Source organism: Humulus lupulus, chromosome 1 (genome assembly GCF_963169125.1).
Source record: "Humulus lupulus chromosome 1, drHumLupu1.1, whole genome shotgun sequence".
Classification (NCBI taxonomy): Eukaryota; Viridiplantae; Streptophyta; class Magnoliopsida; order Rosales; family Cannabaceae; genus Humulus; species Humulus lupulus.
In genome coordinates this window covers 184,038,498-184,110,586 of record NC_084793.1, presented here as the reverse complement: position 1 = coordinate 184,110,586, position 72,089 = coordinate 184,038,498, and the positions used below count along the sequence as shown (strand labels likewise).

Below are 72,089 nucleotides of genomic sequence, written 5' to 3'. Positions count from 1 at the left end.
AGGCATGGTATGAATGATGGAAGAGCAGGGATTATGATTGATGTATGAATACCATGGGCATGTTTTTTTTAGCACTGCAAGTGGTTTAAGATTGTGGTATGGTAAGATTGATCCCGTGGGGAAAACTCTTGATATGCTCATCATGATTAATGGGTCAAGTTATTGACTGCAGATTCAATCAGTAGGTTTATATCCAAGGCAAATAATGAGGTTGGGAGCTACAACCAGGGTGTTAGTTCTTCATCTGCTCCTATGAATTTTCAGCAGATAGTCACAGATTTGCAATCAAGATTGTAGAGGCATGAGGAACAGATCATGTGTCTAAAGCAACAGCGGAGTCTGTTGGGGAGCACTTCTTCCTTGGTTATGCCAGGAGTGGCATCAGCTTTGGCTCAGCCTAGGGTTGAGAACAGATGGGAATTTCTCTATGGAAGATTCCAGGAATATTACCCTCCAGTCTTCGAGGGAGGCCTAGATCCATTCAAATTTGAGCAATGGATGGCCATGATCAGTTCCATTCTTGACAGTATGGGGATGGTAGGTCACGATAGGGTGGCTTGTGCGACATATGTACTGCGGGATGATGCCCGGACGTGGTGGGAAATAGTATCCCAGACACGAGATATAGCTGTGATGGATTGGAAAGAGTTTAGGCAACTGTTTAATGAAAAGTATTATTGTGATGTAGCTAAGACAGCTAAGATGAATGAGTTTCTGAATCTCGTTCAGGGTAAGGCATTAGTAACCGAGTATGTTAACAGATTTGATGGGTTGGCCAAGTTTTCTTTAAACATGGTACTCACAGATGTAGCTCAGAAGGAAAGGTTTATTCAAGGATTGAATCGTGGAATAGCTCAGGGTGTTAGAGTTGCCCCAATGCATGAAATCTCTACCTATGCTCAGGTGGTAGAGAAGGCTCTTGTTGTTGAAAGCATGAAGAATGAGAAGAAGAGTGCCAGAGAGCACGGGGCTCAGATAGTGGTATCTCCACTTATTGGAGCAAGTAAGAATGAAAGCTGGAAGGCTTATCCAACATGCACTTGGTGCAAGAGGTGTCATCTGAGAGAATGCCAAGCAAAGGCATGTGTTTGCATGTGATATGGTTGGGCATATCATGAAGAATTGCCCAAGGCTAAAAGAGGATGAGCAAAAGGGGATGGACAGCTCGACTCCAGCTCGAGTGTTTATTCCGAGGCAGTCAGAGTCTGAGACTGAGACTAGTTCCTCAGGGGTGGCAAGTCAGTTTTCTAGTTTTGAATTCTAAGTTATGCTGATTGGTTTTGGTGCCATGTTGTTCCTTTGTTTGTTTCATATATGGAAGCATAAGGATGACATGTAGATCACATGGTCATGTTGTGATGGGAAGATGATACTGTATTGGTGACTTAAGAAATAAGTGGGGTTGTGGTAAAAAGGACTCCTCAGTGGTTTGGGTAAAGCTGGTTATGACTGGCTTTGGTTTGATCTGGGATATGGATAAGTTAAGTAAGTGTGGGGCAATTTTAAATGGCAAGGAAAGAATAGCATCTCTTGGGCTTGAGAGTGGAATGCCTTGTGGCAGTCGGCACTGTGCATAGATTTGGTATGCTGATGACATCTGTATTGAGAGCTAGAGTTTTATTGTAGGGAGGTGCATAGAACTCTTAGCTAGTGTGGTGGATACCGCTTAGATTGTGCCAACAGAGTCAGGACAGGTTAGGCTAGTCTGTGAGTTCCTGGATGTGTTTCTAGGGGATTTGCCAGGGTTTCTTTTATGTGAAAAAAAAATGGTGATTGGGTTAGTGCCAGGAATGGATTCAGGTTTTAGGGAACTGTATTGAATGGCTCAACAAGGTTGTAAGAACTCGAGGCTTAGATATTGAGTGAGATGGATTCTCAAAAGTGGATCTTTGATCTGGTTAGTACCAGATAGAGATCAGGGAGAGAGTTATTTAAAAGACTGTGTTTGTATCAGATAAGAGCACTGGGAGTGCTAAGTATGTCTTGAGAATTTGTCTAATGCCAAGTGTTTATGAATCAGATGAATAGAGAATTCAATGATTATTTGAATGGGATTTGTGATTGTCTTGGATGATGGTATTGTGGTATTTTCTCTGTGGAGATTTTCCAAGGTCAAGGAACGCCTTAGGGGCAGGAGTTTCCTTGGACGGGCAGGATATTACATGTACTTTGGGAAAGAGTTATGAGTCTTCTTGCAGATCAAAATCAGTTAGTAGGTGGTTATGACACCTCAGTGACACATAGAAAAAGATTGTTTATGCACCATGTTGGTTAAAGGATCTGACGAGAACTAGAGTAGAGTTTCTGGTGGGCCAGGTGGCCAGTTTTATGTTTGAGATTATTATTTTGGAAAGGATATATAAAAAAAAAGATGACTAAGTGAACCACAGATAAGAAAAATTGAGTGGGAAGTCTTAGCTGGATTAGCTAAGGGTTTTGCAGTGTCAGGTATGAACGTATTGTGATATAAGGATCAGATTTGGGATCCGATGGACACTGGGATTAATTAGGAGATTCTGGATGAATCTCATGCTACTTTCTTATTCTCTTCATTCAAGCATCATGGAAATGTAACAGGATATGAAAGCTTTATAGTGATGGCCTGAGATGGAGAAGGGCATAATGGAATGTGTGGTAAAGTTCTTAACCTGTTAACAGGTCAAGTCAGAGTATCGGAAATTGGTGAGGCCATTGTAGCCTTTGAGTATTTTATAATGGAAATAAGATAGCATCGCGATGGGTTTCGCGGTGGGATTGCCCAGGTTAGTGGGCCAGTATGAGTTGGCATTGAGTCATTGTGGACCAATATTTTAAGTGAGGTTATTTTTGTCAAAAGGGACGAATAACACAACTGATCAGTGTTCAGATCTCTATGTGAGAGAGACAGTGCGCCTTCATGAAATTCAAGGTTTATCTTATCAGATGAAGACTCTATTGTTACTTCCAAGTCTTAGAAGGGTTAAGGAAGGCGATGAGTATAGAGATGGGATTTAGTACAGTTCATTGTCCTCAGACTGATGTTAATCAGAGAGAGAGTTATCCAGTGTTGAAAAGGGTACCTTATGAGATAAGGGATGGTACAACATGTTCGTCACCCATTCATTGGAATGAGATGAGTGAGGTGTTGATTCTAGATCATGAGATGGTTCAAGGGACCATTGAGACTATTAGAAGTTGGAGCTTCGATGCTCACTTCTCAGAGTAAATGGAAAAGTTTTACTGAATTGAAAAGCAGGAACATAGAGTTCCAGGTTGTAGATCATATCTTCCTTATAAGTATTACCATGGAAATGGGTGATGAGTTAAGGGCAAGTTGAGCCGTAGAAAAGTATAACAGTTTGAGTCCTGGATAGGACTGGTTAGGTTGACTTTGGATCGACCTTACCATCGGCACTATCAAGTGTATATATTGTATTTTGTATTTACATGCTGAGGACATGGGTTAAAAGAAACTCATGAGTTGAGGTATGAGAATCTGGGGATTGAGGCTAAGTTACCCTGTAAGAATAGCCAGTCCAAATATGAGACAGAAAGAATAAGATTTTGAGGAACAAAGTGTACCTTGAGTTAAGGAAATGTTACAGAAATAGTGAGGTCGAGGGAGTGACTTGGGAAACTGGAATCAGTTATGCGGAATTGATATTCCGGAAGTTCAGATATATTTCGAGGACGAAATTTCTGTAAGGAGAGGATAGCCCCAAATTTCCTAATAAGGTTTAGGACCTTGATTAGGAGGCCAGGAGGGCCATAATTGATTTATTGTGTTACTAAATGATAATATGCATGTTTAGGTGTATTAAATATGCATGTGAACTCATTTCTGAGTAATTGGGTGATTTTCATATTTTGGTCATTTCTGGCATATTTGGCATATATGTGATATGTGTATGTGGTGCTTTATTATTGTTTGGTTATGCTAGGGTTACTCAGCACAAGAAGATCCTAGGAGGTAAGCTAGTGGGAAAGTCACAACGGGATTTAAGCTTGACTTGGAGTAAGTCAATGGGTATTTAAAGCATTACCGGGTTATTGGGTAATGGGAATAAATATTTGGTGATAAATTGGGAGTTAGTAAGATCAAGGGGAAATTCTGGAGGTTTTGACTATTTTGTCCCCGGGGGTGTTTTCGGGACCCCGAGCGTTAGGATTTGGTTGAGGTTACTTAAGCTTGAAGTAACCTTTTAAAAGAATAAAAGAACGTTCTCTACGTTCTCCCTCCCTCAAAGTTCCATTTTCGTCTCCCGATCTCATTTTTGAAGGTAACTTGAGTTCTAGGACTCGGATTCAAGCGACGATCGAGGCATAGCGATCCTAGGGAAGATTAGAAGCTTTATAGCCGGAGGATTTAGTTTGAAACAACTCAATTGGTGGTAATTAAAGTTTTAAGTTTTAAAAGTTTTTAAGCTTGAATTGGACTTTGTGTTTTGATAAGTTTTTATTAGATTTGAGACTTGGGTTTTGTTGGTTTTGGATGATGGGGATGTTTGGGAACTTTGATTTTTGAGTTTGGAGATGTTTGGATATGTATTTGGAAGGTTTTAAAAGGTTAAAATCGGGGTTATGGCTGGTTCAGAGTTGGGGGCCGCGGTCCTAGTTCGAAGAAGCTGGTGGGGGCTTGTTGGCCTTGGTGGGCGCCGCGACCCTTGCTTCTGGAGTGGCTGGGGGCCGCGGCTCAAGGTGTTAGGGCCGCAGCCCTTGGTTGGTTTTGAGCCCGTTCGAGCGTTTTGACCTCGGGAACTTGGTTTTAGGCCTCGGGATCATTCCTACTACCCGGATTGGTGGGGTTTGATGTCTTGGAGGCTAGGTTTTGGTTCCGGGATTGGTTTTGAACTTGAACTCATTGGATCACCATTTGTGGTTGTGACTAGGTTATCATTAGAGGCTTGGAATCAGGGTCGTGCTTGTGGCTCGTGTATTGGTAACCTGTGTGATACGAACCATGCCAACAAATGTGACGAAACCCGAACCAAATCTGGAAAAACAACCCAAGAACACTCGAGTTTGGAATGGAAACCGCGACCCAATACTTAACAAAGCACGAACCTTGGTATGGTGAAGACGCCACAAACGAGAATGGATTATCCGTTTGATAAGTCAGATTTGAAAGCCACAAGGAATCCCCTTGATAAGTTCGAAAGTTTCTTCAAGAACTCAAGAAGAAAACTCACAATGTTTTTTCATTAACCAAAACTATCTGCATTCCAAGTTGTCCACAAGGCCTAATATAGCTGAAAATTACAAAGAGGGTTTTTAGACATATAAAAACCCTAAAATACTCATAATGAAAAATCCCAAAATGACATGTCTTTGACTCCAACAAAGACTCTAATAAAACATGAAAATATAGTTCAAACTAAAACAAATAATTAAAGGAATCAAGCTCCTAAACTGAATCAACTTTGATGAGCAGCACAAGCCTTTGTTCACCCTCAGTAGTAAACTCGACCTCTTCCTATTGTAGAATTCTCCGGACTAAGTTGTTAAGCTCTTCTTTGAATCTCCTAGCTCGCGCCCTCGTCACTGGACCAAATGGAACTTGAATTGGATCGTTAGTCTTGATGTCCTCATCATTCCCCCCCTCTTGAGAAGGATTTGTCCTCAAATTGGCACCTACGTCAAAAGGACTCAGATCAGTAACATTATACTCACCTGGTAAATCTAGTCGGTAGTCATTGTCATTGATCCGTTCTAGCACTTGAAACGGACCATCTCCTTGAGGTAGCAACTTGGAACATCTTTGTGCTGCAAATCTTTCTTTCCTCATGTGCAACCACACCCAATCACCGGGCTCAAAAACCTGCTTGTGACGTCCCTTGTTAGCTTGCTTGATGTATTGCTCTGTCCTCCTCTCTATGTTGAGTCGTGCCCTCTCATGGAATTGCTTCACAAATTCTGCCTTCTTCTTGCCATCTAAATTCACATGCTCAGAAATAGGTAAAGGTGATAAATCCAAAGGAGTTAAAGGGTTAAAACCATAAACAATTTCAAACGGTGAAAACTTAGTAGCAGAATGCATGGAACGATTATAAGCAAACTCAACATGTGGTAAACAATCCTCCCAAGTCTTAATGCTCTTACTAATGATAGCCCTCAACAAAGTGGATAAAGTTCTATTAACTACTTCTGTTTGACCATCAGTTTGAGGATGACAAGTAGTAGAAAACAACATTTTCATTCCAAGTTTACCCCACAACGTCTTCCAAAAGTAACTCAAGAACTTAGCATCCCGATCTGACACAATTGTCCTAGGCATACCATGTAATCTCACAATCTCCCTAAAGAACAAATCTGCAACATTAGAAGCATCATCAGTTTTATGACAAGGTATAAAGTGAGCCATCTTAGAAAATCGGTCTACAACCACAAAGATTGAATCCCTCCCACGCTTACTCCTAGGTAAACCCAAAACAAAATCCATCAAAATATCAACCCAGGGTGAACTAGGAATAGGTAGTGGCATGTAAAGACCATTTGGCTGGACTCTCGATTTAGCCTGCCTACAAGTGACACACCTACCACAAATTCACTCAACATCTCGTTTCATGTGTGGCCAATAGAAGTGCTCCTGTAACATAGCTAGAGTCTTAGCGACTCCAAAATGTCCCATCAACCCTCCACCGTGGGACTCCCGAACTAACAAATCTCTCAACGAACAATTAGGTACACACAACCGATGCCCCCTAAACAAGAAACCCTCATGCCTATAAAACTTTCCCTCAGCAGATTTTTCACAAGCACCATAAATCTCCCCAAAGTCGTGGTCAACATGATAAAGTTCCGTAATGTGCTCAAAACCAAGTAATTTAGCATCAAGAGTAGAGATTAAGGCATACCTGCGTGAAAGTGCATCAGCAACCACCTTCTCCTTACCTTGTTTATACTGAATGACATAGGGAAACGTCTCAATGTACTCAACCCATCGTGCATGTCTCTTGTTCAGTTTATGTTGTCCTTTCAAATGTTTCCAAGATTCATGATCCGTACGAATCACAAACTCCTTCGGCCACAAATAGTGATGCCATGTCTCTAAAGCCCGAACCAATGCGTACAACTCTTTGTCATAAGTGGGGTAGTTAAGTGCAGCCCCACTTAGCTATTCGCTAAAGTATGCAAGTGGTCTCCCATCCTGCATAAGAACAGCACCAATACCTATACCAGAAGCATCACATTCGACTTCAAACGTGTTAGAAAAGTTAGGCAAAGCAAGTAAAGGAGCGTGAGTAAGCTTGTGTTTAATAAGCTGAAATGCCTCCTCTTGTGCTTCACCCCATTTGAATGCAACGTTCTTCTTGATAACTTCGGTAAGTGGTGCGGCGATGGTGCTAAAATCCTTCACAAACCTCCTGTAAAAGCTAGCAAGTCCATGAAAACTTCTAACATTACCTACACTGGAGGGGGTCGGCCACTCTTGGATGGCTTTGATCTTCTCCGCATCAACCTCAATACCTGTAGCACTCACAACAAAACCTAGGAAAACAAGCTTATCGGTGCAGAAAGTACACTTCTTGAGGTTAGCATATAACTTCTCTTTCCTAAGCACATCCAAAACCGAATGCAAATGTGATGCATGATCATGCAAACTCTTGCTATAAATAAGAATATCATCAAAATACACAACAACAAATTTTCCAATGAAAGCACGGAAAACATGATTCATTAAGCGCATGAAAGTGCTAGGTGCATTAGTTAATCCAAAAGGCATGACTAACCACTCATACAATCCATGTTTAGAATTAAACGCTGTCTTCCATTCATCTCCTTGTTTCATTCGTATTTGATGATACGCACTCTTAAGATCAATCTTAGAAAACACACAAGAACCATGCAACTCATCCAACATATCATCTAAACGAGGAATGGGGTGTCGATATTTTACCGTTATGTTGTTGATGGCTTGGCAGTCAACACACATTCTCCATGTTCCATCCTTCTTGGGAACTAGAATCACTGGAACAGCATAAGGACTCTTGCTTTCTCTCATATGCCCTTTCTCCATCAATTCTTCAACTTGCCTTTGAAGTTCCTTCGTCTCCTCCGGATTGTTCCTGTATGCTGGTCGGTTTGGGATTGAAGCACCGAGAACAAAATCAATTTGATGTTCAATCCCTCGGATAGGTGGTAAACCATGTGGTACCTCCTCAGGAAACACATCCTTGAACTCCTGCAAAATAGAAACAACAACACTAGGCAGCAAAGAATCAAGTTGGTTAGTGTTTAAAAGAGTCTCCTTGTACATGAGTACAATCATCAACCATTTTGCAATCAATGCTCGCTTAACCTCACTTGTTTTTGCATAAAAATTTCTTTGTTTTCTCTCTAATTTTCCTTCCTTGGCCGAACTCTTCTCTCTCTTTTCTCTCGCACTTGATTCGACCTTGCTCTCCATTTGTCTCTCTTTTCCCTCACTCTCATTCATCTTTTCACTCTCTTTCTTTTGCTCACTCAATTTTTTTTTATCACTCAATTTTTGCAACCTCACTTGATCTTCATATACTTGTTTTGGTGTCAACGAAGCTAGAGTGATTTTCCATTGACGGAACATGAATGAGTACTTGTTGGTGAAGTCATCATGCTGCACCCGCTGATCAAATTGCCAAGGTCTTCCTAGAAGGAGATGTCCAGCATGCATTGGAACCACATCACACAATACTTCATCCTCGTATTTGCCAATTCGAAATGATACAACAACCTGCTTTGTAACCCTTACTTCACCACTATCATTCAACCATTGCAACTTGTATGGACGAGGATGTCTAAGTGTTGTGAGCCCCAGCTTCTCAACCATGGAAGAACTAGCAATGTTAGTGCAACTACCACCATCAATAATAACACTACATACCTTGTCTTTCACATGACAACGAGTGTGAAAGATGTTCTCCCGTTGTACCTCTTCTTCCTCTTCTTTTGCTTGCAAATTTAAGGCTCATCGTGTGACTAGTGCAAGCATCTCACCATATTCTGTCCCAAACTCTTCATCAACCATAGAAGTGTCCTCCAATGGTGGCATGTCATCAAGATCACCTTCATCTTCGGAATCTATCTCGCCATTATCCCGAATTACCATAACTCGCTTGTTTGGGCACTGGCTAGCTATGTATCATCTCCCCTGACATTTGAAACACTTAATCTCACTAGAACGGGACGAAGTAGGGGCTGTTTTACCTTGAGAGGCTGTGGTTGTGGTGGCTGGTTTTGGCTCGGTTTTTGGCTTGTGAGTAAAAGGGTTTTCCTCTTTCTTTGGATAGTTCGACCGCCAAGGTGCTGCACTTGGATTTTGTGGGATTTGTCTCAGATTTGAACTTGTACTACCCCTCTTGAGCTGCCTCTCAACTTTCATTGCCATATGCACCAAATCTTCTAATTCCACATAATGGTGTAGCTCAATTGTATTAGCAATCTCTCGGTTCAACCCATTCAAAAACCTTGCCATTGTCGCCTCCTGATCTTCTTCCACATTGGCTCTAATCATAGCCATCTCCATCTCTTTGTAATACTCATCAACACTCTTGTAACCTTGACGAAGACCCTGCAGCTTAAGGTATAGATCCCGATAGTAATGAGCTGGTACAAAACGTCACCTCATCACCCTCTTCATATCATCCCAAGTCTCAATAGGACGATCTCCATTTTGCCTCCTGTTGATGCACAACTGATCCCACCAAACAATAGCATAATCTGTAAATTCAATTGCAGCAAGTTTTACCTTCTTCACTTCGGATTAGTTGTGACAATCGAAAACCAACTCCATCTTCTTTTCCCACTCAAGGTATGCTTCGGGATCACTCTTCCCTTGAAATGCGGGGATTCTCATCTTGATATTTCCCAAATTATAATCTACCCAGTTCCTAGCTTCTCTATCTCGGCCATACCTCCTATGGTTACCCTCTGACATCCTATCTAACTCTTCCCCTTCAAACTCTCTTTCACCCTCAACATCCCGTTGTTGCACCCTGTTCCTCTGAGCCCTCTGTTGCATTCCCTCTTCTACCCAATCCAACCTCTCATGTATTTGTTCACACTCCGCCCTCATCATCTTTCGCATCTCCCTAAGTAATGCTTGAATTTGTAGATTCGGAACCACAGGTGGTGGATTCTCATAGCTTGCATTCCCCTCTGGATTTTGTGCCATGATGGAAATCTGCAAAATAAGGTTAGAATAATATGGAAAAGAGACCTCACCACACTCCCTCATGTGTTTCACTCGAACAATATTTTCACTCAAATCCACTCGTGTTTCACTCAATTTCAATGGCTTTTACCCCCTCAAATAAGCTCGCACCTCTGCCTTTTTTCCACCCGTATTCTTCTTTAAGCTCTTTCAAAACTAAACAAACGATATGATGGAGGATTCTAGTAGCAAATCAAACCACAACAAACCAAATGAATATAGCAAAAACTGATGATTTTTTATACACTTGCATGAGGATTTGGCAAAAGAGCCTCTAGGACATAAGGAACAAGATTAGAACAAAAAAATTTAAGAGAGGTTTCCAGACTCTTTTTTTTTTATTTCTCAAACACAGGTACAAGACACAAGAAAAATCAGAATTGGTGGAACTAGAATGATTCGAAAACAAAACAACTCGGATTTCACAAAAGAACAAGAGAAACTCAATGCAAATTCAGATTTTCACAATAAAAACAAGAGAAACTCAATGCCAATTCAGATTTCACAATAAGAACAAGAGAAACTCAATGCCAATTCGGATTTCACAATAAGAATAAGAGAAACCCAAAGCAAATTCGGATTTCACAATAAAAACAAGAGAAACTCAATGAAAATTCAGATTTCACAATAAGAACAAGAGAAACTCAATGCCAATTTGGATTTCACAATAAGAACAAGAGAAGCCCAAAGCAAATTCGGATTTCACAATAAAAACAAGAGAAACTCAATGAAAATTCATATTTCACAATAAGAACAAGAGAAACTCAATGAAAATTCAAATTTCACAATAAGAACCCTAATTCACGATTTAAGAAAAAAAAAACATTATAGGGATTTTCAGAAACCCTAATTCAAATGTACGAATTGAACAAAGAAACGAAAAGAAAAAAAACAAGGAAAAGGATAGGCCAAACCGTATGAACCTAGGCTTCGGTACCAACTGATACGAACCACGCCAACAAATGTGACGAAACCCGAACCAAATCTGGAAAAACAACCCAAGAACACTCGAATTTGGAATGGAAACCGCGACCCAATGCTTAGCAAAGCACGAACCTTGGTATGGTGAAGATGCCACAAACGGGAATGGATTATCCATTTGATAAGTCAGATTTGAACGCCACAAGGAATCCCCTTGATAAGTTCGAAAGTTTCTTCAAGACCTCAAGAAGAAAACTCATAATGTTTTTTCATTAACCAAAACTATCTGCATTCCAAGTTGTCCACAAGGCCTAATATAGCCGAAAATTACAAAGAGGGTTTTTAGACATATAAAAACCCTAAAATACCCATAATGAAAAATCCCAAAATGACATGTCTTTGACTCCAACAAAGACTCTAATAAAACATGAAAATATAGTTCAAACTAAAACAAATAATTAAAGGAATCAAGCTCCTAAACTGAATCAACTTTGATGAGCATCACAAGCCTTTGTTCACCCTCAGTAGTGAACTCGACCTCTTCCTGTTGTAGAATTCTCCAGACTAAGTTGTTAAGCTCTTCTTTGAATCTCCTAGCTCACGCCCTCATCACCGGACCAACTGGAACTTGAATTGGATCGTTAGTCTTGATGTCCTCATCACTGTGCTTGGACCAAAGGTAAGAAAACTGCACCCCATATGTGAGATGCATGGTTATTATTGATGCATGTTGGATGTTTAAATATGATGCATGTGATGCACGAGAAACATGTGATTAGGGTATGCCATGATTATTGAATATGAGATTGTTCAGAGCTTGAGTCTTTGTGTGTATGCATGATCTTAATTATGCTAGTAATTGTTAAGTAAGAATGATGAATGCCCTGTATTTGGATATTAGTCATATGATATATGTTTGGTAGCATTGCTTACTTGTGCATGGCCCTGATCACTTAGATTTGGCATTGGTCGTGTGTTACCGACCTGGGAGCCAGTAACGGCATAAGCGTCATGAACGCAGGGCCGATAAGAGATTAGATCTAATTGACATCTACATTAGATGACTCAACAAGGGCATTAATGTCGGACCGACCTCAAGTTTGATGAAAACTAAAAGCGCTTGTGTGACTTACCCATCAGCCACTCATCTGTTTAAGTTAGTGACTACCCATCAATCACTCATCTGTTTAAGTTAGTGACTACCCATCAGTCACTCATCTATTTAAGCTAGTGACTTACCCATCAGTCACTCATCTATTTAAGCTAGTGACTTACCCATCAGTCACTCATCTGTTAAAGCTAGTGACTACCCATCAGTCACTCATTTGATTAGAGTCGTTGCAAGAAAGCCCAGGTAACGGTTTCGTTACATGACTATGGGCACTGAGCCCCGTAGTGACTTGCTTGTTAGTCACTCAGTATGGTTAAGAGAACCTCAAAGTGATATTCATTCATCTGTTCAGGGCTATAAGCTCTGTATGATCATTTTGATCATCATATGCATGGCTTTGGGTACCGAGCCCCGTAGTGACTTGCTTGTTGGTCACTCAGTATGGTTTACTAGAACCTCTAGTATTAAATCACTCATCTGATTAGGATTGACTTGATAGCCATCCAATCATGAGGGCAGGTTTTCTTATCCTCGATTCCCCAGTATTGTTTGAATTTAGTTGCATGCTTGAATAGAGCTATGTTTGCTAGGCATGCCAAATATGATTTGATATCATGATATGATTGTTCATGAGCATATTGAGTTTTCTTGCTGGGCTTTGGCTCATGGGTGTTATGTGGTGCAGGTAAAGGAAAAGGAAAGTTGGACCATCCTTGAGTTGGAGAGCTTAGGTGACGATGTGTACATATGCAGCTGCTCGACCGCCATGGCCGAGGTTTGAAGGAAAGGAACTAGGGTTAAACCCTGTTTTGCCGCTTAGATCGGCTGGTTGTAAATATTTTGTTGTAATAAACCTTAAAATTATATTTTTTGGATCCCAATGTATACAGTAAACGTTCTAGTGAAACGTTATATCTTAACCGAGATTTTTAATCCCTAAACCGCTAATCATACTTAGTTACACCTTTATGGCCAAGTGACTCAATTAGCGAGTTTAGCACTGTTTGCAATGTGCACCATAATGGTCCCTGGAGTTTAAGGCATTACAGGTGACCTCCTCGCCATCTCCCTCCACTTCTCTAGAAGCCTCACCAGTTTCCGAGGGTTCTTGCAAGAACCGAGCCTTGAATTTAGCAAGGTACGGAACCCACAACCCAGGCTCCATAAAAGAGAAGTTCCCATCCTGGTTGAAAGCCCAGCAGTGGTATAGCATCTCCTCCATGGATGATGATGACGCCGCCTTCTCCTCCTTAGCTTTAACGTCGGCCTCAAGTAATTTCGCTTTGAGCTCACCAATCTCGACCTGAAGCTGTTCGGCATGATGGTTCGCTTCTGCAATCTAAGCTTGGGAGGAGGATAGTGCGGTCTTTGTGGCCTCTTCTATTTCTTGGGAAGAGGTGAGAGCAGCCTTGGCAGCCTGCTCATTCTTCTGAGCAGCTGTCAAGGTAGCTTTGGCGGCCTGCTCACCTTCCTTGGCAATGGCCAGCTCGGCTTGGAGCTCTTCATTTCTGGCCTTAGCATGAGTTATGTTGTGGTGTTGGGCCAAGACGGACTATAAAATAACAAAACAAGTAAAAAATATAAGATAAAGAACACTAAAAAAAATCATCACCAAATGTAGGAGAAGAACTCACGGTGAGGTTCATCCCCATGGCGGACTCGAAGACATTCTCTGGGCTGCGCTCCTCTATGGTTCTTAGGTCCCTCACACTGGCTTTATAGGTGTGGCCCACCATATGAGACGTTTTCTCATAAATAATACCCCAAAAGGCTTCAGGGATCCTCTCTAGGTCCTGAGGATCAACCAGTATTCGAACGATGGGGGCATTGGCCTATATCACTTGAGGAGGAGGCATGAGTTGAGATGGGGGAGGGGGAACCTGCCCAATGGTGACGGAGGTCACCGGAGTTGGCTCCCGAGGTGAGCTTGTGTCCTTACCCTTAGTAGGGGATTTTGAAGTATTCCTTGCTGCAGGGGTGGTCTTCTTCGCCACCCTAGGCCTCTTCACAATGGGGCCCGCTCCAGGCTTTTTAGCTTAAAATACAGTGTAGGTCAGGAGCTCCTGCTTGTTCCATTTCTTCACCTATAAAGAAAAAAGGGGGTTAGTTCACAAAAATTGTCAAAAACATATATAAAGAAAGAGGAGATAAAGATCCTACCCTCCGGGCTGGGGGAGGAATCTATAATCACCAGCTCGGGTGTATAAACCGGGCTAAGCATTCTGACCTCTGGCTCTGGGAGAAATGGAGAGGAGGGGGAATCTAGGGGTAGAATCTCTAAAATCCTAGGGGGTTCAGGTCCCTCTTGTGGGCTAGATTTGTCTACATACTGCCTAGATCGAGGAGCAAATGCCCCTTGGAGCAGAAAGGTCCAAGTCCTAAGGTTGGTTCCATATTCTTCGAAAATAGACGACTTAAAGTGCAGTGTATTGTCAACAACAATGGTGCCTTTGGGGTAGCTATGGTCGTAGCGCACCACCAAACAGTCCATGCATTGGAGGAGAGTTATGTTTAGTTCCAGATCGATGGGGTGGCGACTAACTAGCTGGTTGGGGTTGAAACGAATTAACCTAAAGCTACCAACATCCCGATCTAATTCCCTAAAAAGGTATGGGTTACCTTGGCCGGAGGGGCCGGCTGCTGCCCCAGAAGCAGCTCAGTCAGGATCAGGTCTCTGGTTTGCTTCGGGGGCCCGCCTTTTTCGCACGAGAGGCACCTCGTCCTCTTCCTCGGTGGCTGGCAAGGCCTCTTTGGAGGAGGGAATCTCGAGGATCACCGGAAGAGGAGCCCAGGTCCTCAGGGCCAGTGTTTGACCCTCATCGATCAACTTACAGGCCAGCATCATGACGTCCTTCACAACCTAGCAATAGTCCTTTTCACTGGGGGGAAGTCTGGACAACTTCTCATATTGACCCTCGAGGGTCACAGGTTTTCTCATCCTGGAAAATATGGCTGCATGAAAAGAAAATTCAATCAGGACATGTACAAGAAAAATATTTTAAAGAAATAAAAGTTCCCGAGCTGGATTTACAAAGATGGAAGACTTACGAGGTTGGTTGAAGTAATGGAGTTCACAGTTCCTGAAGCCATTCAATATAAAGAATAAATCTTTATAGTCATTTGGATGGCTGGGGAGCTCAATGACAGAGGCGGAGTTTGGAAACCGCATAAGGTAGTAGACCCCGTCGTTGCATCCCCTCTAGTTGGGGCTTGCCTTGAGGCAAAAGAAGTGTAATATGTCTGCTGGGGTGGGGACCTCCCACTCATGTCTCAAGAATAGATATTTCAGCCCCACCAAAAGTCTATATGAATTTGGGGGGAGCTGAAAAGGAGCCAGTTTTACGTAGTTTAAGAAATCTACGAAATACTGGTCCAGGGGAAGGAAGGCCCCAGCCTTCAAGTGCTCATCACTCCAATTCACGTAGTCGTCTTGGAAAGGGGCACAGATCTATTCCCCTTCGAACGCAGGTCAAGCTAGGAGATTGCTAGCTCCCATCTCGATGTTATGTCTCAACAGGATTTTATTCACCTTCCCCTGAGTCGTGATCTTTGAGATGATGTGCTCAGCCTTGAAGAACGCATTGGGGTCAGCGGGAACTTCTTTCTCCACTACCAGACCGAAGTGCGAAATGGGAGAGTCATGGACGATCTGCTTCCCTTTGTCCTTGCATTGGGTAGATGAGCTCACAGATTTCTTCTTTGGGGGGGGGGGGCATCAGATCACCTGATGACAAAGCGACCTAGTTAGTAGGCGACCTAAGATGATATATAACTATGTCACGAAGGTATGGATGGAATGGGTTATTTTTGTTATACGAGCTAAAGTTAACCGAGACCCATCGCATGGTGCCATGCGATATCCAAAGCTACGCACCTTAATTTCTTAATAGTCCCCTGATATTTAGGGATCCGTGTGTCAGAAATGTAAGACCACTACTTTCCTTGGGAAGCGGTTTAGTGCAAAACCACCCAAGAAAACGTAACCCCTAAGCTATCTGGTTTTAAACCTAAAGGACCCTTCAATTTTCTTGCCCTAAATGGTTATTCTTTAAACCAATTCACCATTAGAGATACCCAGACTTACCCAGAAATTTCCCCAGTTTTATGAACGTCTTATCTATAAAACATGTTTGGACTCACCCATTTAACCTAAATCGAAACCTATTCCCTATGAACATTTAGAAATAACCTAATGGTAACTACAATGAGTGTTGTGGACGAACATGATTAAGAATAGAAATTTCATTGGATGAAATAAAAAAAAAAGGAAAACTTTTAAAATCAAGGGAAGATATACTTACAGGAAATACGTTCACTGATTAGAGGGAGTAGACTCGGCAATGCGAAGCTCCTAGAAATCTTCTGAATATCCGGGCACGATGAACAATTTTGGGGATTTTGGGGAAGAAGGGAAGCTTGGAATTTCATAAAAGGGAAATTTTTAAATGCAAAGGTGGTGTGGTTTGAAATCTGGTCATCTTATTTATACATATATTACATAAATTAATCTAGGCCATCCAATTTGGTTATTTCAAGATCCAAGGGCTAAGATTAAATAGACCAAATGGCGGCAAAAAGTTTTTAAGACAATTATTGCAGTCCTCGAAACTCGAATAGACGCCAATTGCAGAAGAACACGTGTCCAATACTTGAGTAGTAGGCAGACATGGTTTTATGTAGCAGAAGTTTAAAGGCCCCTACTATGTAGGTCAGAAAATGATGACGTCATACACGAGCAGGAGCTTGGGGGCAAGTGTTGTACCATAATATTAGCACGAGTTCATTCATTCAGCTCATGTACAGCTGGTAGATAATTACGTGTCAAGTAGAATGTTTGATTATTATCTATACGGACAGCTCGAGGTTCGTAATGGTCAGACCTGGTGTTAGGCGTCCCGACTTTACCACGAACTACGAATAAGATAAGTCATCAAAGCACTAGCTCGGGGTCGAATAGCTGTCAGAACACAAGCTAGTGGAAGATACGCAGCTCGGGTGATTTAGATATAACACATATTGCATACCAAGGGATTCCCAAATATTCGGGATTTGCTTATATGCTTACTCATGACCAGGCTGTCATATTTATTATCCAAGATAACATGACATGTCTACTTTGTGATCAAATCATAACCCAATATAAATGGGAATTATTTGTATTGAATGTAGACACTATGTAAATGTGTGATTGACTCACGCGGTTACCTAAACCTGTCCATGGAATTCCCATATAAATATTGGGAATATTGGACAGAAAAAAAAGAGGAAGGCAGTAATTCGAAACTCTGCCAAAATAGAGAGAGAAACAACAATAATATCGACTAGTGCATTAGGTGGATTTTAACCACTGAACTATGGGTGCTCATTGGTCGGTTTGGGCGGGTTGGGTAGATTTTTGACAAACCCAAACTTATAATCAGGTTGGTACTTTTCAACCCATAACCCACCCAATTAAAAAAAATTGAAGTTCAACCCGACCATTGATTTGGGCGGGTTAACCCCCCAAACTGCTGAAACTTTTTTTTTTCTAAAAAAATATCATTTTTCACTAATTGTTTTTATTATTTTTCTATTTTTTTAGTTTGTATTTGTAACTAAAATAATTGTTACTTTAAAATATAGGATTTTTTTATAAAAAATAATAATTTTAATTTATTTTTATATATGTATAATTAATAATTAAATCAATATAAAATTAAAAAAAAGTAGACAAATTCTTAATTGGGCGGGTTGCAGTATAGTAATTGGGCGGTTTGAAATGAAGGACGGGTTTCTTGGGTTGCATTTTTTGTCAGTTTTTTCGGGTTTGATAACTCTACAAAATAGAGCTATTTTACCACTTTTTATGTGCTAATTGTTGCTTAATTCTTGAGTTTTTAATTGATTTATTAAGTTTTAAAGTAATTTTGAATTTATTGAGTTTATTTTGATTTTATATATTTTTGTGCATTTTAATATTTATTTTGTTGTAAAATGTTGTAGTTAATTATTTGAATTATTGTTGTTTAGTTTGAGGTAAAAAAATGTTGTATTATTGAAACTAAATGTTAAATAAAATTAAGTTATAATTAATATTTTCAAAGAATTCAATTGATTTATTTTATAGTTGAAAATATTTTATTATGATTTATTTATATTTATTTTGTAGAGAATTTATGACATTTTTGCTCTTGAAAAGAAAGAAAAATGAAGGAAATGTGGCATTTTCAAGAATTAAATCTAAAAAAAAATAAGAACAATATGGCATTTTCAAGAAATAAAGACAAGAAAAAATGTGGCATTTTTGCCTTCTCTCTTCAACCCAAAGCCCAGGCACGTCTGCTGCAGCCACCTCCAGCCAAGCAAGCCAAAGCCCACGCAGCCACCAACAGCTTCGGCCCAACTCCTCCCTGCAGCACCCTCTTCAGCAGCTTCAACCCACTGCCCCTTGCACTTCAACTCCAACGAAGCCACACGCCATCTGCCATCTTCAGCCAAAGCAGTCCACGGTTTCCCACTTGCCAGCCAGTCGAAGCCTTGCACTGCCAGCCCAATCGGGCCTACGCTCCAGGACCAGGCGTGCAGCCACTTGGCCCAGCATTCAGCCAAGCCCAATCCGCTTCTCACCTGCCACTAGCAGCCATTTTTTCCTCTTTATTTTCTCTTGAGCCCATCAAAGGCACAAATTGTCCCCTTGTCCCACAATGTCCCAAAATACCATTTTTTTTACCCAAACTTTTCTATACATTTTACCCAAAAAAATCATCATTACACCCTACAATTTACCCCTATTTGCCATATTATTATTAATTTAATCAATTTAATTAATTTAAATTGATTATTTTAATACACTTTTTTTTGCTATAAATAAGGGAGTTTAGTGCTTGATTTTGGGAGATGTTACCATACCACAAGTTCTACACTTTCAAAACCTTTCAATTCTCTTTTTCTTTTTCTTCTTTTTTGTCATTTTTCCTATGAGTTTTTAGAGGGGAAATTTGGGGGTTTCTCCTCCAAATTTTCCTATTTATGTTTGTAATTTTTAGTTTGTATTTGCTATTTTAGTTATGAGCTTCTAATCTTTTTAAGATTATTAAGGTGATGATGAAACAATATGTAACTAGATAGTATTTATTTTGTATGTTGATTTCCCATTTTGTGCAATAAAGTTTATGGATTTTCTTCTTCAAATATTTTATTTCATCTTGAATATCTTGTATTTTAGATTGTTAGAACATATTTACACTTTGTTCTTCATTAGTGCAAAAACATATTATTCTTTGTGTAAGATGTGTCATTAAATTGTACACATCCAATGCTTAGAATAAAAATATTATGTTTTGGCTTATAAATAATGTTCATTGATTTATTTGTTATTTCATTAGATTGATTTACACTAAATGCTTTGAAATTATAATTTTTAAAAGTGAAGATAGATCCTATATTGTTATAAAAATGTGTGCTTAAATAGAATATCTAATTTGAATAAGTGATGGTTTGATTAATTTCTACTATTACTGAAACTTGGGAATCAATGTACTTTTAAAATTATTGAAATTTGTACGCCCTAAATATCCATGGGTTATTAGCGAGCTGGAAATGGGCATAATCCTATCAGCCATGTGGAAGCTCCTACCTGGAGCTGCTGTTACAAATCTCTACCTCTTTAGCTCAAGGTAGCCAATGGTTTAGTAAGAATACTCAGGGATCGGGTCAGCAGCGTGGACACCACGAGCTGGAGCTGACACGTCCGACCCTTTATAAAGTCAACCACGCAATGTAAACGTGCGCATATCAGACATCACGTGTCTACTCCATTCCTGAAATCTCGGACACGCAGCTTAAACGTGCGTGTTCAGGCACCCCACGACTGGTTTGGGCCATGCGGCCCATTATCCCCCTTACCTATTGATTAGACCACACTTCATTGTCAGGTTTTAGGAATTAATCATGAATGTCACAGAAGTGACATGATGGGTAAGAAGGTCACGGGATGACCCCCTTTGCCAACACCCAGGTGTCCTCTCCCTATAAATATGGAGACCCTGGGTGTTGCAAAGGGTTGGCTTCTAATTTGTAAAGAAATACCCTGTAAGGAATATCAGAGATATATCAATAATATTGGCTGGTGGACTAGAAGGATTTTAACCTTTGAACCACCTAAAAAAGTATTCGAGTTATAATCTTCCTTTGAGATCATTCATCTATTACGGTTCATCATTTAGCACTAATCCCTCTCCTTATTCATATATCTGTTGCTGAAGAACCGCGTCTACAAACTTATATTTTGTGGATTCTATTATCTTAATAATCTTTCTTTTACTATCTTGTTTAAAATTATTAATTTATTTATATATATTGTCTTTAATATCTTTACTATTATCTTTTATTTTATTTTCATTATACAAAAATTTCATCAATCTTTGGGGCTAGTTTAGAATTTATTAATTTTGATTTAAAATAGTTTTCTTTTCGATTTTAGACAACTCCTTTGGGTTCGATCTCGTGCGTACATGAACACTATATTTCATATACGATCCGTACGCTTGCGAGCTATAAATATTTAAAACATACCCGTTTTGGGTCCATCAAGTTTTTGGCGCCGTTGTCGGGGAGTTGCAAGAAAAGAAACAAAATTTTTCTCAATGTTAGTGAATTCTTCTACTAGTTATTTAAATTTTTGCATTTAAAAAAAATATAAAAAATATATATTTAAAACTATAAAAAAAAAAAAGATAAAAGGAAAATTTGGGAAGATTCTACCACCCATAAAAAAAAAAAAGCACTTGCTTATATTTCTATATTTATTTTTTTTAGTTGACGGCACTTGTGCCTCCTATCTATCTTTTCAATTTTTATAGTCGATGGCACTTGTGCCTCCTAATTTTGTTGTAATTTTATTTATTTATTGCAAGTTACTAGTAGATGGCACTTGTGCCTCCTAATTTTTACCTTAATTTTGTTATGGTTGATGGCATCCTATGCCTCCCTACTCTTGCCTCATTGTTGATAGTCTTATTTAATTTTAACTTATTCTTCGTTGTCTTTTATCATATTATTGTGAAGAAAAAAATACCTAAAAAGAAAACTTAAAAAAAAATACTTGAAAAAAAAACTTAAATCTTGTCCTAGCTCTTATTTTCATTTCTTAATATTATTTATGTTATCTTAATTTTTTGTTTGTTTAGTACTCTTCTTAATTTCTGTTATAATTGTTTTTTCTCTTTTTTTTTTAAACAAAAAAAATAAAAAATCTCTTGAAATGGATCATTTTTGGAATTCTAAGTACAACTATTATAAGCACTCAAATTTAAATTATGGAGAAACTAATAATATGTATAATATGCATGAATCCTTTGATATCCCATTTGCCCCTACCTATAATCCAAATTTTTCATGGAGTCATACCCAGTCTCCAATAGGGCATGAATTCAACATGCATAATCAAAGTCATGCCCAATCCGACCTATCATATCCCATTCAACAAGAAACGAGCCCATCTTTAGAGGATACCCTACAACAGTTCATGCAATCAGCCTACCAAATCTTACTAGCCCAGTCTCAGTTAATCTCAAAAATTGAGACAATAGTAGGACAACTTGCAACTGTTATAGAGTCGGAAAAACAAGTTTACCCCAACCAACCCATTCCCAATCCAAATAGTCAAATTGAAAATGAAAAGGAGAATGAAGTTGTTGAAGAACTTGTAATATGCATCCAACCCCCTAATGAAACAAAAAAGTTGGATGAAATAATTCTCGAGGCTCATGAGGAAATTGAAAAATATATAATTATATCTCAAGAGCCCATAAATGAACAAATTTGTATATTCACTCAAAATGAAAAGGAGTCTAATATAGATATGCAATTTTTCTGATTTTTTTTTTTTTTTATCAAAAGGAAGAATGAACTTCATTAATCAAAGAACAATACAGTTGAGAGTCAAAGACTCAAACCCAAATAGGAAAACCTGTCCGAAACAAACCAATACCAGACAAGCTAATTACAAAGAAGGGACCGAATATACATTTGATCTTTTAAAGAAATCTGTCTAGAAGTCACTATGTATATCCTATATTTAGTTAAGTATTTAACTTCCTGAACTAATTTCTCTACAGTCAAGGAATAACCCTCATGAAGGCAACTATTTCTATTCCTCCATATGAAGTATATGACAGCAGCACACACCAAAGTGACTATAGCAGCAGGGATACCAGATCTGAAATTAGCCAGCCAAACCAGCCAACCTTTAAAATCTGTAGGCCATGCATCATATCCCAACCAGCCAAAAATGTTTTTAACCACAAACTTATAAAAATAACAATCAAAGAATAGATGACAGTGACTTTCAGGAGAGCTATCACAGACCGGACAGACCAAGGAATTCATTTGTACATGCAGCTTGTTGAGATTGTCCCTGGTTAGCAGCTGCGAGTTAACCACTTGCCAGAGCATGAATCTGTGTTTAGGAAGAATTATTTTGCTCCAGATAGTCCTATAATAATCCACCCTTTGCTGGTTTAAGATGCTATTATATAATCTAGCTGATTTGAACTTCCTATACGCACCAGCAGAAATGATCGCAGCAGGAGAGAACCGATCTCTCAGATTGCAGAGCTTTCTCCAGTACCAGCTACAATCAGCCTTCAGATTATAGGTCCAGATACTAACACCTTTTAGGTAAATGGAATTGATCTATTTGACCCATAACAGATCAGGTTTGGCAGAAATATCCCATATATACTTGGCTAAGATAGCACGATTCCAAACTGAACCATCTCTGAAACCCAAACCTCCATAAGCTTTGGGAAGGCAAACTTTTTGCCAAGATGGAATGTGAAGTTTACTCCATAAGATGTGAAGGCAAACATTATTTTCTGATTTTATTGATATTCCATTAAAATTGCATATTTCTAATTTTCTTGTAGGTGTGATGTTATCAATTATTATTTATGGCATTTGCATCAAAGTCATAACTCATCCTACAAATGAAATTTTACACCGTCGATTGGGTGTAGGTTGAAAGAAAAAAAATTATAGTCGAGCTAAAGACTATAAACTAAAGCACTTTGTGGGAAGCAACCCATACTTTCATGTGTTATTTTATATTTCACTTTTGTGGTGTGTTATGTTTCATGTTTTTTTCAAATTTCAAAAGCTTGAAGGAAACTTCTTGCCCAAAAAGAAAAGAAGAGAAGAAAACAAATGAGCTAAATCAAGAAAGCATACCTCCAAGGGAGTAGTTCTTAACTTTTTCCATTTTATTACTTATTGAGGACAATGTTTCATTTAAGTTTTGGGGTAGTGTGTATGTATTTTTCTTTGTGTTTATGTGTTTTTCTTTGTGTTTTTGCATGTTTTTCATTTGTTGTCAAATTCAAAAATATATTTTTTTTTTCCTTATTTGTTTTTTGTTTGAAAAAAATATTGATGATTTTCATTTTCTAATGATAAAAATTATTATTGAAATTGTTCTTAGTTCTTAGAAAAATATAAATAAATCTTAAGCTTTGTTTTTAATTTTTGAGTTAGAATTTTTTTTATGACACTTTTCTATTCTATTTGATTATTGTAATATTTGGACAAAGTTTATTTAAACATTAAATTCTTTAAATCTCTAAAAAAAAAATTGAAAAATCGTAGAATTTGCTTGATTATCTCTTAAGATTTAATTTATTTTTGTTTGCATAAGCTTGTCTAAATGTTCACCTGATGATTTGATGTTTTTGTGTTTGTATGTTAAGTATCTATTTTGAAAACAATTTTAACTTTTCAAATTAATTACACAAGCTTTACTTTAATTTGTGATTTTCTTTGAGCTGTTTCCATTATGTAATTTTTGAGTTAAACATTTGACATCATCAATTAAAATAAAAATGTGTGTTTTTAATTTTTCTTTTGCTTGAGGACTAGCAAAATATTAAGTTTTGGGGTGTGATAACTCTACAAAATAGAGTTATTTTACCACTTTTTATGTGCTAATTGTTGCTTAATTCTTGAGTTTTAATTGATTTATTAAGTTTTAAAGTAATTTTGAATTTATTGAGTTTATTTTGATTTTATATATTTTTGTGTGTTTTTATAGTTATTTTGTTGTAAAATGTTGTAGTTAATTATTTGAATTATTGTTGTTTAGTTTGAGGTAAAAAAAAATGTTGTATTATTGAAACTGTTATCCAAAAATCGGGCACGAGTGACGTGGCAGACGTTTTTAAACACGTGGCTGACACCTGGCAGAAGTTCTGTTTGACCATCGACCAGTAAGATTTTCCTGGCGTAACATTTGAAGTTTCTATACGACCAGCATGGTCGTACACTCCACATATTTCAAGATGATCTTGGGTAAATCATAATCAATTTCGAGATTATCTCCAATGATTCCTGATTATCCGATTAATTAGGAGAGAATATCTGTAACAAATTCATGTAATCCTCCTTGAGCCTATAAATAGAGAAAGATATCTCAAGGAAGGAACTTTTGGCTTTTGGTTGATTGAAGCTATACACTTACGAGAGAATTAGAGCTATTGTATTACAAGCTGGTGAAACTCAGAGAACCCTAGTTCTTTGATCACTCCTTTGAGAGTTCATATCAATAACAGCTTAAGTGGACGTAGGTCATTACCAGTTCTTGGGGCCGAACCACTATAATTTACTGTGTTCTTTACTGTTTTTGTCATTATACCTATTCCAACACATCTATCCACTTCAAGCGTTTGACTCCATGTCAGTTGACCAAAATGAGGGTCAACATTCTGGTGCTTTCATTGAGAGCTTGATACGTGATTGCTGAAGCATTAATGGCGAAAACAACAAAGAAGACTGGGCAGTCGGCTGGCGCTGCACCATCTCAACCGCCTCCTCCCCCAAACATGGCTGAAAATGAGCCACACTTGGAATTTGAAGAGGAGGAACTGGAATCCGAGACGCTAAGAAATACCCTGGGGGTATTGCAGGATGAATTGGCCAATCTGAGGGCCAGTCAGGAAAGTGCTGCGAAGATTATAGCGCGACCGCAGCAAGAGATAGAGCGACGGCGACAGGAGCTAAGTGAAAGACAGGCGGAGATGGACCATCGTTAGAGGGAGGCCATGGCAGCCCTCGAAGCAGCCCTGCAATTAGCTAGGAATCAGGCTGCACCTGCCTCACAGCCTGATCAGCCCTCAAATGGGCCACCCCAAAGGGGTCCCAATCCTAGCCCTCCGATCTAGTCGTCGAGCCCTCAAAGGCCCGAGCAGCCACCAATGCCTCAGGATGATGTCCCACCAAGGGATCCTGAGATGCAACCTCTGTCCCAGGCTGGTCGAGGCAATCCCCCGTAGCCAAGGCAGAATAGGGCCGGGCAGCAACCCCGCAGTCCTAGATGCCATAGGGGCGAAGAGCCGAACCCACCGAGCAAGGAGCAGCGTCCTTCTGGCAACAAAAGGAAATCAGAGATAAGCTCTGCGGTTTGGGACCCCCCACGGCATGATAATGCACGGGGACCTACCGACCAACGTAGGCCACCCTCTAATGCTCGGGAAATTCCAGCCCGAGGAGGCAACCGAGGGGATAGTCGGTCCCACCATAGCCAATCAAGGTTCAGAGATGGCCATGGCTACAATGAGGCCGACTCAGGCAGAGGAAATGTCGGTCAGAGAAATGAAGAAAGAGGTGGGGGCAGAAGCCCACCACCTAGGGAAGACCAACCAGAGAGACGTAACACTGGGGGGCAGCCCAGACAAAACAACGTCTTTAACTGGCTCGGAGCAAGTGAGCAACGGCGAAGAGACGAATACTTAAGGGATGTACTCAACGACCACCGGGAACGGCACGATGAGTACATTCAATTCGGCCCCGACTATTCCTGATGCCATGCAAGCCCAAATAGATGCCCTGAACTAGGCAGTACAACAGCTGGTCGGGGGAAGGACGTCTCATATCGAGTACAACAGGAGAAGGGGCACTCCATTCATTCAGAGGATAGTTGTAGCAGAAACTCCCAGCAAGTTTAAGATGCCCACGCTTCCGAACTTTGAAGGGTATGGTGACTCGGTATCTCATGTCAAAAAATTTGAGATACAAATGGACATTCAGAAAGTGTCTGAAGACACTCAGTGCAGGATCTTTCCTGCAACACTTTCTGATGCTGCACAGGAGTGGTTTTTCAAATTCCCTCCTGCAAGTATTGTTTCTTGGGAGATATTCGTAAAGGAATTTTACGGACAATTCTATGCGGGTCGTGTGCACCCAACTAAGGCGAACCAGCTGGTGGAGATACGCCAGCAAGAAGGAGAGCCACTGAAGGATTACGTCTAGCGCTTTATGCGAGCAGCAGCTGGAGCTAAAACAGTGGGAGATGAGGGCAAGATGATGGCCCTAACTGCAGGAGTTAGGCGTTGTACGCCTTTGTGGAGCAGCCTCAGAAAGCATGGAGTTAGGACTACTCAAGAATTCTTGGATCGAGCTGATCGGTATATCAAGCTCGAGGATGCCATCGCCAGCGAGGGAAAGCCCCCAGGCAAAGATAAGGGGACTGCAGAACCCGCCAAAGCCACCAATGGGTCAAAACCCAACGGCAACGGCAATGGCAAGAATGGGGGGAAGAGGTCCCATAGTGAACCTTCCACCTCCGAGAATAAGCGCTCTAAGGGAAACCGTTACGAACCACGGTTCACTAACTACACTGCCCTTATCGAGTCTCGAGGAGAAGTATATCAGGCCACGAGTTCCAGTGTGCCTTACAAAAGACCCGCTCCCATTCGAAAGGATATTTCGAAAAGAGATACTACCAAGTTCTATCGTTATCATAATGACTACGAACATGATACAAACGAGTGCAACTAGCTAAAAGATGAAATCAAGTTCCTTATCAGACAAGGACACTTGAGGAGATACGTACGGGCCTCGGGAACTTCCCAACGAGAGGCTCCAGGTGGCAACGAGCAGGCGCCTGCACACCAACGCTCGCCACCTTTGCAGCCTGATCCCGTAGCTGGCACTTTACTCACCATCTGTGGAGGCCCGCACCTTGCGGGAAACAGGGGAAAGGCAAGGGAACGATATGCTCGGACCCTGCGCCACGACTAGGACATCGAGATGATGACTGTGGAGGACCGGGCATCAAAGAAGGCTTGGTCAGAGGACGGTGAAATAACCTTCTCTGATAGTGACGCCCAGAATGTCCGGTTCCCACATTCCGATCCGCTGGTCATGGATGTTCAAATTGCCAACATGATGGTGAAGAGAGTGCTAGTCGATACAGGAAGTTCAGTAAATATCCTGTACAAGTCTTCGCTGGAACGCATGAAGTTGTCCGTCAAGGACTTGGAGCCCTGCAACCAAACAATTTAAGGCTTCTCTGGTGAGGGACTCGCCCCAATAGGGTCAATCAGACTTCCGGTAATAGCAGGTACAGTGCCTGCTACCAAGACATTACTTGCTACTTTCATAGTAGTCGATTGTCCTTCGGCGTACAATGTTGTAATCGGAAGGCCCATACTGGTTGACCTTCGGGTCGTCACCTCAGTATGGCACCTGGCCATGAAATTCCCGATAGATTCAGGGGTAAGACACGTGTTGGGAAATCAGAGGGAAGCAAGGGAGTGCCACAATGCCTCGATCATGAAGGCAAAGAAGGGAACATCGAAGAGCACTCCCCCAGAGAGGTTGCAGATGGCCATTGATACACAAGCCCAATCCGGTGATGGAGTCACCAAATAGGGTGTTGCCCAAAGTGAGGATAGAGATTTAGATCCTCTCTTTGGGGATTTTGAGGAAGATGTTGGACCCATCGAGGACTTTGAAGAGGTCCAACTTGACGAAAAAGTTCCGACCAGAGTTGTAAAGGTCGGTAAAAATTTAGAAGCAACAACGAAGCACGCACTGGTGGAATTTTTGAGAAAGAACCAGGAAGTTTTTGCCTGGTCACATAAAGACATGGCTGGGATAGATCCTGCAGTCATTAGCCATGTCCTGAACGTTGACAAAAGCTTTCCACCCATGCAACAGAAAAGAAGGTTGCTCGATAAGGACAGATCGAAAGCCTTAAAAGAGGAAGTTCAAAGACTGAAGGAGAATGGGTTCATCAGGGTGGCGTTTTATCCATCATGGGTCTCTAATCCAGTACTAGTTCCCAAGCCTAACGACAAATGGCGAACCTGTGTGGATTTCACAGACCTTAATAAAGCCTGCCCAAAAGATTGCTTCCCACTCCCAAGGATCGACCAGCTGGTCGATGCAACTGCAGGACATGAGATCCTCTCTTTCATGGATGCATACTCAGGATACAATCAGATCAGTATGCATCCCCCTGACGAGGATCACACTAGCTTTCGGACCGATACAGGGTTATACTGTTATAAAGTAATGCCCTTCGGACTGAAAGACACTGGTGCGACTTACCAGTGATTGGTTAACCACATGTTTAAGGAGTTGATCGGAGTAAACATGGAGGTGTACATGGATGACATGCTAGTAAAGTCAAATAAGGCAGAAGGACATGTGAAGGATTTACAGGAATGTTTCAATGTTTTGAACAAATATCAGATGAAGCTAAATCCTCTCAAATGTTCCTTCGGAGTAGGATCAAGGAAATTTTTGGGGTTCATTGTCAATTCAAGAGGAATCGAGGCCAACCCCGAAAAGATCAAAGCCCTGATCGACATGAAATCGTCGGTGAAAATCGAGGATGTGCAAAGTTTAACTGGAAGGATTGCCGCACTCAGTAGATTTATTTCAAAGTCGACAGATAAATGCGTCCCTTTCTTTAATCTACTTAGAGGCAACAAGAAGTTCGAGTGGACTAGAGACTGCGAACAAGCTTTCCAAGCCTTAAAAGCCCACATGGCACAGCCTCTTGTTTTATCAAAGCCTATAGATGGAGAAACTTTGTTCATTTACCTGGCGATCACTGAATATGCTGCTAGTGCGGTGCTAGTACGAGAAGAAGAAGGCGTAGAAAAGGCAGTTTATTATGTTAGCAAGAGGTTAATCGGGGCCGAATTGAAATATCCTCCCATCGAAAGATTAACCTATTGCTTAATTTTGGCCTCAAGGAAGTTACACCCTTACTTCCAAGCCCATCCCATCACAGTCTTAACTGACCAGCCCCTTCGGCAAGTTTTACAAAAACTGAAGGCAGCTGGACGTTTGTTAAAATGGGCAGTCGAACTCGGGCAATTCGATATCACATATTCACCGCGAACAGCAGTAAAGGGACAAGTCTTGGCTGATCTCATCGCTGAATTTAATGAACTTCCAGACAACGAGTAGTGCGAAAAACCTAGTGCGCCTGAGCCCCAATTTGAAACTCCTTCGTGGAAGTTATTCACGGACGGATCGTCCAATGAATCTCACGCAGGAGCAGGAGTGATATTGATAACGCCAAAAGGGCATCGATTCCACTACGCTATTAGGTTCGATTTCACCGCTTCAAACAAAGAGGCCGAGTATGAAGCACTCCTCGCTGGGCTGAGGTTGGCCAAAGACATGAGTATAAAAGTGCTGGATATTTACAGTGATTCACAGCTGGTAGTGAATCAGGTCTTAGGGGAGTATCAAGCACGAGGCCTGGAAATGGTGGCCTACCTGAACAAAACCAAAGATCTGTTGGCGCAATTCAAGAAATATACCCTCCAGAAAATACCTCGAGATCAGAATTCAAACGCAGATGCCTTAGCCAAACTCGCGAGTGCGAAAGACGCTGACACTTTAAATATAGTGCCAGTGGAGCGGCTACGCGAGCCGGGCATACGAGCAGATGAAGCCAGTATGGAGATTCGGATAGAAGATACATGGATGGCACTGTACTTGGAGTATCTCACGAATGGTGTACTACCAGCAAATTGAAACAAAGCCAGGACTCTTTAGAGACAGGCTGCTAGGTACATATTGGTCGATAATGTTCTATACCGAAGAGGATACTCCATGCCACTACTCAGATGTATTACACAAAAAAAGGCCAAAGAGCTGACGAAGGAGGTACATGAAGGCTTCTGTGGGGATCACGCAGGGGGGCAGAGCTTATCGAAGAAGATTCTGAGGTAGGGTTATTTCTGGCCAACTATGAACGAAGACTCAATGGAGTTTGTGCAAAAATGTGATAAGTGTCAGAGGTTTTCCAAGATCCCACGCGCAGCTCCCAACGAGTTAAAGCAGATGCAAATTCCATGGCCCTTCGCAGTATGGGGTATCGATTTAATTGGGTCCTTTCCAACGGGAAAAGGTGGAGTAAAATACGCAGTTGTTGCAGTCGACTACTTCACCAAATGGGCCGAAGCTGAGCCACTCGCTACCATAACGACAAAGAAAGTTCTTGACTTTGTCATCAAGAACATTGTTTGCCGATATGGATTGCCTCGGAAGATTGTCTCAGACAACGGCACCCAGTTTGACAGTGACCTATTCACAGACTTCTGCGAAAGGCATGGAATTGTCAAGAGCTTTTCTTCAGTCGTGCATCCACAAGAAAATGGGCAAGTTGAAGCAGTGAATAAAACACTTAAGGATACCCTGAAGAAAAGGCTCGAAGAAGCTAAAGGAGCATGGCCAGAACAGCTGCCTGAAGTACTCTAGTCGTATAGAACGTCTCATCGAACAGCAACAGGTCATACCCCGTTTTCCTTAGCATATGGGTATGAGGCTATGTTGCCAGTCGAGTTAGATCCACCCTCACATCGAAGAATTACATACGACCAGGACCAGAATAGCTAACTATTGATGGAGTCCCTAGACTTGCTTGAGGAGAAATGAGAAAAACCCTAACTCCGAGTAGCTGCGTACCAGCAAAAAGTCACCCTGTATTTTAACTCAAAAGTAAAAGAAAGAAAGTTCAACGTCGGAGACCTAGTACTTCGACGAGTTTTCTTAAACACCCGCGACCCGGCTACTGGAGTACTCGGACCAAACTGGGAAGGACCTTACCAGATTGAAGAAATCCTTCATCCAGGCACATACAAACTTGCACGCTTAAATGGAGATCTCGTTCCGCGCTATTGGAACGGAGAACACCTGCGCAAGTATTATCAATAAACAGTCCTTCTTAAAGGACTGGCTTGTATTAATTTTTACTTTTTACAAGTTTTGAAAAAGGATTAGTCATGTTATATGGCTAATCGCTTATAAGTGTAAGATCTTTTTAAAAGATCACTCGTAAAGACATGTTTAGTCCATTTTAATACGAGAATTATAAGGGACTGTGCGCAGCCAGTCATTCTTGCCAAACCTTTGTAAAAAAAAATTTACAAGTATTTGTTCATTACGTGTGTTGATTTGCTGTATTATAAGTGTTGCATTCTATACCGAGCAGTAATGTTCGCACAGGTCGTGGTCAAGGCAAGTGACCAAGGACCTAAAGCTCCTCTGTCACTTGGGGGGCATATAAGGTACATCGATAGCAAAGCATACCAAGAGGTATGTAAACACATGAACAAAATAAGTGAAAGCATGCTACGGTATTTAGAGTATTTTTCAAAATTTATATTTTGTTAAATCAAGCCAAAGTACTATGCTAAGTTCGGCCATGCGAACAGATGTTATAATAAGCAGAAATATTATAATATCAAAGGGAATTCTTTTACACCGCAAGCAGTATTGCTTGGATGTAATTGTTCAAAAGTAAAAGTAAAATATGCTGCCCATGCAGTAAAATTAAAAAGAAAAATCAGTCTTTACATCACGACCCGTAGGTCGTGTAATTAAAGAAAAACAAAAGAAAAAACTTTATGGAGCTTGAGGAGCAGGAGGATCTTGTGGAGCATTCTAATCGACCACGTCTCTTGCAGCTTCTCCTCCCTCCACTCCGGCGGCCGGCGGAATGTTTGGGGAAGCAGGGACCCTAGCTCTCTCTTCGGCAGCCAACCGAGCAGTGCAGCGAGCTAGCTCGGCCTTCCTAGCGTCCTCTGGAAGGTAACTGAAATCGGCACTTTGGTTGTGTTTCCAAAAATCGAAGAAACACCGAAGTGTCGCGTTCTTATACCTCTCCAGGTCCTTGGCATTGGTAAGCTTAAGCTGCTCCACCTGGCTCTGAAGGACAGCAAGGGTCGTGTCCTTAGCAAGATGCTCCCCCCTAAGTTTTTTTACTTCACGCCATTGGATTCGGCTAGATTCCTGGTAGTCATCCCTCTACTTTCTGGTAGTTTCCAGGGAAGCTTGCTTTTCTACCAGCTCCGCTACCAAGGCATCCTTCTGTTGGGTGACTACCTCCAGCTCCCCAGCATGCCTAGCCTCCGCGGCTTGAAGCTTCTCAATAACCTTCGCCTGAGACTGCTCGATGCTGGCACCAGCGCAAGTATGAGCAGCAGTCATTGTCAGCATGGCCTGCAATCAAATAATAAGAGTTAGGCCAGTTGAAAAGAAGAAAAATCAAAACCTTAATCACAAAAAGAGAAAGAGTACTTACACTGGTTACTTCATTAAGGGCTCGGTTGAGGAGCTGGTCGACCCCCATGTTTTCAGCCTCAGCCATTGCCTCCCTGCAACGGTTGTACTTCAAGATATGAGTGAGGCGATCCTTAGCTAATCACAGGGAGCGGCTCGAGAGTTTGGCCCCAGGAAGTTCGGCTTGCTGGGCCTGTTCTTTTGGAGCCGTGGGCGAAGGATTTGTGGCAGCAGGCGGGGTCTCCTTCTCAGCAGGAACGGAGGGTTGAGCAGAAGGTTGGCCAGAGGGCCCATCCTTTGGAGGATCAGCTGCTCGACTCTTCTTGGGCGAGGGTGCTTGGCTAGACTCACCATCTTGCTCCTGGCCGATTTCCTCCTTCGGACCCGGGGAACCTCCTCCTCCTCCTCCTCCTGAGTGTTGTACAGGTCGAAAATGTTTGCGGAGGCCATGTCTGCAGAAAGAGATAAACATGCAGATAGTAAGCTAAAAATAGATGACAAGTTATGGTACATCAGAAAAGAAGTAAAGAAATTTACAAAGTCCAATACCCGAGCTACTACTACTTGTCGCTACACTACTGACTCTACTAGTCATACACTCACTCTCTGGCACGAAGAAGTCTGGCCCTAGATTTGGAGTATTCGTAAAATTGCCGTCCCCATCAAATAAGTGACAGGGAATTGGCAAGCTATTTAAAAGCGAAATAACAATACCGTTTTCGTCTGAAGACTCATCCAAGTCTACGACAGTCTCTGCTACCTTTTGTTTCCCCTTCCCTTGGGGGGCAGAAGGCCTTTCTGCTGAGGGGGCGCCAGTCGGTTCCCTGATCGTAACCCCAGTCGTAACCCCAGTCGGTCTCCTTCGAGGAGGGGACGCTGGGGGTTGCTGCTCGGGATGCCCCTCGGTAGTGGCGTCAACCACCACGGGTTCCCTCATTTCTTGATGAGGGGTCAGGAGGCCAGACAGCCTCAAGTTTTCATCAGTGACCAGAGACTTAACGCTTTTTCCAGCGTCAGTCATTCTGGCCAGTGCGTTGGACCTCAACACCATGTCTGGTGTTGGGTTTGGGCGTAGCCATGGTCCTGAAAGGCACAAGATACTTTAGAGAAGTCCAAGGAAAATTGCTAAGTAAAAGTAGCGACCGGTGGAAAAGGACATTTACCTCCTCGAGCGAAGGCCAAGTTGTTTGTAGTCATGTCAGGCGTGAGGAAATACTCCTGGCTGTATTTCCCCACGTTGGAGATGTGGGTGGTGTCACTCAGGAATGTTCGGTTTGTTTCTTGGCGACAAAAATGAAAAAAGCCCGTCTCAGACTGTTGAGGGTTGGACTTGAGGTCAAAAAGGAAGTTGACCTCGTGAGGAGTAGGCTCTGGCCATTTTTTAAGTTTGTAAAGGATATAGAGTGCAGCAAGCATTCTATATCCGTTTGGAGTAATTTGAAAGGGGGCGACAACGAAGTAGTTCGCCACCCCCTGATAGAACGGATGTAGAGGAAGGGTAGCCCCCGCCTCTATGTGGTACCTTGACCAGGCGCTGTAGACGCCCCCAGGCAAGTTAGCCCTCTGGTCAGCAGCGGGGATCTTGAGATTGACCCCAGTGAGAGGATACTTCCTAAGATAATTGGCAAGCATCCTGGGGGTCACCTGGCTGAGGGGAGAAAGATACCACTTGACATCAGGAAGGGTTGAATGTCGAGGGCGAGCCCTGACCTGAATGCGAGGGTCCGGGGCAATGTTTTCTCAACCGCTGGTCGAGGGAACCCTAGCCTGCGAATCAAGCTGGGCAGGAGGATTTGGATTGTCTTCAGGGTTTGGTTTATTTTTGCCAGGAGATTTAGAACGGGCCATTTTAGGTGGTGATGGTTGAGGTCTGGAAAAAGAGAGTCTTGAGAATGGAATCTCGTGAACGCGTTGGGCCGGCTGTTCTTCACCTTCAAGCAGTTGTGCAAGAAGATCATCTTCGATAGGCCGCTCACCTCCCCACAAATCTGGCATTAAAATCTGCGAATAGAAAAATGGGGAGGTGAGGATGTAGAGTCTAGAAAGTTGGTTAGAATAACGCTGGTCGTGTATAAAAGTCAAACTTTTATACAACAACATTCTAACAAAAAACTAATTTTTTCACATGAATAGTTTGAAAAACAGATCAAAAAGTGAAAGCAAAAAGTTTTTTGAAAAAGCTTTTTCAACTCCTATAAGGGCGGGAAAAACTCAGTTTTTCAACTAGCATAAAAATCAAATTTTTACTTCGGTTTTACGTCCTAAATTTATGATCTCGACTATCAAACTGACTCGTAACTCCTGGATGGCAAAGAAACATCATCCTATCTAGCATCACCCGATAAATCCCCTACTTTCATGCATCTCAACCCAAGAACACAGACAATGCTAGAACTTAAAAGTTAACTCACAGCGGCATGCATAGCGAAAATAAAGAGTAGAAAGGTTCTTAAACTTACAAAGCAAAGATTGTGGAGGTTTGAAGGAATTTCGAGCGTAGACGAACGGACGGCTGGTTCTTGGAACGCTGAAAGATGATCTTCAGAGAGAATGATGGTTCTGATTTAGGGTTTCTTGAAAGAGAAATAACTTGCGTAAAAAGGAAAAGAAGGCTCTGAGAAGATTATATATATTTTGTCTGTGGCATGAAAAAAGAGGTAATCATCAGTTTCCTCTTTTCGAAGCATGGGGAAGGGTGATAGCCGTCAATAGGTTACTTAGGAACCGAAAAGCCGTGATTAGACAGGGGTAGGTCACTTTTTCCAAGAATGCACGAACTACTCTGACAGATCTGGTGCGGTAATCGAAGAGTCGTTTTCCTTAAAGTTTATTTATTGTTGGTCGTAATAAATAAACTTGGGGGGCAAATGTTATCCAAAAATCAGGCACGGGTGACGTGGCAGACGTTTTTAAACACGTGGCTGACACCTGGCAAAAGTTCTGTTCGACCATCGACCAGTAAGATTTTCCTGGCGTAACATTTGAAGTTTCTATACGATCATCATGGTCGTACACTCCGCATATTTCAAGATGATCTTGGGTAAATCATAATCATTTTGAGATTATCTCCGATGATTCCTGATTATCCGATTAATTAGGAGAGAATATCTGTAACAAATTCATGTAATCCTCCTTGAGCCTATAAATAGAGAAAGATAGCTCAAGAAAGGGACTTTTGGCTTTTGGTTGATTGAAGCTATACACTTATGAGAGAATTAGCGCTATTGTATTGTTTATCTCTCTCAGGCTGGTGAAACTCAGAGAACCCTAGTTCTTTGATCACTCCTTTGAGAGTTCATATCAATAACAACTTAAGTGGACGTAGGTCATTACTAGTTCTTGGGGTCGAACCACTATAATTTACTATGTTCTTTACTGTTTTTGGCATTATACCTATTCCAACACATCTATCCACTTCAAGCATTTGACTCCGTGTCAGTTGACCAAAACGAGGGTCAACAGAAACTAAATGTTAAATAAAATTAAGTTATAATTAATATTTTCAAAGAATTAAATTGATTTATTTTATAGTTGAAAATATTTTATTATGATTAATTTTATATTTGTTATGTAGGGAATTTATGGCATTTTTGCTATTGAAAAGAAAGAAAATGAAGGAAAGGTGGCATTTTCAAGAATTAAAGCTGACATTTTCAAGAAAGAAAGACAAGAAAAAATGTGGCATTTTTGCCTTATCTCTTCAGCCCAAAGCCCAGGCCCGTTTGCTGCAGCCACCTCCAGCCAAGCAAGCCAAAGCCCACGCAACCACCAGCAGCTTCGGCCCAACTCCTCTCTGCAACACCCTCTTCAGCAACTTCAACCCACTACCCCTTGCACTTCAGCTCCAACGAAGCCACACCCCAGTTGCCCTCTTCAGCCAAAGCAGTCCACGGTTTCCCACCTGCCAGCTAGTCGAAGCCTTGCACTGCCAGGCCAATCGAGCCTACGCTCTAGGCCCAGGCGTGCAGCCACTCGGCCCAGCATTCAACCAAGCCCAATCCGCCTCACCTGCCACCAGCAGCCACTTTTTCCTCTTTATTTTCTCTTGAGCCCATCAAAAGCACAAATTGTCGCCTTGTCCCACAATGTCCCAAAATGCTATTTTTTTACCCAAACTTTTCTACACATTTTACCCCAAAAAATCATCATTACACCCTACAATTTACCCCACATTTGCCATATTATTATTAATTTAATTAATTTAAATTGATTATTTTAATACACTTTTTTTGGCTATAAATAAGGGAGTTTAGTGCTTGATTTTGGGAGAGGTTACCATACCACAAGTTCTACACTTTCAAAACCTCTCAATTCTCTTCATCTTTTTCTTCTTTTTGGTCATTTTCCCTATGAGCTTTTAGAGAAAAAATTTGGGGGTTTCTCCTCCAAATTTTCCTATTTATGTTTGTAATTTTTAGTTTGTATTTGCTATTTTAGTTATGAGTTTATAATCTTTTTAAGATTATTAAGGTGATGATGAAACAATATGTAACTGGATAGTGTTTATTTTGTATGTTGATTTCCCATTTTGTGCAATAAATTTTATGGATTTTCTTCTTCAAATATTTTATTTCATCTTGAATATCTTGTATTTTAGATTGTTAGAACATATTTACACTTTGTTCTTCATTAGTACAAAAACATAATATTATTTGTGTAAGATGTGTTATTAAATTGTACACATCCAATGCTTAGAACAAAAATATTATGTTTTGGCTTATAAATAATGTTAATTGATTTATTTGTTATTTCATTAGATTGATTTACACTAAATGCTTTGAAATTATAATTTTTAAAAGTGAAGATAGATCCTATATTTTTATAAAAACGTGTGCTTAAATAGAATATCTAATTTGAATAAGTGATAGTTTGATTAATTTCTACTATTACTAAAACTTGGGAATCAATGTACTTTTAAATATTATTGAACTTATATTTTGTAGATTCTATTATCTTAATAATCTTTCTTTTACTATCTTGTTTAAAATTATTAATTTAGTTATATATATTGTCTTTAATATCTTTATTATTATCTTTTATTTTATTTTCATTATACAAAAATTTCATCAATCTTTGAGGCTATGTTAGAATTTATTAATTTTGATTTAAAATAGTTTTCTTTTCGATTTTAGACAATTCCTTTAGGTTCTGTTTACCGAGTTTTTCGGAAACGAATACAAACAAAATAATAAAAAGATAAGAACTGTAGAAGTGCAGAAATATAAATAGACAAACAGATTTTTTACGTGGTTCAGGCGTTAACGAGCCCTAGTCCACGAGTCGATGTTATTATACTTGTAGAGAATTACAGTAAAATGGCTGGTGTACAAGAACCTCACAAACTCACAATGTTTCTCTCGGGTTCCCTTGAAGAAGATGAAGCTAGAGAGACTTTTGGCAGAGTTCTTGCTCTGTAATTTCTTGGCCTCCCTCCTATCGTAAAATGAGGAGGTCTTTATAGCTAGGGTTTTGGATTAGGGTTTTACTCTGCCCCTATGAGTCTTAATTACACCAGCCGTAAATAGGGGATACAATTACCGTAGTAGCATGGCTACAAGGCTCTACGTAGGTATAATTACATGAAAATATGGGGAATGTCAAAAGGCAGCTGTCTTTTTTAGGCTGTCAGCGGAACAGTAGGCGAAGAGGCACTTTTAGGCGTGCTGGGATGTGTGCGGCCTCGACCTGTCAGGCGGGATCCTGTGTCAGGTGAGTATCATTCCAACTATGCCTCCTCCGTGACTCGACCGCTTGGTCTTCTTCCGTGCGAGGCACGGAACTGTATCCGCGAAGGTAACTTGAAGTGCTTCTCCTGGAAGGACCTTCCCCGAAGGATATCCCTTCGGGAGTCCGGGAGAATTGACGAGCTTCCGGGTCGCGGTTGCTTGAAAGAGTGTGCTAGACACTAAACGGGAGAGGCGAAGCCTTTATGTCCATCCGCGAGCCCTGGTCACCCTTCGTGAAAGACTTTGATAATTCAGCTTCCCCAAGGCTATCCATCTAAACGCTATCCGGAAATCTGGATAACAGGTTCGATTTCGTGCTTACACGAACACTATATTTCATATACGATTCATGCGCTTGCGAGTTATAAATATTTAGAACATACCCGTTTTGGATCCATCAGGGTTGGTTTGGGCGGGTTATTTGAGTTGGGCGAGTCGCAAATTTTTTTGCACAGCCCTACACTGAACCATGTAAAAGTTATGTGTTCTTGAGTGAATTCTTGACATTTTTCATTACGGTTTACCATTAGGTACTAATCTGCCATTGTTATTTCTTAATACACTGTTGGCGAAATACCGCGTCAATATGAAGCATTTAAGTTCCCAATTTTTATTTTTTGACAGCAATAGTCCCTAACATTCATGTTTGGTCCCCATTTTAACAAACAGACAACGATGTAAGAAAAATGTGCATCGATTATGTAATGTTATAGACTTTTGCCAAAAAAAAATTAAAAGACTTAACAGCTACACTTGTGAAAGCCCAGCCGCTAATGACCTAAATTGAACATTAGAAACTTTTGCCACAAATATCTTATTGATTTATTTATTTTATATAAATAATAGCCTCTAAATAGTTTTTTTAAGGCTCTTCAAAAGAGTATTTTTGCCAAAAGTACCAAGAAACTACAACTGTGAGGTAGCAATAGCAACAACACATTACACATAATTGGTTAGTATTTATTATTATATGTAGAAAGTGTGAAATTTATAATTAATGTCCGATTTGTTTTTGCTCCGACACTCATTAAGTGCTATACATATAAAACACGCAATGAAGTTATTTATTTAGTATTTTTTTTTTCCTAAAATCACATAATTTTAGTACCTCAATTTTCGAATTACACATTTAAACGCTTGTGATTTAGCTTACAAGACATAGTCAACTAATTCTCATTTCCAATGCACGGAAGAAATCTACCTGGCATATTTATAATAGACAAATTTAAGCTTTAACCTTTTCTTTTTTATCCTTTTCCATTGTATTGGTAAAGAGAAAAGAAAAACATAAATTTGTTTTCTTTTCTTTCTTTCCTAGAAAAAGAAAATATTTATACCAATAGTACACATTAAACCGCTTAGTTTTCTCTAAAGTATATATATATATATATATATAAAATGCTTTGGGTCACAATAGGTTTTCAATAAAGTGAACACATAAAAATTATATTAAAAATTTATAAGGCAATTATATATTGTGATAATGCGATGTCACTTGTGAAATGAATAAAAGACAAATAAGAAAAAGAAAAAGAAAGGGAAGAGAGAGAATGTTGGTATTTTGTTTGGAGGGAGATTTGAGATTTCTCCACTCAATTTCATTTCCCAATTCCCAATTTACCATTTTTGTTATTGTATTAAATTATTTTGGTTACATAAAATGTGTATTTTGAGTGATTAATATTTATTATGCCAAACCCTACTATAATATAGTATATACTATACTAAACAAACAGAAACATAATGAAATGAACCAGACAACACAGAAAGAAACAGACGCAGTGAGAGAGAGATAGATAGTCAAATACAAAGAAAGCAAAGTCTCAAACTTTGAGGGTCCTTTGCGCCCGTGCTGTGTTTGTCAGATCTGTATAGCTGCTTCATCTCATAAATACCAACTTCATCAAATGCATTCTTTTTCATTTTCATTTTCAATGATTATCAGTCTTCATTGCCATCTATATATATGTATGTATGTAGAGGCTTGAGAAGGAGAAGCCATGTTTTTATGGAGTTTGAATATCAATGGGGATGTGAGATTTGCGGGGTTTCTGAGTTTCTAATGTGAATCGATCAATGGGACTTCTTAGTATGGTCTCTGTTGGCTTGGCGAGAATTCTATACTGAAAAGAGACCATTTTGTATTTACTTGTCTGGGTTTTTTTTTTGGCTTTTTTTTACTCTTTTTGAGTCTCTAGTATTTAAAAATAGAAAGAAGAAAACGACAATGGCGGAAACGCGGGTCTCTGATCCGAGCAAGCTCCACTTGAAGAAGGAGCTCACTCAGATTCGGAAGGCTGCTCGGGTTCTTCGTGATCCCGGCACCACTTCTTCGTGGAGGTCTCCTCTCGCCTCCTCTAGATCTGCGGCGGCTTTTACTTCTGTTGCTAGGAGGGAAAGCTCTGAAAATGGTGGGGGCAAAGGGTTTTATGGGGCTTCCGTACTTGATCCTCTGAGTCAGAATGGCTCCGGGAATGGTAAAGACAAAAGGGTCTTTTTGTATAACTGGAAGAATCCCAAGTCTTCCAGTGAGAAGAGTGGCGCCGCCAAAATCGACGACGTCTACGACGATGATGACGACGACGATGATGAGGGGCTTGCAGAGTCGTCTTCATTTGCTGGGGGCAGTCTTGATGATAGCTTGAGCGATGCGCGTAATGGCAGGGATGTAGATGCCAAGAGCGACACCTACTTGGGCGACAGACGCTCCTCTATGCTGTTCAGACGTAGAGATGCGAATCTCGCGTCGCTGGGGTCCCCATCCATCAAAAGAACGGCCGGAATCAAGAAAAGAAGTAAGAAAATCGATACCCATTTGGATGTTTTGTCGAAATATCGACATAAGGAAATGATACTTGCTAGAAACTCAGTGAATTCGAGAAGGTTGCTCGACAGTCATCCCCAAATCGCTTTGGGATTGGGCCGTGATGACTCTGTTGAGCAATCTGATGACACTGAGGATTACTGTAATTCTGAAGATATTAGGCAAATTTCGGGGGCTTCCCCATTGCTTTCAAAACTTAAGAACAAGAATTGGTCTCACTCGTCCTCTAAGTTCTTAAGAAGTAGTAGAAGAGAGGACTCGTCTTACACTTATAGCACTCCTGCATTGTCAACTAGTTCTTACAATAGGTATGTTAATCGCAATCCGAGTACTGTTGGATCTTGGGATGGCACTACAACTTCCATGAATGATGGGGATGATGAGGTGGATGACCATTTGGATCTGCCTGGTCGCCAGGGATGTGGCATTCCTTGTTACTGGTCAAAGAGGACACCGAAACATAGAAGCATGTGTCGTGGTTGTTACTCTCCTTCGTTTTCTGATACTTTGAGGAGGAAAGGCAGTAGCATACTGTGTGGAAGTCAGACTATCTATCCTAGGCGTCGTCGAGCAACAGTGAGCGCCAACAAACGAAGGATCGCTTTGAGAAGTTCCCAAGGTGTACTCCCATTGCTTGCTAGCAGTGGTGATGGCAGGGGAGGGTCATCACTAGGAACTGGAAGGAGTGATGATGAGCTGTCCACAAATTTTGGGGAGCTTGATTTGGAGGGTCTGAGCAGATTGGACGGACGAAGGTGGTCATCTAGCTGTAGAAGTCAGGAAGGATTAGAGATTGTTGCTCTTAATGGGGAAGGAGAAGAGGAAGGGACACCAGAAAGTAATAAAAGTTTTAGCCAGAAGCACAAGCCAATGTTCTTTGGTGAGTTGATTGGGCAGGGTATTGTGGTTCAGTCACTCACAAATGCAATTTCAAAAGGACGTATTGCCCCTGTTTATCTTTTCCAGGGTCCCCGGGGCACTGGAAAGACATCAGCAGCTAGGATTTTTTCGACTGCCTTGAACTGCTTGGCTCCCGGCGAATCAAAGCCATGTGGGTACTGCAGAGAATGCGCTGATTTCATCTCCGGTAAGAGCAATGATCTGTTGGAAGTTGACGGGACGAATAAGAAGGGAATTGATAGGATTAGACATGTATTAAACCATTTGTCAGCGGGTCCTTCATCAGCCTCCTCACGGTTCAAAGTTATTGTGATTGATGAGTGTCATTTATTACCCTCCAAAATGTGGCTGGCATTGCTTAAATTTCTCGAAGAACCACCTCAACGTGTTGTGTTCATATTCATAACAACTGATCTTGACAATGTTCCCCGCACCATACAGTCTCGTTGCCAGAGGTATCTCTTCAACAAAATTAAAGATACTGACATCCTGGCAAGGTTGAAGAATATTTCTGCTGAAGAAAACCTGGATATTGAACCGGAAGCACTGGATTTAATTGCTTTGAATGCAGATGGTTCGCTTAGAGATGCTGAAACAATGTTGGAACAATTGAGTTTACTGGGGAAAAGAATTTCCAAATCTCTGGTGAATGAACTTGTAAGTTTGATTTGAATGGTTCCTTGATATTGTTTTTTTTCTTGATATTATTCTTATATATTATTGCAATTATAGGATTGAAATAGATTAAGTATAAATGGAATTTAACAGGTGAATCCTTTCTTTTTCGTAGTTTTCATGTTTGTTGAATGTCAATATAAGCTTATTAAAGGATTCTGTAATCTTTCTTAGGTGGGAGTTGTTTCTGATGAGAAGTTGTTGGAACTTTTGGAGTTAGCAATGTCATCAGACACTGCGGAAACTGTGAAAAGAGCCCGACAGTTGATGGACTCTGGTGTTGATCCAATGGTTTTGATGTCTCAACTGGCCAGCCTAATAATGGATATAATTGCTGGAACTTACAACGTGATTGATAGCAAAGGCAATTCTTTGTTTGGTGGACGGAATTGTGAGTCTTACTCCCTCCATTCTTTATGCTGATAAAGCTGTTATCTTTAGCATAAGGTAGATAGAGAATTGTAAATACAACATCATGATTACCTAGGTACATTTTTTTATTGAGGTTTTAAAATTATATATTGACAATTAGTTGGAGTCTTATATGTAAACAGTTATACAAAAAATTTCTGCGTTTAAAAGCACAGTGAGCTAAAATAAAAAGTAGTTGTCACATTTATTTTTAAGTATTGAATGGCATTTCAAAATTTTGTTGAAATATTATTTTCTAACTGTTTAATGTTATTTATGCATTGATAGCTGTACCGATCTTCTCCATATACATTTACTAAAGTATCTAGGTTGGCTATTTATGTTAACTTCTCCCATTTTTCAATTTTAAATTTCCTAGAAAGATATTTAACGTTAGTTTTGGAATGAACATTTATATATTAAAATAGCTCCATAGAGCTCAGGCATTTACACTGTTGTATTTGTTATTGTTGACTGAAAAGTGATATTCATTTTCTAAGTCTTGTCGGAAACATCAAAATTCTAGACCTCCCCAATAACCATGTACCAAACTGTAGCAGTTATGACAGTATAGCACACGTGATCAAATACTCGTACACCAAGATATGTTTATCAGTCATGCAGACTAATTCTTGTTTTTTTTTTTATTTGGAGAAATTGTAACTTGATTTTTTACTTAAGATGTGGTTGGTGGCCATTCTTTAGTGACTGAAGCAGAACTGGAGAGATTAAAGCATGCTTTGAAGCTTCTATCTGACGCTGAGAAACAGCTCAGGATATCAAGTGAACGTTCAACGTGGTTCACTGCTACTCTATTACAACTTGGTTCAGTGCCTTCTCCTGACCCTAATCATTCAGGTAGCAGTAGGAGACAGAGCTATAAGACAACCGATGATGATCCATCAAGTGCTTCAAGAGAAGCTAATGTATACAGACACAAGTCAGATGCTCAATATCTGCCTCATAAATCAACTTCTCCAGTTGGACATAAAAAAGCAAATGGTAATTCCAATTCCAATTCCAAAGGATATTTCTCTTCACAAAATGATGGTTTAAGTATCAATTCGAAATTCTCACATATATGGATCTTGGTATCTCAACAGCCTCATGTGATGACGTCACAGTTGGAAATATGATCATAAGATGCATAAACTCAGAAAAATTGGATAGTGTCTGGGCCCGGTGTATTGAGAGATGTCATTCAAAGACACTGAGACAACTGCTGCATGGTCACGGAAGGCTTGTTTCTATTTCTGAACTTGAAGGTAAGTTCCATTGACTTTTAGTCTTTAATTTATCAGTTATTGTGAATGTCAAATCAAAATATTCACTAAAATCATATTGACCTCACATTATTCAGAAGTTAATCGATGGATAATTTGTAGCTTGTTCTACATAGAATACATGATTTAGAGGTCTTTCACTGTCCACAGGCTGTCTTTATTAAAGTGATTTAGGTTGTTTGTTATGATGGAGTGTTTGAGTGGGATTGTTATGGAATTGTCAGATTTGAAATACAAGATGCTTCTTTTCATTTCATTCTGTAGTGTGGTTTGCCATTATACAGGATCTTGAACTTTTCTTTTTTACTGCACATTCTGGGCATCATATTTCCTTTTAGATGCTCTTATAGCCTTTTAGCTTTTAGAATAGTTTTTTTTGTTTCTTCATCTTTTAGCTTATTCAGGCAAGTTTCATAAATAATGTAATTAATGGTGGAGTTTTGTGTTTCCCAAGCCTGAAAGCCCCAATAACTTACTCTGACTTAAGATATGTTTGCTGTTCTCAAATGTGAGATTACTACAATGGTTCAGGCAGTAAGTCTGATAATTCCAAAGGATAGTTACTAACATGGGAACTGATTTTTTTTTTTGAATATGAAGTGATAGCCTTTTCTTAGTAAGAATAAAACTCTCAATCTCTCAAGAATGAAATCTGGAAAAATTCCCTCAGTCTTTTATTGAAACAATAGCAACTGTACAAAATACAAGCTTTTGAGTGGCTTGTTCTCTCATATCCCAATCTTTCAAGAGGACTGGTCTCTCCTATAAGAGTCCATTTACAGAAAGAACCACCCCAAATATATAGACATTATTTGGATCTAATTAATGCCAACTAGGATCCTCTAAGAACAAGACAACTCAGCCCTTAAACTAATAATAAGTTGCCAGCTGGATACAAAAAATGAAATAACAAGTTGAATACAATTAATACAAAAACACAAAGTAATTTTGCTCTTCTAGATTACTTAGGCTTTTTTCTATTATAGACAAAACGTATGGGAGGCTTATCATGAAGTCACTCTCACTCTATGCTCAAAAGCAGACTTTACTGAGAATCTTTCAAACATAAAGTTATGGCTAGGTTGATAAACTTAAAAAAAGTTTGATGGAAAATGTTTGTGTTTTCCTGAGCATGAAAGCCCCCATAATTTAGTACTCTTACTTGAAATATGTTTGCTGTTCTCAAATTTGAGAATTCTAAAATAGCTCAGACGGTAATTCTGTTAAGTTGAAAGGTTAGTTATTAACCTGTGAACCAGAAAACGATAATTTTAATATGAAGTCACTCTAGGCTCAAAAGTCCTTATTGAGAACCATCTCTCTATCTATCTATCAAACTAACACGGCTTCATGTGCAGGTGTTCTGGTTGCTTATGTTGCATTTGCTGATGAAAACATTAAAGTTAGAGCTGAAAGGTTTTTGAGCAGTATAACAAATTCAATAGAAATGGTTCTGAGATGCAACATAGAAGTTAGAATTATCCACTTACAAGGTGTAGAGGTTGCTTTAAATGCTGCAAGTCCGATGGTAAGCAACAGGGAAAGGAAGGAAGCTGATGGTAATGGAGCCTACCATTCTACGTCTGGGTCTTCAGAATTACTGGCCGAAGGTGATGCACAAACAAGTGAGCCAAGACAGGAGATTCCAATGCAAAGAATAGAGTCAATTATCCGTGATCAAAGATTAGAAACTGCCTGGCTACAGGCTGCAGAGAAAGGCACCCCTGGATCATTGAGTCGTCTGAAACCTGAGAAGAATCAGGTTCTGCCTCAGGAAGGGAGCGAAGATCAAACAGAGTTTACTAATTCAATTGGATTGTCCTCCCGTCAATGGGAGGATGAGCTAAACCATGAACTCAAAGCTTTGAAGGTTAACAATGGAAAGGTCCTTCAAAAAGAGCAGACATGTAGAAGGGTGGATCGTTGCCCTATGTCCCCAAGTTTATTGCATGATACGAGCATCTTGGGCAATTCTATGAAAGAGAACCTGTGAGTCTTAAATTGATTCGTGTTATGTGACTTTTCATTTCTGTATAATTTACACTTCAAATTGATCTTTTGATTTTTGATTTTTTTTACCTTCCAAATTGACTAAATGATTAGACACTTATCCGTTGCTTATGCTTTAGAAAAAAATAGGTTTATTAGATTGGTAACTACTTAGTCGGTAGTAGTTACTAAAATTGATTTTCAATTCTAAGATCAAAATCTGGTAGATCTCACATTACTAGTAAAGTTTTTATCTGGTTTTGTGGACAGATGGAAAACTTCCTCTGTATTTTTTCCAAAGGATTATAGAAGTTACTAGCCCTTTTAGAATTGCTTTAGACATTGAACTTACATATAGGTTTACAGGCATTTTAATGATATTAAAGTTTTAGAATTGATGTTTTCTGTTCTGAAGTTTTCCATGGTAGTAATATAGGTTTAGTATATGATATTAGTTTTAGAATTGCAATTTTTTTCTTTTTTATTTTCTCTCTTGTTTCTTTTTCTCTTCAGTGACTAAGTTTTGCTTAGAAATTGAAATGCCTGCTAAAAAGAATTTCAGACAGAAATCTAATTTACAAGCAGAGCTGCATCTTTATGCCACAATCCAGACTGAGAACAACTTATTATGAATGGTTCACATTCTTCTTACAATCTTTTCTGTGTAAATGTGGATGGAAAAATATAGTCCAACAGAATGTTATTTCTTACATAAACAAAATTCTTATGCTTGTAGCCATATATCAAGATCTTTATGTTTTGTCTAACAAATTTCCATTATTGATTTCTCTACAGGGGTTATGAATCAGGGTCTGGAACAAGAGGGTGCAGCAGATTTTTCTGTTGGAATAATCGAAAACCCCAAAGTAAGGGAAAGGTAAGATCATCTGTTCTATTTTCCAGATACTTATTTGTGTGCTAAGTTGTTTTTGAAATCCTTGTCTTAAACTTCTCACTTATATGTTCCTCTAAACAGGTAAGAGGAGCCCCCGTTCGGCCACCCCACAAGAGCGGAGGAGGATTTTCATTGTTTGGTGAGTGTGGAAAGCCAAAGAAAATAGAGAGCAGATTCAAAAGATAAAGAGAGGAGATACCAATTTGGAAGGCCTTGGGGGATACAGTTTATTTCTTATTTTCTTTTATTGCATATTCTTCTGTATTTAGTTTACATTTGAGCCATTTTTCAGGGGATTTGGGTGAGAGGAAAATTGTAAATTGGGTGGTGAGTAGGGCTGCACTGCAATCATTGTCTTCAGCTCCTTCCATTTTTCATGGGATAAATAAAAAGGAAAAGGTAGTGTTTGTTAGACCTGATTCTAATTAGATTATTATTATGGATTAACCAGTATATTCAGTTTCTATTTAGAAATGATTTTGAGAAGCACCATAATTAAAGTTGGTTCTTCAAAATTTTAATTCTTCTAGAGTGATGTGCTTTTTTATAATAAAAACCACACCTTTTCTTAATCTTGAAAACGATGCGAAGCTCTTACTTTGGAACCTCATATAATGGTAACTTTCCACTTGGGATATTTTCACTCCATTTTCCCTTTCAAACGGGAAGTTCTTTATTAAAAAAGAAAAAACAAGATAAGGCGTTTAGGCAAAATTGATCTGAAAGTAAAATTGAATGTTCTAACTGTTGGATTTATCTGTTGTGGCGTTGCTTCTCACTCTAAAATGTTGAGTTAGTTAATTTGAGTGAACAAGTAGAATGCGATCATCTAAAATAAAGCCAAGTGGCGATTTGAGATTTGAGAAGTGATATTTTACTCGGACAACCTTATTATTATTATTTAAGTATAATAATGTAAATAAAGTGGACTTGCTTTGACTGGTCCAGTATGATTCGAAAATATTTTGCTCGCCGTGAATAAACGGGTCCACAAGCCTCTTTTAATTATACTACAATCAACGTAGAAGACACCTGATATTAATTTTATTTATAGAATCTATTAGTTATATTTATTAAATTTATATTATTATCATATAAATTTTAAACAAATAAATAAATAAATAATATATATAAAAAATAACATAGATATATTAAATGAAAAATTAAACTAAAATATTGTTTATAATTTTTTTTATATATATAATATGTTAAATTTTTTAAACATAAATGATAACGTGTTTTAATAAAAATTAAGATTATGAATTATATATTATTATGTTATTTTATAAGATTTAAATTTATATTAATATAAAATTAAATATTTAATCTTGTATAAAATATTATTATAATAATAATACTATTATATAATATTTGAATTCGTATTAATATAATTAGTAAACAATTAGGATTATATTATTATCATAATCATATTTTATAACATTTAAATTTATATTAATATAATTATTGAATATCTAATCATGTATTATATATTATTATAATAATGATATTTTATAACACTTAAATTTAAATTTATATTAATATAATTATTATATATGTAGTTTTATAATAAATATTAATATGATAATGATATTTTATAATATTTTAATTTATACTAATATAATTAATAAATATCTATTTTTAGTTAGTTTTAAAAATATATTCCGTTAAATATTTAAAATATTCTGTTAAAATTAACAAAACATACTATTAAAAACAATAATATCTGTTATCTACATACTTTTTATATAGAATAGATAATGTTTAAAATTAACATTTTATCAAAGCACGCCATACACCACATTTTTAAGATTATGCATGAATTTCTGTATATAAAAAACATAATTACATATGATATGGGACGACTACAGTGGGGCATACTTTTTGCCCGTACCGGTAAGGGCGTCTATGTTTTTGGCCGTGAAAAAAATTATAATCCAATATTTTTATATGACGATGTACATTATAGTTATTTAAAACCTTCCACCAGTTTTTTAAAATTTCGAATAATTTATGATACAAAAAATAAGTTTTAAAATAACTTGTTTCAAGCGCGTATACAACAAGCTTCAAAACAACCTATTTCTTATTTTCAGTACTGTAAATTATTTAGAATTTCTCAAAAAATTTGTGGGAATTCTAAATAACTACATTGTATACCATCATATAAAAAAATTGAATTGTAATCTATCCATATATCGAAAACACGAAAATAAGTTGTTTTTAAGCCTGATTTATACGTGTGTGAAACAAATTATTTTGAAGCCTTTTTCGACACCGTAAATTATTCGAAATTTTTTTAAAATTGGTAGGATACCTACTATAACTATAGTGTACACCATCACAAAAAAATTTTGGTGTTATAATTTATTCACGCACTAAAAACAAAAATGCCCTACCGGTGGGGACAAAAGGCATGTCTTATATATAAAATAAATTTTTTATTACAATTATTATTCAAGAACTTAAAAAAATGTAAGTGAAAAAAAGTATATATATACATATTATTTTTAAGATGTAGATAAGATTAAAAAAATGAAATGAAATCAGAACAAAAATTCATTAAAAAGGGTAAAAAATATAATCATTTTTTTCCTAATGCTTTCAATTTGAATTTTTTTTTTCCATCTTCTTTATACTATTCTCTTTAAAAAAAATTAAACGCGACTAGTCAAAATTTAACTGTAAGGTAAGGTTGGGTGGGACACAATGACACATATCTCTGCTTTGATTATGGCGAGTAAAACATGCATCATTAATTTTTCAATAGCAACATGTCTGTGGGAATGAGCCCAACTAAAAACATCAATTCTGTTTGATTTGACTTCATCAACCACAGCAAACCAATGAAATGATTCAGTTTGACTTAGTTTTTGTCTTCTTTTATTTTGTTTATGGTATTCATAACAAATTTTATCACACAAAAATTTGAGTAAAATACTTTGTTGTAATTTTCCATCTAATTATAATATAATATATATTATAGATAAATTCAATAGGTGGTAAAATTCCCTATACATAAAGGGATATTCTTACAATGTATACGAACTCAAATTTATATAGACCCACTACAATTGTTGTCCCATATTTGTATTATTTCTCAAGTTGCGCGACTCCTTTTGCAAAACATAAGCACACAATTGCATTCAACAAATTTTCATTTATGCTATAGTGGTAGTAGTGGTAGAGAATTTCATCGTCCCCTTGTAATATAGTAATTTGGTTTGGTTTGATTCAACAGCTGGAGACTTTGAAACGACAATTACAAACCAAATGGTTTCTATTCATTCATTATTATTTTTATTGGTTATCGATAGATACAAACAACTATACTAGAAATGTTTCCTCATTAATTTTGACTTTCAGATCACAAAAAATGTGTGAAAATACAACAAAAATGAATATTATGCAACAGCCTTCACAGAGTTCATACTCAATCTCTCTGCAAGCAATAAATCATCTGGAGTTGTGACCTGCAAAAGACTTGACCACTTTTAACTCTATTGCTTTGTACACAATTATAGCTTCCATATGAAAAGCAAAAGTGAATTTTTAGTACCTTGATGTTGGTGTAAGCACCTTCAGTTATATATACAGGATGTCCAAGGTGCTCCACTATAGACACGTCATCAGTCACTTCTAGATTTTCCCTGTAGATAAGTTTAATGCATGCTATTAAGATTTAGAGGACAGATTAATTGCCCCCTTTCTTGTTTTATTGACGAAAATAAAATAAGTAGGACAATAAATATATATAAGCAAATGAAGAGAAATATTCATGGAAACTAGGAGCTATATTTTGAAGACTTCGAATAATTCCCCATTAAGTATCTTGAAATTGCTGGACGGGCTTCTCCCTCTCATACCAATGATTTTTACAACATTTATATATCATTACTAACAAAATTCAACAGCAGTTACTTCCTGATTTTCTAAATGCCAGCAATTCTTACACAAGTTTACTTGTGGCATTTATTTTACAGCCCGGACTGTTCACACTGGAAATAAAAATCGAGAAAGTGGAAGTCAATTATGCAATTTTATTTTTTATTACCTATTTACAAGCTCAAAGCCTTCCTTGAGCAACTCGGGTTTGATAACCTGTACAAGATAATTGATAGGCATCGATGAACATTGACCAAATATTATTATTTGGAATGTTCTCCTTAAATTACCAAGTGAGAAAAAAAAGAAATAAACTTTATATTAAAAACCTGGGGTGTCTGCATTTCCCAAAGTTTTTTCCTGTCCAACGTTTTAGTTACAAAAGATGCGCCATTTGCCTGCACATTAATTATTAAACAACTTTCAACATAAACAAGATGAATGCATTAGGAGAATTTACATTTGATATGGAAACTCATGCAATTAAAGTCCATAAAACTAGATAAGTAGAACCTTTAAAATAAAAAAATAAAAAAAATAAAAAACTAGATAAGTAGACAAAAAGATTATTTCTAAGGCAGGAGCCAAATCTTGTTCTTGCATGAGACACATTTATACATTGATAATCTCACATGTGCATTTAAGAGAACATAATCATAAAGCAAAAGGAATTTTTGTCAAAGATATTTATACATTTCAAATGGTAGCCCCACTGTTTGTTGAAACTTCATCTACTTGTTTTCACAAAATTTAGTCAGAGTTGTCTCTTGTTTCAGGATTTTAACAGTCAAATATATTAATATCAAGATTGTAATCGGGATAAACCATAAAGGTAAAACAACTAATCATATAAGAGTCTGTTTGGTGTGTAGGATTGGACTGAATTATATGGACATGAATGGAAAGGATAGAATGGGATGGGATGAACTCTACCTCTTTGATTGTAGCTTTGACAGGAACACCAAGTACAGCTGCTCCATGCAACCAACCATCTTCAAGAACCTAAAGCAAACAAGTAAATTTAATCAGACTCTTAGAGCAGAATAATTAATGGAATGCATTCAAACTTTGAAGTAATGATTTGAGATAAGTTGGATTATACATAACCACAATTAAAAATTCTTATGCCTATAGTTGGCGTATTAAATGGACATTAATTATTCTGAATGAACTTTGAAACGTGTCCAACATGCTAGCATATCCACAAATGCAACCAAGAATTTTCCAGATATAGCGTGACTGATTCTTTAATGTATGCAGTCAACTTTACATCATATACGTGACATGTTTCTTATGCATCCTTTTCTCAAATTTGATTTGGGTTGTCATCACATAAAATAAGAGTTTCTCTACACAACACAATTTTTATGAGTAATGGTCAAAAAAATTCCATGAATCAATCAGGAAATCTGCAATTACTATTAGCCTGTACTGAACAAGCAAGACAGAAAAGTGATACTGCAGAATTTGATACTGAAGATTCATAACGTTTTCGTACCTCATAAATTAACAGAATAAACTTAAACTAATCCAATGAGTTACAAAGTGTAGAAAGATATTTTTCTCACACCTTTTTAACTTCTCCTGTTGTTACCAAAGGTCTAGCAGAATCATGGATGCACACAAGCTTGGAGTTAAAATCAACAGCCTGTAAAGAATAAGTAGCTCTCGATTAAAAAGTCAATTAATGTAGAATACCCCAAGCATAAAAACCAACATAGACAACTTCCATAGATTAAATAATATAGCTACTAGTACACGTTGCTTTAAGATGCAATTCAGAAATATATTAACCACTAAGAATGAATATAATCTCCTGATGAAAGAAACAAACATATATAGTGTAGATGATAATATCTATTTACTTGAGAACCTATAGACACCATTGAGGTCAAATGGATCTCATTGAGCTTATATGGCAATCATTAAACTTTACCATGAAAGAGAGTTTGGCCATTTCACAATGTTTTGCACCAAAGTAGTTATTGGTGTATCTTTTGCAAAAGTGACATCCAAATAGAAAGAAAACAGGACAAATAGTTTCGAGAAACACTAATCTGACAAATGGACTACTGAAAATATACTTATAAGAGAATACCAGATTTAAAATAGGCTATTATGAAAAGCAACAAATTATGCACCTGAAGTCCACTGTAAACAGAATCCTGTCTTTCCTTTCCAGGAAGCGCGAATTTAAGTTCAACATTGATCTTGTCTTTGGTATCTGAAACATTATAAGATGCTGAGTGGCTTTAGCTCCAATTTTAAAGAGTAAAAAGAAATTACCTTTTACTTTTAAGGCAAATGCATGTCATGAATATGAAGCCAATTACAGAGAGAGAGAGAGAGAGTACCTTCAAAGATATCCTCGTAAGAGGGATCACAAACTACAACAATTTCCATCACTTCAATCATTTTAGAAAAGGTGTAGAAGCTGCAAGGAAAAAGCACAGAATTATCTTCAAGAGCACAATAACCAAATGAATAAAATAAAAAGGGAAAGAACGTGCCAACAACTCAGCAATTGTCTAAATGTTATACACACTAAAAAGGTCTCATCTAAGACCATGGAATCTAGATAAATACCAAAAAGAATTAGGAAGGGTATTTTTACTTCCAAGTCATAAAAACTCATAGCTTTCACAACAATAGTGTGCTGTTCCAAACTCAAAGAACAAATTGTACATTTTGTAACATAGTTGTTAATGATTGCAGCTCTTTTTCCACAGTACCAGACAATCCCGGTTATTGCTCGCTGTATGGTTTGGCTGAATTTTTTCTATTGACTATTTCAAATCTGAAATTTTAAACTAAAGACATGATCACCGCAGGAAGATGACTTCATTTTGAAAGTCATAAAAAGAAAGCTGAAGTATCATCTACTAGCTCAAGTTGAATGTAAAATTGAGTTTCCGTATATTTACCTATACAGTGCAATTGGTTGGCCTAAGAGTGGAAGATACTGCTTTGGCATGTTGGCCTATTGTACAAGATAACAAAACCATAGGATGGTAGGTGAGAAATCAACAGACTGCATGTGATGGGGACTTAAGAGACATATGGGAAAAAATAAAAAGCTCAATTAACCAGAAAATATAAGTATGTATAAAATATATTACAAGACATCCTAGCTCAAAGGAAATTGCTTTTTGTACAATAGCAATGGAGACTTAAGACATATGTACATTCCTTTTACTTTGGAGATAAAATGTTTCTTAATCTCTTCTATTAATGCAATATTGTTCTTCCTTTTGGTAGATAAAAGATAAGCATTTTTCTTAAAAACAAAAGTCCATTACTAAGAATTGCAAATAATCACAAACACGTGTTTGTGTGCGCCCACACTTGATGAGTATATGACACTAACGATGAGAGCAAATGGTAATATTTTAAGTGGATCTTTGCAAGCATTGAGTCGACTTGTTATGAACAGAATAAATACACAACACCACCAAGGTAGGAAGGTAACAAATAAATTCAATCAATGCTAAAAACCCTGTTTATTTATTTATTTTATTATGGTCAGAAAAGCATCATTACTACATTGTTTTACATTTTATGGTGCCATTTGAGAACACAAATTTGGTCTCAAGTCAAATGGGTCATAGAGGAAAACAAGCACGACTTACCCCCATACGTTTACCCTTTCCTCCTGCCAGAAGAACCACCGAAACGCTTTTCTTCTCCACAACACTAGGCTTCTGTGTTGTTATATACAATATAATATAAAGAATAGAACCCAAATCATTGTTTCGAAAAGAATAAATTTTGCTAAATCATAGAATTCATATGATTGAATCTTACTTCGCCAACATTTGCAGAGCAACGAGCGAACCTTATCTTGGAAATTCTACATTTCTCCCTGAATCCCACCTCATGGACTAAAACACCCGAGGATAAAATTAGAAAATAGTGATGGTAAATACAATTCTATATAAATGTTAGAGAGCGAATAAGTTAAGTTGGGGGCATAATGAGAACAACCCAACTCTTGTTATGATAAAAACAGTGATCATGTGAACTGATTTTGCGAGGGGAGAGAAAAAGCATGAAGTACTTGCCTGGGAATCGAACGTTGGAGTGAGAGAGTGGTTGAATAGAGGGAAATAGCAGAGGAGAGCCATTGCAGGAAGAAGAAAAAGAAAAAGAAGCAGTGGAGAAAGTAAGTTCCATGGCAAGTAACGCCATCTTGTGTTTTTCTCTACTGACTTTTGGGGAATTGAGAAAACTGTTATCATAAAATGAATAAAAGTTGGGTGACCACACACAGTCACAGGTACAGCATTTAAGCGCCTATTTTGTGTAGACTAGAGTCAAATTTGTTAGCCTTGCCCAAACTTTAGGCGAGGCTTGGTTTAGGGAATTTATTTATTTATATAGGGATTAAACCTTTTTGTAACAGGTTTTTTTTTTTTTTTTTAGACTTTGTATACTGAAAAATTATTTTTTAGACCCTATGTTTTGTGAAATGGTTCAAATAAAACTTTAAATCCAATGTTAGTCAAAATTTTCTCAACTGAAATTACAAATAATTCACCAAACTAATAATTAAGAATAAAAATAACATCATTTTACTTAAAAGTTGTGTTGCCATATTCAATTTTTTTCTTCATCAAAATTGAGTTTAGGGATCTATTTGAATTATTTTACAAAATATAAGATCCAAAAATAAATTTTTTAAAACATAAGATCCAAATAGTTAATTAGAAAAAATACATGGTAAAAAAAAAGTATAAACTCTTTTATATATAATATAGGTTAAATATTTTAAATTATTAAGGGCAATTTGAAAGCATAAAATAGGGTTGTATATTGGTTGGTTTGGCCAGGTTAAAACATATTTTAAGTAATCCAATGTAAATATTGGGTTGCAAACATTCAACTGTAACCCCCAAATAAGAAAAATAACTTTAACCCGCCCAATAATTTTGGTGTTTTGGTTGGGTTAACCATTTTAAACGGATCTTCAATATTTTTTTTGGCTTTTTTTAAGTTTTCAAATAATTAAATTCAATAAATAAAAATATAGTATACATCTTTCAAACTTAAAAATATTATATTTTAAATTCATTGTTAAAAGTATAAGGTTTCATTCTTTTTATTTTTTAAAAAAGATAATTGATGTAATATTATATATCATATATATATGTATAAAAAAACTCTTAATTGGTTTATTTGGGTGGGTTGGAAAATATTATTAGAGTGGGTGGTTTGAATTTTTGTTAGGTTATCTGAGTTGCATTTTTTACTAGTTTATTCGATTTGGTTTGAGTGGGTTATTCGGTTTGGGCAGTTTGCGAAAATGCTTGAAGAACCCTAGCTTAAATTATATATATATTTGCTGGAATAAAATGTATATTAAACTAAGGGAAATGAGTGGAAACCACAAAAATGGGCTCCTCCCTTTGAGTTACAAAACTTGCTAGATTGTAAATTCTAGATTGCTAAAGTATATACCCATATTAAATTTGAGTTTCTATCTTGGGGGATTTTTTTCTCTATTCTCAAAATACCCATTTCATAATTTTTCTCCCTCAATTCTTTATATTCTCTCTCTTACACACATTCTCAATTTTCTCTTAAAATGGCAGTCACAGCACCACCATCACCACCATCACCACAAACTCACATCCTTCTCTTTCTTCGTTCTTCCTCTTTCTCTTTCTTAGTTTTTCATTTCTCTCTATTTCTTAGTTTTTTCCTTTCTCTCTCTTTCTCTTAACTTCTCCATGGAAGCTACACAATAAATACCCATGATAGATGTTAACAATTTAGAACTTAAACTCGTGACAAGTATCACTTAAGACACTAAGTCTGCATTTTGAACATATCTAGGCATAATTTTTGAGTTTTTTTTTGCGAGTTTTATAGATAAATTTTGAAATTTGTATAAAATCAACTTTGCTCGATGGTACGCGATGCTAGATCAATAGGGCCTTAAAACTCAATATTTTAATGAACAAAATTGACTTTGCTCGATGGTTGCCCGATATTGCACGGTGGTTGCTCAGTGGTGCTCAATGTGATTCTCGCAAGAGGCGTAATTTTTCACTCAGGTGTCCGTTTGGGGTGTTTTTTTTGGGTACTTTTTTTAGATCTACACATTTGAGATGTGTATATATACACATTTGAGAAGTTTAAATGTAACGTTCTACTAATCTAGGATTGTTACATTGTGTGTTTTAAATAGTGTTTAACTCGCTAAACAAGTCATTTGAACTTAACAAGTGTAATTAAGACTAACTCAAGGATTAGGTATTAAATTTTTTGGTCAAACAGTAATTATTTTCATTAAAAAAGTTTAAGTATGTACATGAGATCCCAAAAAGAGTTTGAAAGTTAATTACAAACATAAAATGAATACAAAAGAGGCTGGCCTAAGCGAAAAAGTCAGGGTATAACCCTAGTTCCTTTATAGCAATCCCAGCCGTGGCAGTCAAGCAGACTGCATATGTACACGCCACTCCTGAAGCTCTCCAACTCGTGGCTGGTCTAACTTCTTTTTACCCTTACCTACACTATATATCATGCTTAACAGTAATAACTATACTTTAGCAGGCATTTAACTCAATTATGCGACCATAAAGTCACACGACTGCATACCGCACTTCATTTATTCAAGTGGTTTCAGAGCTAGAAAAGTGCATATCGCTCTACCAAAGTGGCCCAGCCATAACGACCTGCATTCCACATGCTTATACGACCACAACTTATAAGCCGAGCTTTTCAATCAGATTCAATCAAGTATGCAATTCAGACATAACACAATCATTCACATTTAAATTGATATTCAAAGGCATGGTTATAATCATGTTCAATAACTGGGCTCAAGCCCTAATCACAACCCATGTGTAGTTTTCTTACCTCAGGTCTTGTGCGAATAATGGTACGACCCCGAGCATGATCCTTCCCCGAGCCTTGTGGTATACCTAGTCACAACCATAAATGGTACTCCCATTAAGAACTAAATCCAATTACTTAATTTAGGACCAATCCCATGCTCTCGGGACCTCTAATTCCACCAAGCAGGGTAGTGGAATCGCCCCCTGAGCCCCCAAGTCCTTCCCAATCCCTCAAAACAACATATGTTGAAATGGGCATAAGGCAGGGGTGCCACTCTCATTGTAACGCCCTGGTTACCCCAGAACAGTTACGGTGAACGGTGGACCGGAAATTTGACTCGCTACCCGAGTCCTTTGGTAAAAAACGTGCTCTAAGTGTAATTAACAGGTTAAGGTATAAAACCAATAAAAAGGGAAATGGATATTTTCATAACAAACTGCTCTGCAGAGCTAATCAAAGCATTTACAAGTTGTTCTCAGTACAAAATGGTCATTACTGTTTTAAATTTACAACCCCGCCGACCTAAGCGGCAAAAATAGGGTAAACCCCCTAGTTCCTCTGAGAACTCCTTGGCCGTGGTGGTCAAGCGGCCGCATATGTACACATCACCACCTAAGCTCTCCACTCAAGGCTAGGTGAGCTTTTCTTTTCCTTTACCTGCACCACATAGCACCCATGAGCCATAGCCCAGCAAGAAAACATAACACTATACATAAGCATTATCAAATGATTATCATTATAATCACACTGAGCATAAAGCTTTCAAACAAATGAGTGAACATCACACGAGGTCCTGATAAACCATACTGAGTGACTGACAAGCAAGTCACTAACTCACATGGAAGAGTGGCTGCTACGTAAGCCACTAGCCTTCAACAGGTTCTGATAAACCATACTGAGTGACTGACAAGCATGTCACTGTTTCATGTGGGAGAGTGGCTGCTAGGTAAGCCACTAGCCTCCAAGCGCTTATTTCATTCATCGACCCTCGAGGTCGGTCTGGCATTAATGCTCTTTGATTCATTCAATGCTGATAGTCGATTAGATCTAATCTCTGTTGGCTTGCGTGATACACGCTAAGGCCGTCCTGACTAATGAGTCAGCTCAATGTGACCAGTGCCCAGTACCACTGCCGAACCTGACTAATAAGTCACAGCTTCGCAGTTGATACTAGCACCTTTGCCAAATCTGACCAATGAGTCAGTACCATGCACAAGTGAGCAACATATGCTAAACATTCTATATTCAATCCATGTCCATATTTACACAACCAGCATGCCTCATGAATATCCATGCATGTCACACTTGGGGTGCAGTTTTCTTACCTCTGGTTCGAGTTAGAATGAATAAAAGAACGACCCCTGAGAACGATCAACCTTTTGGTCCTTTAGCGGTTACCTGGTCATAACCAATTATGGGATTCCATCAATAAAATGAATAATAAAAGGTTCCCAAATCAAAACCTAACCTCCGGGACCTCAAACACTACTCAACCGGGTAGTAGGTTCAACCCCGAGGCCTTAGGCTTGAATCCCCATGCTAAAAACACTAATCTGACCAAAATTGCCCTGTTGGGCCACGAACCTCCCCAGCTGCGCCGCGCCGCGCCCCCAAACAGAGGCGGCCACATCCTGACAGGCACCATGGGCCGCGGCTCACCTATGCCAGGCCGCGGCTCAATATGCAAAATAGCCCAGAATTCAGCACGCACCAGCAAACCTCCTCCTGCGTTTTCCCTTGGAACCAGCCCTTCAAACCAACCCAAAACACCAACCTAACACCCAATTTAACCTCTAAACATCACCCATAACTCTCCCTCATCAAAACCCAAGCTAAACTTCAACCTAACTCCCTTTAATTCCAACTATCCACCAAATGATCACAAGCTGAAAACTCAAAACTAAAACAGAGATAAACCAGAAAGTTATGGCTGAAACTCACCTCAAATTCGAAATCAAACCCTCTTCAATGGCTGAACCAAGTCTACAATCACAGCCCCTTGATTCCACACTTTGAGCTCAAAAACTTCAAAGAAGAAAAGAGAGAAATGGATGTACAGGAAGGAGGATTTCTTACTTTGTTTTTGTTATGCTCTTTCTACAGCCATCCAAAGCCATATAAATCCAAACTCAAATGACTAAAGTACCCCTAGGTCTTTTAAGACTTCTAAAACCATTTCAAGGGTAAAATTGGTACTTCCCACTTATCCCGTTAATCATAATTAACGCTTCCCAATTCCAGCTAATCTCAATATTCTCAAACACCAATAATTCACATCTCGTTACCCTTTAACGCCCGGTAACATTCTAATCATTAAAACACCCCGAGACCAAACCGATAATTAACATACCATGATCGTCTCATGCCGAATAGCTCGAACAAACCCACATCATAATGTGGTCTCAAAATATATCACCAACATGCATCCAAATAAACAATTTACCCTCAGCGGGCCAAATTACCATCACACCCCTGTAATTAGAAATATGGACTCACATGCATGCATTTCACATTATATTATAATATAATCAACATATACATGCATTTTATCAATTAATAACATAATTAAGCAAGTATGGCCCTCCCGGCCTACTATTCACATCGTTAAACACAACAGAGAATTCGGGGCATTACACTCATAGGGCAAGGGCGCCCAACTGGGCAAAGACACCCCAAACTCCCCATGTATAGCGTAGGGATGCCCAAAAAAAGGGCAGGGGCACCCAAATAGGCAGAGACTCCCCAAAACCTCCCCTTTATAGCGCAAGGGCACCCAAAACTGGTGTAGGGATGCTACGACATGAACCCAGAATTCTGGGTTACGTTTTCTATGATTTCTCCAACCCCAATCGCCAAAAATTGACCCAAGACCCACAAGAGTCGTCAATCCAAGTTTCCTGGCTCAATTATAGAGAAACCTGGACCCCAAATAGGTTACCCAAGTGCCCAAGAACTCATAAATAACCTCAAAGCACTCAGAAAACAAGAAAATGCCAAAAATCACACTTTCAGTTCTTGAAACTTAAAATTTTCTCCAATTTATGAGCCCAAACCCAAAACCCAGACCTAATACAAGCTTCTAAATCAGTTTATGAACCCACTTCCATCATCAATCCAACCTTTAAACCACCCTAATGGCACCAACTACAAATTGAAACTAAAAAAAAGCCATCCATTCTCAAGAACACGAAGAAACTACCAAGAGCACTAGAGAAAGGTTTACCTCTGAGATGGAATTCAAATTTCCCTTGCCCACAAATGATTCTAGCTGCAACTATCCCTTCTCCTTGAGCCCAAAAATCTTCTTAGAATCCTTAAAGTGCTAGAGATTGGTCTTAACTTCCAAACTTCCAAGCCTTGGCTTGTTTATAATGTTTCAAGACAATTCCTAAAGGAGATAGATAGATAGATAGATGGAGAGAGAGAGAGAGAGAGAGAGAGAGAGAGAGAGAGAGAGAGAGAGAGAGAGAGAGAGAGAGAGAGAGAGAGAGATAGAGAGAGAGAGAGAGAGTAGCGTGTAATCCCCTAAGGTGTTCAATGTAACGTCCCAAAAAAAAGCTAATAAGGCTTAGTTGTAATGACCCAAATTTACTAATAAGGCTTAAGGGCCTTGATTAGTGTGCCGGGAGGGCATAATTGGATTATATGTGAGTTAATGATTTAAAAGCATGTTATATGACTATTTGAATATTTGTGATATATGACTATGTGTATTAGTATGCATGTAGGCTCTGATTAGGTTAGAAGGGCATAATCATAATTTTGGCCCGTTGAGAGCATAACTGTATATATATGTTATAAACTATCGAGACCACATTATTATGTGGATATATTTGTAATCTGTGACTCGAGACATTCCCAGTGAGCGGTTTAGCGAAAAAGTCACGGCGGTGATTTATACCCGGCTCGGGGCGAGCCTGGGGGTATTTATGGGAATTTAGAGAATATATTGGAGTCTATTTTGACATTGAGGAATATAATTGGTGATTAGTTAGGTGTCGAGAAGTAAGTGGTAAATAATAGAGATACTCGAGGAATTAGCGGGAATTGGGAGAAATGACCAAAATGCCCCTAGGTGGATTAAAAGGCTTAGGAATTATGGGAGGGTATTGTGGTCATTTGGATTATAAGGGATACATGTTATTAGGCTTTATACTTAGTGGATTGTGTAGAAAGGGCTGGAATTCTGAAGGAAAGAAAAGAAAGAGGAGAAGGGAAAAAAAAAAAGGGGAAATTTGAAGTCTTCTTCTCTCTCATTCAGTTGGAGAACTCTTCTCCATTTCCTTGAGGTTTCTTGGAACAAAATTCAGAGGGAGTCTAGGCAGGAGCTTGAGGCTAAGGTCCTTGGTCAGGTTTGAGGAATTGGCAGGGGATACTCATCATTTGAGGTAAGGTTCAAGGTAGTTTTCAGTTTCTAGTTCTTGGTATGGTTGTGGATTTTGAGCTGAGTTTTGTTGGGGAATTCTAGGGAAATTGGAGCTGAGCTCTGAGGAGGTGAAGGCCAAGATAGTGAGGAGGAGGTAAACCTAGGTTAAGCTCATCCATCAGAGGTAAGGAACTTTAGTTTTAAGCTTTGTGATTTCTGTGGTTTTGCTGAGTTTCTGAGTTTTAGGTCCAACTATGGTGAATTCTTTGTGTTAGGGATGCATGTGATTGAGTTATGTGTGGTTGGGATGTTTGGGATGAGTGGAGGATGTTGGTAGGCTTGTTTTTATGTTTGGTTAAATTTTGGAAGAGTTTTGGTAAGGTTTGGCTCGGAGAAAATTGAAGGAGGAAAAGGCAGGAATTGCTGTGTTGTGACTAGCGCTATAGCGCTAGCCATTGGGCGCTGTAGCGCTAGGCTGAGTGGTCTAGGGCGCCTTAGGCTTTGTTTGTAGCACTGTGGCGCTCTCTTTAGAGCGATGTAGCGCTATCCTGTTTCCAGAAAGGAGTTTTTGGGTTATTTTCAAGGGTTTTTGCCCGGGGGTTCGGGGTTTGATTCCACCACCCTGTTTGGTGGAATAAGAGCTTCCCGAGGGCTCAGGATTGGTCCCAAGGCTAGGTTTTGGGCTTGAGGTTTGGTGATGATTCTAATCTATGGTTGTGACTAGGTGTACGCTAGGGCTCAAGAGGGATCGTGCTTGAGGATTGATGGACCCAAAACGGGTATGTTTTAAATATTTATACTCGCAAGCGCACGAATCGTATTTATAGAATAGTTTTCGTGTAAGCACGAGGTCGAACCCAAAGGAGTTGTCTAAAATCGAAAAGGAAACTATTTTAAATCAAAATTTATAAATTCTAACCTAGCTCCAAAGATTAATACAAATTTGTAACAATAAAAATAAAATAAAAGACAATAATAACGATATTAAAGACAATATATATAACATAAATTAATAATAGAAATGAAGATGGTAAAAGAAAGATTATTAAGATAATAGAATCCACAAAATGTAAGTTTAATAATATTTATTAGTATATTGATTCCCAAGTTTTAGTGATAGTTAAAATAATTTAAACTATCATTTTCTAAATAGATTTATAACTTTAAGCACAAATTACTTCTAAAAAGATAGGATTTTTCTTCACTTTTCAAAATTATAATTTCAAAGCATTTAGTGTAAATCAATCTAATGAAATAACAAATAAATCAATGAACATTATTTATGAGGCAAAACATAATATTTTTGTTCTAAGCATGGATGTGTACAATTTAATGACACATCTTACACAAAGAATATTATGTTTATGCACTAATGAAGAACAAAGTGTAAATATGTGCTAACAATCCAAAATACATGATATTTAAGATGAAAGAAGATATTTAAAGAAGAAAATTCCATAAACTTTGTTGCACAAAATGAGAAGTCAACATACAAAATAAATACTATCTAGTTACAAATTGTTTCATCATCACCTTAATAATCTTAAAAAGATTAGAAACTCATAACTAGAATAGCAAATACACACTAAAAATTACAAACATAAATAGGAAAATTTGGAGAAACCCCCAAAATTTCCTCTAAAAATACATAGAAAAAAATAAAAAGAAGAAGAAGATGAAGAGAATAGAGAGGTTTGAAAGTGTGTAGAATTTTTGGTATGGTAACCTCCCTCTAAAAATATGACACCCTAAATGGTCTTGAAATACCATATTTATAGCAAAAAATGAGGTATTAAAATAATCAATTTAAATTAATTAAATTGATTAAATTAATATAATTAATTATAGTATGGCAAATAGGGGTAAATTATAGGGTGTAATAATGATATTTTTGGGTAAAATGTGTAGAAAGTGGGGTAAAAATGTGGTATTTTTGGCAAATGGGACATGGGTACAAAAGTGCCATTTTTATGGGCTCAAAATGTTGGTGGCATGCATGGTTGAAGTCAGGCGGCTGAGTGTGCTGGGAGGTGCTGGGCCGTACGGCTGGCAGGTGCAGGAGTGGCTCCATGGGCTTGGCAAATGTGATATTGCTGAAGGAAGGAAGTGGTGATGTTTGGAGGCTGGCACGTGGAGGTGGAGAGGTTGAATTGATGAGGAATAAATGGTGAAGGATGGCAGGTTGCATGTGGCTGGGAGAGAGCATCATACGTGATTGATTGCTGAAGGAGTTGGTGGTCTTGGTGAGCTTCTTGGTTTGCTGAAGGTGGCAGGTGCATGAGGGAGAAGATTGATGTCTTCATTTGGGCCTTGGAGGTGGGCCTTTATCAAGGCTTGGATGGTTTTCAACAATGCCAATTTTTCATTTCTTGTTCCTAAAAAATGCTACTCTTTATCCTCATTTTTATTGCTTTTCAAGAGCAAATAAATTACAACAAATTCCCTATAAAACAAAAATAAATTAAATTAAAACTAAATATTTTCAAAAATAAAATATACAACAAAAGTTCCATGAAAATATTAATTAAAACTTAATTTACTTAATCATTTAAGCTCAAAATATAACATTTTTTTTTACCATAAATTAAACTACAATAATTCAAATAATTAAACTACAATATATTTTACAACAAAATAACTATAAAAACACACAAAATTATATAAAATCAAAATAAGACTAATAAATTCAAAATTACTTAAAAACTTAATAAATCAATTAAAAACTCAAGAATTAAGCAACAATTAGCACATAAAAAGTGGTAAAATAACTCTATTTTGTAGAGTTATCAAGGATCAATTGAACAAAGCTAGCGAATCTAAAGGTAAGAAAACTGCACTCGGTTATGTGTTTGTGATGGGACTAAGTGCTCCCGATATCTGTATAATGTCATAGATGGTATTACGCCATGGGACATGTGATAAACGACCTAAGGGTGCCATAAATTATACTTGCACACAGGGTGCGACTCGGCCACTAGTAGCCGAGGACAGCTTAATATTCATTGAGCTCGGTTTAAGCGGGCCAGAGTCAGTGGGATAAATAGAGGGTGCGACCTAAGGGCATTAACCCTAGTTATCATATGTGGATTGATTATTGATATGAAATGATATACTTGGTATGATGAATACTTGATTATCATGAATGCTTATACTGTTGAGTACATGCTTAAGCGATATGAGTTATCTGATTGTCTATGGAATGATTGTGCTCTGTTATTGTGTTTTCTTGCTGGGCCTTGGCTCACGGGTGCTTCGTGGTGCAGGTAAAGGAAAAGGCAAGTTGGACCAATCCTGAGATGGAGGGATGCGAGGCTGAATGTACATAGTCAGCTGTTCGGCCGCCACGGCCAAGGAGTGGAACATGACGGGATATGCTTAACTATCTGTTTTGCCTTAGTATGGCTAATCGCTGTATTTAAATCTTGAGTCTTTTGTAGACAGTCTTGAACTTATTACTTTTGGGATCCCATGTAAAAAGAGAATGATTATTTATAAGAAATGCAGCTTTTAAGACCAAAATCTTTTAACCCTAGTTCAACTATAGTTTGAGTAACACGTTTCGATTTAAATGACTTGATTAGCAAGTCTTGCACCTTTATAAACACACAGTGTAACGGTCTTGGCTATCCAAGGTGTTACATTAGTGCCTTGATTAATGTGCTAGGAGGGCATAATTGGATATATATGTATGTGAAATTGATTTATTAAATGTGTGACTACGTGACATACATGATTTATATGGTAAAATAAATATATATGCATGTGTTATGTGTATTAAATATGCATGTAGGCTCGTTCTTGTTAATAATGGCATATTTGTAATTTTGACCCGTTGAGGGTATAAATGTGATTATATGTGTTAAATGATTGAGACCACATTATCATGTGGATATATTTGCAGTATTCGGCTCGAGGCGATCCTAGTGAGCAGATTAGTGGAATAGTCACAACGGGGTTGTATACCCGGCACAGGGTGAACCTAGGGGTATTTTGGGGACATAGTATGTGTTCAGGATTTACGGGGTAAAGGGTAGCTAGTTAGCGGTTATTTAAGTATGTCAAGGTTAATTGTGGAATTATAAGAATACTCGAGGAATTAGCCGAATGTGGAAAATGACGGTTTTGCCCTTGGTAGTGTTAAATGGGTTGAGATAACACTAGGGGCTTTTTAGTCATTCCTTAGGCTTAGGATGGACTTAACTTTGAGATAGCATAGTCATTGGGACTCTGTGGAAAGAACCAGAATAGAAGAAACATTTCTCAGCTCTCTCTCTCTCTCCCTTCATACGATTCTCTCTCTCTCTCTCTCTCTCTTGTGGTGCACTTGGAAACTTTGGTGAAATCCTTGGGGAATTGGTTCAAAATTGAGGAAGCTTGGAGCTTGAGGTGTTTGGATTTAGCTCAGGGTCAAAATTGCAGTTGAGGTAAGGATTGTGATCTGATTTTTATAGTATTTCTGATGTAGTTAGAGGTTTTCTTGAGTTATAAGCTTAGGGTCTGATTTTGAGTATTGATGAGTTTATGGGATAAGTTTTAGGGTGGTTACACTGCTGATATTGCCTTGATATGAACTCTTGACTGAATTCAGAATTTAAGCTTTGAGTTGGGTAGATTTTAGTGAGGTTGGCTTGTAAAAATGCACGAGATAGCTGGGTTTTGGCCTCGAGCTGCGACCCTGTTCTTCAAGCGCCGCAACCCGTATGAACTAGGAGGCTTGGGAGCCTCTGAAATAGTCCAGGCGCTGCGACTCAAATAGGGCACGCTGCGGCCCGTGTCCCTCTAAAGAGACCCCCAAGGCTCTCTGACTTGTAGTGCACTGCAGCCCTAAGGGGCTGGACCGCGACTCAAATAGGGATTAAGGCTAGAAAGGGTTTTAAGCTTGGGAACCCAAATTTAAGGGCTCAGGAAGGATCCTACTACCCGGTTTATTAGAATTCGAGGTCCCTGAGGCTAGTATATTATTTTGAGGCTTTTAATCGGTTTAGGTTTTAATGGTTATCCATTATTGCTTTGTGACTAGGGTTACCGTTATGGCTCGGGATTGAGGATCGTGCTCGGGACCGCTCTACACCTTCAGCTCGGGACTCGAGGTAAGAAAACTTCACCTGGGTTGTGATTGGGGCTGAGACCCCCGGTAAATGAATATGTTTATGACTGTGAATATATTTGTAATTGAATATATTTGGATAGGAATTGCGTGTTGTGGTGTTATTGATTGCGTGTTCTACAATCTAATTATATGTTATACTTGACTTGAAAGTCTGGCCTAAGGGAGCCGGGGCTGATGTTAAGCATGCTAAACGCAGCTCGTGCCTAAGCTTGTCAGGGTCAGCTAAATAACAAGAGGGCTCGACCTAAGGGCACCGGGCCTGAACGTTCCTAAATAAACAAAGGTGCCTTTTTGCACTTAACTCACTATGCTGAATGCTGTGATTGAATTATATGTTGATCTGAGCAGATTATTATTATTATTGCCTAGCTTATTGATTGTGACTTGTTGTTATTAAATGGAATAATTTAAGTGTACAGTTTATATACATTGTTGTTCGTTTGTATTTGTGAATTAAGTTTTCTTGTTGAGCCTTGGCTCACGGTGCTATGTGGTGCAGGTAAGGGAAATGGAAAGCTAGACCAGCCGTGAGTTGGAGAGCTTTAGAGGCGGTGTGTACATTAGCAGCTGCTCGACCGCCACGGCCGAGGATTGACAGGGACTAGAGCAAAATTGTATTTTGCCACTTAGGCTGGTTTCAGTTGTAATTATTTTGAGGGTTGTAATTGCCTTGTAAACACCCTTTTGGGATCCTATGTACAAACTCTTACTTTTTAATGAAACACAACTACTTTATGATCAAAATATAACCCTAATATGTTAATTACCTTAGTAACACGTTTATGTCCAAACAACTTGATTAGCAAGTCCTGCACTATTTAAAATACACAGTGTAATGGTCTTGGCTATCCAGGGCATTACAACTTGGTATCAGAGCGGTTTAGGTTTAAGGGTTCCTGAAGACTTGCTGGGCATGTACACTCGCTGCTAAAGACAAGCTCGACTTAGGGTTTGGTAACCATATATGTGATTACATCTTTGATCATTTAATGAAATATAAATGTCTTATCTGCATATTTATTAAGAAGCATGAGATATACTGATAGGGCCTAGCCTTAACTGCTATGTGTATATGGTAGGGCATGCTTATTAGCATTGCTACTGTATGTGATAATTGCTAAAATGCCTATTTGCATTGTAATTGTATTTTGTTGCTTGAGTATCGACATTAGACCATGGGGTGATTTCAAAACATGTTATCATTGTTTGATCACCCGAGTCATTGATTGCAGATAAACTTGGAGAGTTATGCCTCCAAGGCGATCAGTTTGGCTAGCCGACACCAGGATTGAGGCTAGAGATGATGACCAGGGCCAGAACCCTCTGCCAGTCCCATAGAACTGATAGTAATTGCTTGCTGAAATGCAAGCTAGACTCTAGAGTCAAGAGGAAGAGATTTGTCTGCTGAGATAGTAGGTTCTACCAAGGAACGCTGCACTAGACTTGCAACCTATTGTGGCACCAGTAGTATAACAACCTGAGATTGGGAACAGGCGGGAGCCGCTGTATGAAAGGTATAGGAAACATCATCCTCCAATCTTCGAGGGAGGACCAGATCCACTTAAGGCTGAACAGTGGAAGAGTCTGATCACCTCCATCCTAGACTTCATGAGGATGGAAGGTAATGATAGGGTGGCTTGCGCCACTTACATGTTTCAAGATGATGCATGCATTTGGTGGGAGGTGGCATCCCAGACTCGAGATGTTTCTACCATGAGTTGGGATGAGTTCATAGATTTGTTCAACCAGAAATACTACAACATTGTCGTCAGGGTGGCAAAGGTGAATGAGTTCACCGGTCTGGTATAAGGCAGCATGACGGTAATTGAGTATGCCCTAAAATTCAACAGATTAGCGAAGTTTGCACCTGATCTAGTGCCTACATATGCATCTAGGCAAGACAGGTTTGTTCGGGGACTAAATGATATGATAGCTCGAGATGTGCAGATCACATCAGTACCTGGGGAAACTACTTATTCCCAGGTGGTTGGGAAGGCCCTCACAGCTAAGGAGGTAGAGAACATGACATGGAGGGAGAGAGTTGCAAGATGGGATGTTCGGAGGGCAGTGCCTCCACTTATAAGATCTGGTAGGGGCAGAGGCCCCAATGATCAGAAGAGGAATACCTTTGACACCTCGACAACTTCTGGTCCCGATAGGAGGGGCCGGGGTGTCTAGGGCGGCGGTGAGACATGGAGAAGCTACCCAGAGTGTGCTAGATGCGAAAAGCGCCATTTGGGGTGAATGTTGAGTGAAAGCCTGTTACTTGTGTGGGGTGATTAGGCACCTCAAGATAGATTGCCCGACTTTGAAGAAAGAAGAACCAGGGAAGGCGGACATCTTAACTCCAGCTCGAGTGTTTGCCTTGACTCAGGCAGAGGCTAAGGCTAGTCCCTCGATTATGACAGGCCAGCTTTCTAGCGCTATCACTTCATATACTGTATTGATTGACTTTAGTGCTAAACATTCATTTGTTTCTAGCAAAGTGATTGATATATTGTGTTGGCCTAGTGGGTATTATACTGCGGGGTTTGGGACTATACTGCCTATAGGGGAACTAGTAGTCTCTAGGAGATGGATTAGAGCACTGCCAGTGATGGTGGATAATAGAGAATTATTAGTAGATTTTATTGAGTTGGGTATGGATGACTTCGACATGATTTTGGGGATGGATTGGTTAGTCAGGTATGGGGCGACTATAGACTGCAAGAAGAAGATGGTGACATTTGAGCCTAAGGGTGAGGACCCCTTCATTTTTGTTGGTACTATGCATGGACCCTGCATTCCCATGATATCAATGTTGAGGGCCAGTGTGGTGGATACCACTAGGGTCATGCCAGTGGGACCAGGGGAGACTAGACTGGTATGTGAGTTCTTGGATGTGTTCCATAAGGAATTACTAGGACCACCGCTGCACTGGGAGATTGAGTTCATCATCGAGTTAGCACCAGGTATAGAATTGGTGTTGAGGGCACCATACAGAATGGCTCCGGCAGAGTTGAAGGAGTTGAAGGTTTAGTTACAGGAGCTATTAGACCTGGGATTTATCAGACCTAGCTTCTCGCCTTGGGGTTCTCCAGTTTTGTTTGTGAAGAAGAAGGATGAGACCCTAAGGATGTGCATAGACTATAGGGAGTTGAACAAGTTGACTATCAGGAACAAGTACCCACTATCGATGATAGATGACCTGTTCGATCAGTTGCAGGGTAAGACAATATTCTCGAAGATTGATTTTCGATGTATTTATCACCAGCTGAGGATCAAGGATGAGGATATCTTGAAGACGACCTTCAACACGAGGTACATGCATTATGAGTTATTGGTCATGTCATTTGGATTGACCAATGCCCCAACAACATTTATGGATGTGATGAACATGGTGTCAGTTTGTGATTGTCTTCATCAACGACATCCTGGTTTACTCTCGTTTAGAGGCAGAGCATGAACAACATCTTCAGCTGCTATTGCAGAGGTTAAGGGAGCACCAGTTGTAGGCTAAATTTAAGAAGTGTGAGTTCTAGCTACCGGAGGTGACGTTCCTTGGACATATTGTCAGTGGAGATGGGACTAAGGTATATAGAAGCAGTAAGGATTGGCCTAGGCCAAGGAACGCCTTGGAGGTTTGGAGTTTCCTTGGGTTAGCGGGATATTACAAGCAGTTCGTGGAAGGGTTTTCGAAGATTTCCACACCATTGATTGAGTTGACATGGAAGAATCTAAAGTTCGCATGGTCAAAAAAATGTGAGGGTAGTTTCCAGGAACTGAAGTGACGATTGATTACTGCTCCAGTATTGAGTCTTCCTTCAGATGGGGACAAATTCGCGGTGTACTGCGATGCATCGAGAATGGGGTTAGGGTGTGTGTTGATGCAGAGTGGGAAGGTTATTGCCTACGCATCATGGTAGTTGAAGGAATATGAGCAATGGTACCCTACTCATGATTTGGAACTACCAACGGTGGTATTTGCACTGAAAGTGTGGCGACACTATTTATATAGAGAGAAGTGAGAGATATGCACCGATCACAAATGTTTAAAGTATTTCTTCACCCAGAAGGACCTAAATATGTGGCAGAGATGTTGGCTAGAGTTGGTAAAGGATTATGACTATGACATCCTTTATCACCCAGGGAAAGCCAATGTAGTGACAGATGCTCTGAGCCGGAGGGGCCAAGGATAGTTGTTTAGCTTGAGCAAATATTGAAGGAATTGACAGAAGATAGCAAGGATAAAATTGGTATTGGGCCAGTTATCCAATATTAACTTTCAATCTACCCTCTTGAAGTGAATAAAAGAGGGCCAGATGGGTGATACATGGTTGCAGGAGATTAGAGGGGATGTCCTAGCTAAAGTAGCTAAGGATTATTCCATTTCGAAGACGGGTTTGTTGAAATTTAAGGATAGGATCTGTGTTTCGATGGACATGAGTATCAGATGAGAGATTCTCGATGAATCTCATACTACACCATACTCACTACATCCAGGCACCACAAAGATGTATTAGGATCTATGGTCATTGTACTGGTGGCCTGGGATGAAGAAGGATGTGGTCGATGAAGAAGGATTAATGCCCTAAAAACATGTAAAGACATTTATTGGTTTTAAATAAAAGTACAATTTTATTATATTTGAATGTTATAATTATTGTTT

The 72,089-nt window shown here is 38.7% G+C and overlaps 2 protein-coding genes across 3 annotated transcripts; one reads left to right on the top strand and one right to left on the bottom strand.

Annotated features, from left to right (window-relative positions):
• The first annotated feature begins 39,975 nt into the window (after window positions 1-39,975).
• Window positions 39,976-47,693, top strand: LOC133801243 (protein STICHEL). Of its 2 annotated transcripts, none has more exons than XM_062239420.1 (7): window positions 39,976-42,644; window positions 42,837-43,053; window positions 43,755-44,075; window positions 44,177-44,338; window positions 45,715-46,345; window positions 47,141-47,222; window positions 47,322-47,693. In XM_062239420.1, exons 1-7 carry the CDS (start codon window positions 40,491-40,493, stop codon window positions 47,424-47,426), a joined length of 3,672 nt encoding a protein of 1,223 aa, XP_062095404.1. In that variant the 5' UTR covers window positions 39,976-40,490; the 3' UTR covers window positions 47,427-47,693. The 2 variants fall into 2 exon arrangements, with proteins under 2 accessions (XP_062095404.1, XP_062095413.1); XM_062239429.1 differs by having other exon boundaries at window positions 39,982-42,644; window positions 43,779-44,075.
• Window positions 47,694-50,499: 2,806 nt separating this feature from the next.
• LOC133801233 (2-C-methyl-D-erythritol 4-phosphate cytidylyltransferase, chloroplastic) lies at window positions 50,500-55,393 on the bottom strand. The gene is made up of 12 exons (XM_062239409.1): window positions 55,184-55,393; window positions 54,927-55,003; window positions 54,752-54,823; window positions 54,047-54,102; window positions 53,477-53,556; window positions 53,264-53,346; window positions 52,693-52,770; window positions 52,056-52,124; window positions 51,452-51,520; window positions 51,292-51,338; window positions 50,797-50,887; window positions 50,500-50,710 (listed from the first exon to the last, which is right to left on the bottom strand). The coding sequence occupies exons 1-12, from the start codon at window positions 55,308-55,310 to the stop codon at window positions 50,642-50,644; spliced, it is 918 nt and encodes a 305-aa protein (XP_062095393.1). The 5' UTR covers window positions 55,311-55,393; the 3' UTR covers window positions 50,500-50,641.
• Between the last annotated feature and the right edge of the window lie 16,696 nt (window positions 55,394-72,089).

What these genes read in the sequence shown, in the direction of transcription:
- LOC133801243 (XM_062239420.1), top strand. Translation starts at nt 40,491, where the DNA reads ATGGCGGAAACGCGGGTCTCTGATCCGAGCAAGCTCCACTTGAAGAAG. An exon ending in AATCTCTGGTGAATGAACTT is followed by an intron (nt 42,645 to 42,836) that starts GTAAGTTTGATT and finishes AATCTTTCTTAG; the next exon opens with GTGGGAGTTGTTTCTGATGA. An exon ending in TGGACATAAAAAAGCAAATG is followed by an intron (nt 44,076 to 44,176) that starts GTAATTCCAATT and finishes GTATCTCAACAG; the next exon opens with CCTCATGTGATGACGTCACA.
- LOC133801233 (XM_062239409.1), bottom strand. Translation starts at nt 55,310, where the DNA reads ATGGCGTTACTTGCCATGGAACTTACTTTCTCCACTGCTTCTTTTTCT. An exon ending in CAACAGGAGAAGTTAAAAAG is followed by an intron (nt 52,125 to 52,692) that starts GTGTGAGAAAAA and finishes TGTTTGCTTTAG; the next exon opens with GTTCTTGAAGATGGTTGGTT. An exon ending in TCAAAGCTACAATCAAAGAG is followed by an intron (nt 51,521 to 52,055) that starts GTAGAGTTCATC and finishes ATTAATGTGCAG; the next exon opens with GCAAATGGCGCATCTTTTGT.